This window comes from Larimichthys crocea, chromosome XXIV (assembly GCF_000972845.2).
Source record: "Larimichthys crocea isolate SSNF chromosome XXIV, L_crocea_2.0, whole genome shotgun sequence".
Lineage (NCBI taxonomy): Eukaryota > Metazoa > Chordata > Actinopteri > Sciaenidae > Larimichthys > Larimichthys crocea.
In genome coordinates this window covers 8,629,925-8,688,173 of record NC_040034.1, presented here as the reverse complement: position 1 = coordinate 8,688,173, position 58,249 = coordinate 8,629,925, and the positions used below count along the sequence as shown (strand labels likewise).

The window sequence follows — 58,249 nt, the reverse complement described above, 5'->3', positions numbered from 1 at the left end:
AGAGGGTAAAAGTTGGAACAGATTGTATCCAGGCTGTGATGGTCCTGGAGTGATTTTCCTGCTTGTTTCCTGGCAGTAGACAGTATATGTCCTGAATACATTGCTAAATGCAATGTAATGCAATGTAATGTAATGTAATGAATACAGATCAATCAGGCACCAATTATTATTATTATTATTATTTCTTCAAAAAAATAATAAATTAATTTAAAAAGTCCACAATGGTGGAAGTTATGTTTACATCTTGTAGCACATTTCCTAAAAAATGTCTGTAATGTACAGTATGTCTTACTGTAACCACAATTTAAAATCTTCTTCCAATAACCTATTTTTTACCACTAGATGGAGTAGTAACCTCATTATTATGTAGCCTGAATGCCAGAACTAGGTCAATTTATTCAACAACTTAACATATTTAGGAGTCTGATTGCTTTGCTTGTTGTCTTGTTTTTTCTTTTTCTTTTTGAGGTTATGTTTGGTGAGACTCTTAATAACATGATAAGAAATAAAACCAGAAAACATGGCTTAACTGTGGCAGATGAGGCCATGGTAGCATGTGACAACATTTATTCCACAAGGTGGAGTAGTTTGGTCAGCTTTTAAGACAAGCTACAGTACAAGTACAGTAACATTAAGTTCCAAAACCCATATATCATTAGACAGTTATATTCTTTCTGTAGGGCTGATTATGATGATGTATGAATGCTGCATTACAGGTGATACTCTTCATCTTCCAAGGCCAAAGCAAGACTATTTATATACATGCTAATCTGGTGTCATGAAGGTTGATATAGACCTGTGTATGTAACCGTGGCTTTTAAGATTTATGAATGATCAGAATGGTCGGTTTATGATCATGTAACATCCTCTCTTCTTGAACATTTAGGAAGTTCAACAGCTTTTAACTGCTGGTAACTCATTCTTTGGAAAATTAGAAGCACTCACAGGAAACTCCCTTCGTTTGATTTCCAACCACCCAACCTCAAGATTCTTCTCAATACATCCTGTTGTATCAGCATTTCATTGTCATTCAAAGCCTAAAAAGTCACGTCAGCATCGCCTTTAACATCTGAATAACACGACTAGAGATCAAACATACCATAAAGGCCAAGCTGTTTCACATCTTTTTTTTTATTTCATTACATAAGAACATACATACATACATACAAAGCACACTTTATAATAAAGAGTTTATAAAACTCACAGCACATTGTCTGTAGAAATAACACAATCCCTACAAACATTCACAATTAACTCTAGTATAGAGTTCTGAGTATACCTAAGAAAACCCCAACTTCCATTCAGAAAAAAACATCCAAATTGACTCACGACTTACATACATACCCACAGCAGATATGTACACATTCGTATGAAGTTGTAACAGTCTCCAAATCATTAGAAATCAGATTAAGGAGGGAAAATAATGCAAGGATAATTAAGTGAGATGATGTGAGACTTGGTGTAGAAAGGGATTCAGGTTGGGTGTGGAGTTTAACCCACAAAAAAAAAAGTTTTTCAAATTCAACAGACATAAAAAAACAAAACAAAAAAAAACATAAAATAAAACAACAATGTACCAATATTTCTACATCTACCTACAGGGGATCCCAGGTTTTTGGAGGAGGGCATATAAAGCCGTTCGCTTTCAGTTGCCAATCCTGGCTTCTGCTTTGGTGTGTTGATTTGTCTGTCCAGGGGCCAAAGAATGAGTCTCTGTTTTCTTGCTCATGCACTACCGTTGATCCCCACTCATCTAGGAAATGGTCCACTTTTTTCTTGTCTTTTCTTTCTTTTCTTTTAAACCCTCCACCTCCCTCCTCCTCCTCCTTCTCCTCCTCCTTCTCCTCCTCCTTCTCTTCCAAATACCTATCCCACCCTTTCTGCCCCTCTTGTCCTCTTGCCCGGAGTGAAGTGGAGACATGTGTTTCCCTGCACCTGCATGGAGAGAAAGGAAGAAAAGTGAAGTCAGATCTCTCCCTCTCACCCTCCCTCCCTCCCTCCCTGCAGAGGAGAGCAGACAGACTGGCGCCTAGCATGGAACTTTCATTAACCCCAGGCAGATAGCAATGAATCCGCTACACATTCACTGGCCTGTCTAATTGGCAACCGTGGTGAATGTGGAGGGTAAAGGGACTTTCACCTACCAGGATATCAATGCCAACACTATACTCGCTGGTATTTTAAACTTCTATTTTTAAGTGATTTCATTTTGACAGTCAAAACAAGACACAGCTGTACATTTTTTTGCCCAGAGATAGTTTCAAACACTTCATCTTGTGATCTCATTAAAACATATACGTACCATAATATGTCATCTTAATGGCACAACCGCCCTTCTTCTTTGGAGAAATTGCGAGTAAGATCCGCAGTCTGAATTGGAGAGCAAAAAGAAGCTGTGTTAAAAGGCTTGCATATAAATCAAGAATAACCGTCTTTGCGTGGGTGTAAACGTGTTTCCCACAACACCACACATCATCTGCTACTGCATGACAACAGTCTGAAATACAATACACAGCACCATGCAATGCAAGTAAGCAAGTGTGGAGGGGGGGGATGCATATCGTGTGTGACCGCATGAGCACCGAGTGGAACAAACTTTACAAAAAAATCTGCACACGGAGCTATGAAATGAAATTTCACTTTTCAGGCCAATGCGGAGATCTGTGGTGCAAAGGGCCACAGATGGGATTGCTGCTAGGGAATGTCAGTGTGTGCAGATGTTTGAAGGACAAGCAATCCAGTTCGACCCTTGCAAGCCTGCATCTTTTCTCTTTCTCCCTCCTCCTCCTCACCTTTATTGACAAAACCATCTCCGGCGCGGCTGCGTCCTCCGCCTCCAACGCGATCTGCAGGTCGAAGATGTAGTCGATAACGTGTTGCAGGATCTCCACCTGGCTGACCGACTGGTTCTGCGGGATGCTCGGCACCAGCTCCTTCAGCTTGGAATAGCAGTCGTTCATGTCGCACAGGGCGCCCACCGGCTCCTCCAGACACGAGTGTTTATTCCGGCTGATGGCGAGACTCTGCTCCGAAATACAGCACACGGCCTTGTAGCAGTTCCTCACCGAGCGGACGGGACTGATGGCTTTCATGATGAAAACAACAACAACAAGACTTGATGTTTGAGTGGAAGTTTGCGATGCTCTCTTTTCCTCTTCGCTTGTCACTGTCTTGAAACGCTACAGTGCCCTGACAGCGACGTACAGTTAGGGTTTTATACGCTGCACGCCCGCTGACGCCCCCTTTTTCGCATTGTGCCGCGATTGGCCAGTGTACAAGAGCAAGCGCATTCTCATTGGCTGATATCACCTTGTGGAAGGGTTGGAAAGAATGAGGAAATTCGGCCGGGATACCTAGAGGGGATTGTCAATCAATTAGTTACCTCTTTCAGGTGGTGGCATTTATTTGACATGGGTAGCAAAAAACTCTCACTCACAAACTCAAAAGTGGGCACATAAATAAAAAAACAAACATACATAAATAAAAGTGGAATACTTTAAGTTTACAGGGGCTTTACTCTCTGGGAGTAATTGCAAGGAGAGATTTTAATTACAGTTTATAACCACAGCCTCTATCTCACTTTTACTTTTGTGAACAATTCCAGATGTCAGCTATGAAACACATCTCACATACAAGCCTTTGTGAAAGCTCCTCATAGATGAGATGTTCCATTTGGGATAATTATGCCCTTTTTTTATTATTATTAATTACTTTAAATCCTTAATGAAGTCTGACTCCACGTCTGGCTGTGTTAAGACCTTAGGCAAACAAAATGTCTTCAGTGCTGTAAAGGTAGATGATAATATATGTAGATAAGTAGAAATTAAAGGAGTCTATGTGCTTATATCAGGGCACACAACCCGAAAAATGTGCATAGAAAGAATAAAATCTTGAGAATATGATGTTTATATAATATAGGTAAAAGGTCAGTTGATTCAGACTCTTTTGTACATTAGTTAATTGTTAGGAGCGTGTTATTCTGATGACCGACTATTGGATATGGACTTGATTGATTGATTATACATGTTTCGGTGGTGTGTAGGTCTTCTCATATCTTTATAACACCTAAAGTATAATTAACAAAAATGTTTCAAACTCGCAAAGACTATGAAGGGTGCACTTAACCTGCCAAGTCATTTACTGTTAAAATCTAACCCCCCTCGCGTTACAGTTTTCTGAAAATTATATTTTAACAATTCCAAAATGTTGTTCCCTTTTAGTTTACATCAAAGCACGTTCCGTTCTGCTCCTATTTGGGTCTTATTTTTCCCTTTTCTCACAATCCTGTTTTGTGGAGGAATGCAGGCCTGAGCCAGCTGTGTGTCCTATCCCGGCCCAGCTGTGTTGATCTAACGCGCCAGTCCCAGACATGCTGGCGCCAGCCTCCCGACGTCATCCATTCACCCCGACGCGCACTCCCCTCTTTGGCAGACGGCCCGCCCTCCCCCGTCCACCACCAGAGGGGAGAGAAGCAGTGGCGCTCAGAGATTTGATTGGCTGACCACGTCTGTCACTCACGGACGTGGATCTACGCCCTCTACGCTTCCCTCCTCCTGTCTGCAGTTGCACTCAGAGAAAACCTTTCCAAATACTCCAGAACTTGTGTAATGATGGATACGCCAACACGGCCTTGAGACGAATCTCTTTATGAAAAGTGACAGGAAAGCAGTGTTCAGTGACCTACAGTCACTGAGCACAGCTTTACAGTATATGTTACATTACAAATGTCTCAAACTGTCACGTCCTGGAGTTTCTGTTCAGTGTTTAGATAAAATGGTTACTCAACAGTCCGTGGTTGCCAGAATAGTAGCAGCCTGTATGCGTTCAGACATTTTGCAACCACTGTGAACGTCTCACCCACTCAGCTGTGAGGTTTTTAATCTGTCCATTTTAGGAGAAAAGGTATTAAAACTTTGGTGAGGCTGTCAGCAAGTCTGACACTGTATTACGTCACATACAATAAGAAGAGCGGGTTAAATTTATCGCACTATTTCTGGATGATGATCTGGACATATTCGTGCGTAAAGGCGCACGGCTTGGGACAAAACTCCCCATCATGCAGAGGTTTAACAGATGTTCAAGTCACTGCCTTCCTCCTGGCATCCCCCCCACCCCCGCCTTTTCCACCCCACAGCCATTGACCCAGTATGACAAGTCACTCAGCGAGCTGACTTTAGAGCAAAACACAATATTGAACCGTGAGACAGGCCTTATTTTAGAGATATATTGTGTGAGCGGTGCACAGTATCCAAACAAGACTTTGACCTTAAATATCTTTCTTGAATATGTCAAGAGGAGGACAAATATTGCCCCGAATTTCCCAAGTCTGGTGGGAATATGATTGCTCAGTCAGCAAATAAATGCACGCTGCTGGCTAAATCGATTATGCGTTTGGGATTACAGACCTCCATGCGGAGTTGACGTAAACATTATCCTATTTGCGCTTAATCATTTTAGGAACTTATAAGAGGCTGTTTGTAGGCTATCAAAAATGCCAACAGAGTATTTTCCTCCCATGACAACGCTTGTCTGCAGATTCCAGAGCTCTCAGTGCGTAAATCTATGCGACACACACACTCACACACACACAAACACACACACACGCACTAGTGTGTCTGGGCAGGGATCAGGTGCTTGTCGGAAAGGCCCCGGACACAATCGGGTCTCTCTTTCAATGGATGGGAGAATTCCGAGCCTGGCGTCAGTTAGTCTGCCTCTCTCCCCGCCCTCCCTTTCCCTCTCCCCGCTCCTCCGTGCAGCTGGACGCAGACAATCAAGCCATCAACAATCGCCATGCATAATTAGCAGCGCCCCCTCCTCTCTTCTCCTCTCTACTCCTCTCTCTCAATTAAATTTTCAAATCCACCATATTTTATTGACAGCCAAATACTAATAAGGAAGTAAAAAAAAAAAAAAAACTAAACTAAAACTTAAAAAAATATATTACACAGGCCTAATAATAAGCCTAAACATCTGTTCCACTTCTATGACTGAATGTGTGATACCTCCAGGACTTAAATCTCACCCCCCCTCCCACTCGTCCTTACCTCTCAAAGCAAAGTGTCTCTTTTTACTGACAACTGAACAGAGTGTAGAGTAATGAGGGTCATCTTGTGAGATGAGACAGAAGGAAGGAGGGAGGTGGAGAGACAGAGGGGGTAAACCACCATACTGTCATGTGGAGAGGCAGTGTTGTATACAGAAGGGTATCTTTTTCATCCACAAGTGCAGGCCCATCTTGGGGTGGGGGGGATAATTAAGTGGCAAGAAACACACTGAAACTTAATTCTTTGTATCTCTGGTGTGTGTCATGCAGGATTCCTCTGCTCCTCCTCTGCTCCCCGTTTTCACTCTGTCCTTCATCAAAGAAGCTACAGTCTTCTCCATCAGCTTTGAACAGCCTACAGATCACAAGCTTTTGTCCCTAGTGACCCAGGCGGTGACATGACATTTTATGCACATTGTTGATTTGTACTGGTCACTTGTTATTTATGTTTGAGTCTCTTGTCCAAGCGTGTGCATAATGATCTTGATTTTAACATAAGAGGGTACCCAATGCATTAAAGAAAGAAACTCACCCACGCACTTCATTCATTGATTCATTCACTCACACACTATGTGCCCATTGTGGCTGTTTGGAGGCATTGCAAAACCTACACACCGGGTCACGTTTCTCCTCTCTGTATTAACTTTTAAACAACTTTGCATGTATCACAGTGCTGTACGTTGAACCAATTACAGTTTTTAACAAATGAGAGCCATATGTTCAGTCTAAATCAGAGTGGACAAAATGTAAACATACTACACACAAATTTGCTCCATAACCTCCAACAATAGCTGAACACAGCAGAATGCACAACAATCTGGACATGGTTTTAGTTCCTGTCTGCATGTTTGAGCAGAAATTGGTCAATTTTCTTTGCAGCAGCAGAAAAACATGTGATGGTGACGCATATGCTTGAGCTTACAGCACAGTCATTGCATGATGTCATAGGTGGCTGTGAAAGTGAGTGTTACTCAGTGCTGAAGAAATAACCTCACTGATAGTGTCGTCATCAGGATAGACTTGGCTTGGAATTGGAGACTAGAATTTTTTTGTCAGTAAGTCTGTGTAACAATCTTGGGGTTTGTACAGTGTGTGTATTTATCGGGAAGGGAGCATTTCACAAAGAGATGCTGCAGAGTTGCATTATGGGAACTGTAGGAATAAAAGTCAGGATCTGCAGCCTCTGCTGCATCTATTAGGATTTTCCTTACTCCTGTAATTTCCAAACTTTACTGAAGTGGAATATTAAATCACTGGAATATTCCTTTAAGATCCTATGCTATCTTAGGTGTGAACTACTGTCTCTCAACTGTACACTGTGTTGTTGACAAGAGTGAGGCCATTAAATATGCCTAGAGATAAATACTGACAGTGGTCAAAATTTGGTAATGTGGGCATTAAAAGGTAGCACCTTAAACCATTACACAGAGCAGACAGCAACAGTTTCACACCACTGTAGCTGCCCATTGTGGGAACTCTGCTCTTGTCAGTATCATGTTGCCAGGTGGCCCTGTCTATGTCCTTGGATGTGAATATTTTACTGATCCATGCAGGAATAAAAGGAGGTCACACAACGGTACTGCAGGTGGGACACAAGCCACAGAAGGCCATAAAGCCCATGGCCACCAAACACAGGGCCAAAACAAGCTGACTATAAAGTTCAGTGTGCCTGGGCGGGTGGAGAGGCTGCCAGCTGTTGGTCACACTATTGTTTTGGCGTTTTCATCGTCCCTGACTGGAACTGTCGGTTTATTCTGCAGCCATCCAATGAGGATAAACATCTGGCTTTGTGTAAGCATAGTTAAGGTCAGACTTGGTGATCATGGTCGTGGCCAGTTGGTGTAGGCGAGGGTGATTTGATTAGTCATAACACCTTCCTTCATTCCTCTCAAACAACAGGTTTTGAATAGTGTAACTTTTGAATAACAAATCAACGTACTCACAAGAGACATTAGTGCATTGTTCAGCCTGCCCGACAGACTGTCAAGCAGTCAGACTCAGAATGATTATTTACAGGCTCTCCAGAGCTGACAGCGAACTTGCTGTTGTCGTCTTCCACTGTATGACCATTAATGGAAGCAATGCAGGCACTAATCTCTCTTCTAAAAAACCATTCCTCTGTTTTCAAAACTGCAAATAAACACGAGAATGAGTGTCTGCAGACAGCACAGAGACAAACTGGCTGCGTCTGCTAGATGTCTCCACATTGCCAGGGAGGAATGAGTCTGATCCACATCCAGTCTTGGGCTCTCTCAGCATGGAACTACATCCTTAATCGTTAACCCAAATCGAGACCTATGCAACAATTTGCAGATGACTACCAGATGATGACCATAATAATTACAAAATACTCTTGTGTAATTGCTGTTCTTACTGTTGTTTTGCAAGCGGGACATTTGTGGTAAATACACTTTAAACTCGCTTGAACTGGACTTTTGACCTTGTAATTATGGACAGCCTGGGTCCATGTTTTGTGAGACCCCACAAGGAGTGTGGCCTGTACACGAAGACGCAAATCATGCTTTAGAGTTTGAATCCATTCCTGTACTTTCATGGCTCCGTTTTGGCTGCTAAACTGCTTAGAATATAATGCTGGGAGTATTCAGACTGCAGCTCGATTTAAAGACACCCAAACTAGAGAGTGTAGAAGCCTGCAAGTTGCGGTTGAAAGAGACGACTCAAATGGAAATAAACCAATCCTAACATATTTGACCAATTACAATGGTGTATTAAGTTGCAGAGAAAAAAAGGCTGGATGAAAAATTTGACAGATTCTGCTGGACAGACTGTACGGACTCTGACAGTGCACGGACTCTTAGTTTTGTTCGTAGGCCCCACACAACGCAAGTTCATGCATGTGTTTTTGTGGTGGAGGCGACGTGGACTGGGGGAGTGAGATGGAGAGATACAAACAGGAAATTTGTACGGGTGATCAGAGAGCAGAGTCCAATGAAGAGAACAAGCTGAGAGAAGGCAGAGAACATTAGTGTGGGGGGAAAAAACGTCTGCAGGAGAGACTTGAGGGCGCATGACATAAAGAAGAAAGAGACACTCGGTGAAAGAAAGAGAGCGATTGAGAGAAAGAAAGACAGGAAAGGAGCCTGACGCTATGGCTGCTGTTGCAGGGGTTCAGCTGGTCAGGCTTCATAGATACACACAGACAGAGGCCATTAGGTCCCTGGTGGGTATCTCTGCACCTGTGTGTGTGCGTGTCATGCGTTTCTAGGTCAAGTGGGTCCCTGAAATCTAAGATGAGCTGCAGCAGTGACTTTCTCCTTCTGTCACTGGCATTGTATTCTTTTAACACCTTTTCTTTCTTCTCTTCTCACCCTTACACACACACACACACACACACACACACACAAAAACACACACACATATGTGTGTATTTTCTCTTGTTCCAGGACATGGCCATGTACAAATGGATGTATGTACGCACACATGCATGAACACACACATACACACACTTGCCACCCCTCCTCATCTCCCTTGTCTCTTCCTTGTGCTTCTAATGAATTGAAACTGTGGGGATTGAGACGTGATACACAGCTGATTCCCACTGTTCCCACACACACACGTACACACATTTGCCCTTTCCTAATCTGGGTCAGTGGTGCCCCTCTTGGTCACCCCTGGCGGAGCCTTCCAGACGGAGGGGGCAGAGTGGGAGCAAAGAGGTCTGGACTCTCAGTGACCTGATTAAAAGCTCTTACACAGACTACTGAGCTCCGTATCCAATCAAACACAACACACACCGGGGCCTTGCTACTGGATTGTCTCTCACTTTGTCTGTCATATACTTGCTTGCTTACATGCTTTTTACATTTAGAGTGATTTATATACATGTCTTATATGCGTCTTAAGTGATTTTGAGTTTTCTTTTTACCCCCACCCCTGATGAACCCTCTCCCAAACACTAACATACCCTCCGAAGTGGCTTTAATCTCGGTGATGTGACATGGACATAAGGACTCGGGGAAAATGGACACTCTGCCAGCTGGTCAGCTCTGCATTGCCATGTTCAGCTGGGTTTTATGGAGCAAGTTTTAATTTTGTGTGTGAAAAAACACATCATGTCACTTAATTTTTAATGTGTGTTTGCGTTTCACCGTAGGACTTTCTTTTAAACTTTGCTGTTCTTGTCTTTTTTCGTTTTATGTCATGACCCTGAGTTAAAAAGACCATGCTCTGGCTCTGTGACCCATTGCGCATCAGTTACTGCTGTAGTTGCTGCTTATAAACAGTACTAAGCTAAAATGCTCTAAAATCTGTGTAGGAAATTGTGTCTGAGAATAAACGCTTAAGTAACACAACCATGAGTCATTCCCAAAGACAGTAACACTACCAGGAAATGCCGATATCTGTTTAGCCATGTCTGGGCTGTGTGTATTGTTTTATGGACATTTCCTGCTAACATTCTCTGGCTACTCTGTAATTTACTGAAAATATCCTCACACCACTAAGTTAAGAATCAGGCCAAAGTGGAGGGTCAAAGCCACTCAAGATTTCTAAAAATATTGCTTCCTCCAATTCCTCAAAATGGCCTAACGAGGAAAATGGTCTACCGATGCCAGTTCTCACAAACTGGGAGCAAGAATTGTATTTATATGGCACGACAGAAAAAGAAAGATTAAAGATTCAAAAATTAAAATTAAACTGATACATATTAAAATAGACATTAAAGGACCAGTATGTAGGATTTAGTGATACATAAGATACATTCTAAGATTATTTTCAAATCTTACACACTGGACCTTCTAGACACACTATTCTCTTTAGTCTGGGGGGAACCGCGCATTGTTCTGATGGCATATTACTCCAAAACCTCAACAGTCACATGTGTCAATGTCCCATTAGACCAATGTCCCATGTTCCATTGCCCACTGCAAATGCTACTGTAAGTTAAGTTACATACTTGAGGTATGGTAGTACATTTCTTTCTGACTATTGGGGTTTAGGAATAATAGGCTGTTAGAACAATGGTATGGCACCTGGATACTCACGCACACTGGATAATCCACGCACCTCGCTAGAGTTCTCGCAGTGACAGACGGCTGTAGAAGTCAGCACAAAGACGGATTCTTAAATCTGCAGATGTCACCGTTATTGTCAGTTGACTTCTTGGAAATGAGTCGTCCGTGGTTAGTGATTTTTTCACAGTGGTGTCATCATCATTTTCTGAGACTGAACATTTCCCAATAATTTAATCAGTTCTATTTATCTTGTTGTATTGATTGTGTTGGATTGGATGCAGTTGTCGTAGACAGGGTAGTTGAGAGGCCTAACATTCAGCAGACCGACATTAGAAATGTGTTATAAATGCAGATACCTCAGTCTTTTCAATGATACCACTGTACTGATGCACTGAGAACACTAAACACACTACGTCATCCAGAAAAGCACTACTTCAGACACTACAAACACATTTATCATGGATTAATTTGTTATTTGAAAGGTGTCATTTGTTGTTTTCCCTACAATCATTATAGCCAAGGATAAAATGATTGCGGCTGCAATAACTTGGTATATATTGTATTACTCCTCGGTCATATCTTACTTTTTTGCTTGTACCAGTAGTTTTAATCGCAGTGCTATTTTTGATCTGAATGCCTACGACTTTACCAGTTCATTTCAGGTCAAAGACCTTTGTGTGCAATCAATCTGTCTTTGCTTACTTTGTAAATATACTGTCATACTATCAGATTAGAGGCACCATAAGCAATCTTTTTGCCTTTTTTCAAAATCTCTGTTATATATCTCAAACCTTGGGCGGACAAAACTGCTGAAATGATCTGCATGGCAGGATAGCAAGGCACCAGAGAAATACTGAGATAGAGACCTCTTGGTCAGGCTGATGAACTCAACACAGTGAGCTCAGATAAAGACGAGCACTTCAAACACTGATAAGCTTCACAGTGAAGGACGCAGAGCAGCTCCTTTGGCCAAAACAAGAGATAGGCCTGACAAAGCCCAGTTTATGAGAGGTGAGAATCGGTGTCAAACAGATATAAATCACCACGTCTCTGTATTCACAAAAGGCACAAGTGTAAAGTCATTTTTTTTCCTCCCATGTGGGGATAAAACCGTGGAGGATTGAGTCAGATGGGATATCACCTTTATCTAATCAGTGTTAATACAGTCAACAGTGGCATTTTGTAACTGAATAGGCCTCGGCCTGACGTGACAGACAAGCTATGACAATGTAAGTGGTCAATCAAATATGTGTGTGTGTGTGGGTGTGTGTGTGTGTGTGTGTGTGTGTGTGTGTGTGTGTGCGTGTGTGTTCTTTCACATCACAGCAACCCTATAATGACTGTTTAACAACCTGAGTAGTGCTCACCTGTGTCAACGCGTGGAGTGACTGAGTTAATTATTGTCCTCCAGACGTCTGCAAGGCCTCAGAGAGACAGAGAGATTACAGAGGACAAACTGGAGATTAGATCAACAGAGAAGCTACCTTTTCTTTTTAGCCTCGAGGCGAATCGACCCCGAGATTCTAAATATCTACTCTAAATACAACAGATAAGCAAAAACATCGGTGCTGTTTTTCACGCTCGTTCAAGATAATGCTCATAAATGATTTTTTCTGCTCATGCCAGATGTGTGCCAAACCCCCCCACCCCCCTAAACCCCTCTCCTTGTTAAGGAGGCAGATGATTCCACCCTCCCCGACCAACAACAACACTCCAATGTTAGGCTAACCTCCTGGTGACTTTACCGCAGCATCTGGCAAACGTTAGGCTTCACCTGAACCCACCGTTTATGCTGAAATCTGAGCAGCATTCTTACAGATGTGGCTCCAGTAGGCAAAGCTGTGTGTGTGTGTGTGTGTTTGTGTGACTAAGTGTGCGATCATGTATGTACTCTTGCATCTGTGTGCTCTCTGGGCTCAGCTCAGCTCGCACGTTTTTTTTAAAAAAAGACAATTGCTCGGTTCAGGATGGGAACCAAAGAAGCCGGTGCAGGCACAGCAGGGGAGCCCTTTTCACAGTACGCACAATAACCACCCAGCCCCAGAGACAGACACAGTGCCTTGCTTGCCTTGTGAACGCACAGCAGTGAACAGTGTGCCGCGCACGTGGTCGAGACGGGTCTATGTGTCCTTTTGTTAGCAGCGACTGATAAGTGAAAAAAAAAACAAAAGAAAGCAAAAACAGACAAGACCTATAAGACAATAATACCACACTCCCTGCACAGCTGGCATATTTTCTGAGAAGCTATTTCCTGTAAAAATTCTGACACGGGAATAATGATGGCTTTGATTGGGCCCCAGTTAACGGGAGGCACTTCCTGTTCCTTTGTATTGGTTTCATTGTGAGGCGATGGGGTGGGAACGGGGTGGAGGGGGCGAGGCAGGGTTTGAGGGAAACAGCTGCTGGAGATGACACAGTCAAGAACATCCCTGTGACCCCCCCATCCCCACCCCACCCACACATACACACAGACACACACTATCACCTCGTACACACTGGTAGACCTGCAAGTTTGGTTTACAACCTGATTTCCCCCAACGGTCGACCCAGATCAATCTCATCTTCAACTACCAGTGTGACTCGAAAACCAGTTAAGACATCAGTCTCACAAAGTCAGGACATGACCGTGAAACTCAAAAAAGTGCCAAGATAAATGTTACTCAGAGATCAGCTTTCAGGCCATCATGGCATCCTGACAAACACACTTGAATCAGTCACTGATGCCTGTCATCTGAGCCCTGGCCAACAAGAATATCTAGATTAGTGTGGCTAACAGAGGGATAATACCTATTGCACCCAATTACAAGAAATCATGGTCAAACTGAATTTTCAAGTAATTCTGAGAATGTATTTTACCATACTAGGAAGGTCAGATGAATGGGGTTTATTTCAACAGCACCATTCAGAGTATTCAGTCAAACTGTTGGGTTTTTCCTGTGATTGTCTTAACAGTTAACCACATGCTCTATTGCCTTATGTGTCACCAATATGTCACTAGAATAGCCTATAAATAAAAGTACTCGAAAGGTTGTGAACATGATATAACGCGGGTTTGAATTCATCTATGAACAACTGAGAGGCGAATGGAAAGACTGACGCTTTAACAGTGATGTTTTTTTTATACTGTATATCTTATATAAAATCAGCGGTTAGACCAAATATAGCTCAACTTTTGAGAACAGAGTGGTGTTCATATAGTTTAAAAAAAAGCTGTTAGAAAGAAAAAAAAAGTTGTGAAGTCTAAAGGTTAGGGTTTGTCTTGTCTGTTTTGTTGTTTGCACATTTCTAAGGGAAGTCTCACTTGTTATCTGTAAAGTCTGTGGTTCTCGAGTTAATTGCTGCAGAAGCAGATGTAGGTTGCATTTATTCCTCTCTAAGAACACAAACACACACCACAGCGTGCATAGTTTTGTAATAATTATAATTCCGACATCTTGCAACTCACATGCAGGTATTCAAACAACACGGACATGAACACACAGTTGCGTGCTTTTATGCATACACACCCACATTTTCTATCTGAGTGAGGTTTTCCATTAGTGTTTTTGCAGAGATCACAGGTTCTTCTGCTTCCTGCCACACACAGTGTTTCGCCACAGAAGCTAACCAGCGTTCATGCTCTCTGTGCTATGCATTGACAATGATCACTGGAAAATCATCAGCACGACACACACATACGCACACACACGCACACACACCCTACCCAGCCACAGATGCATGAACACAAACACAGTAACTGTTCAGCTCTATCTTGCATCTTGGGAGAGCACCTAAATATATAACGTGTCTCTCTCATCAGCTTATTTTTTTCTCTACATTTATGACCTTTATCATCTCATTTATTAGCTTTCTTTCACCTCCTTTCCTCTACCCCCACCTTCTTTTACCTTTCTACCTTTCTTGTCCTCTTTTCTCCTCTATCCCTCCTCTCACCGCTCTCTCCAGCAGTGCCAGTCTCCGAGGAGGGCTGATGCGAGCTCCAGATGTTGGTGTAGACTGGCTGGAGACAGAGAGGGCAGAGGGCTTCCCCATACCTCCTTCTCTTCTCCTCCCCACAAGCTTATGTTACCTTATATTTTTATGTTTTGTTGGTTCCTTTTGGCTTCTGTGGCTTCACAGTTGCTTTCTTTTGCCTCTCTTTAAGACTACCTCTGTTTATGAGGATATGAATATGTTTAAATACCATGCTTTATTTGTGTTTTTATATGAACTAAAACGGAATATTATACCACTACCTTACACAACCTTACAGCAGAATACCAATGACATCACAGTAATAGCTTTTCTGTGGAAAGATATTATGCTACATACGGTATTTGTTTATTTATCTTTATTTAACATTTCCTGTCTCTATATAAACCCTTTGATCTGTCAAAATATCCATAAATCTTTGAGTCTCTTCAACTGTTTCCACTATTTATTACATAACCTTACATTATATTCTATATTTTAGTTTGAGTTATTTGAGTATAGCACCTTCACTTTTAAAGTCTTCAATGGTCTTTTTGTGTTTTTATTATGTTTTTTGTTGCCGAAAATCCTCTTGTAAGAAAATAAAGATCTGAACTTAACTGCATATTGATGTAAATATACAGCAATAGGGCTTCCTATAGTAATTTAAAGGTAAGTAAAAGAGGAAGCTCATGGAAGGTCAGCCTGATGATAGTGTCTCTTCTCAGTTATTGTTGAGACTAGTCTCATGTCCTTCACAAACACATTTCTGCCTCATGACCTCTTTCTCTCTCAGTTTCAAAACAAATGTTGGAGTTGTTGTGTTCACATAAGGCCTTATGGGTTGGGTCAGGGGTCATCTAGCCTCTAAAGATACTATCTCTCTGTATGTGAACATCCATCAATCACTGCGAATACAATGTCACCTTCCTCACCTCTCGTCCTAAAACTGAATCTCTACTCCTCCTCTTCCTCCTCCTCACCCCCACTCTTTCCGTCATCCACTCGGGGTCCTGCGTTCGCTCACCCGGTCCCCTCCTTCGAACCCCCTCGCTGGTGCTTCCCTTCAAAGGATGCATTGATCACCGGCGGACACAGATAGACATTTAAGGGAGTTGCACTGGTTTCTCTGTGTGAGTGTGTCTGTGCAGCAGCAGGGGTCACGCTGTGAAATTAGGCTGCATGCCGGGGCTAATTGAACTCAGGGGTCACTAACGTGCATCGTTGACCATGCATGTTACTTAGCATATCTTAATCTGCTGATAAGATTGTCTGTGTGTGTGTTACAGTTAATTTGAAGTAAAAATAACAAACTGAACAACGACGTAGCTGTTAGATAAGTGGAGGAAAGATGAGAGTTTAGTGGTTTCAAGTGTTATTGCTTTACGTTACGGGAAAACAGAGCAGTGAAACTACTATTGTTCATTTTATTTTATTAGACAAACACATTATTGCCTGGCTGTTGGTGATACTACAGGAAATTTGGAATAGGATGCAGTTTGTCATTAAATAAATAAAGTATGCACACATAAAAACATGCAAAAAGAGTATAAATAGATCCTCTCTAACTCAAATGTTGCATACTTGTCACTCTCAAAATAGACTGTTCACATTTATCTTTAGGACCACATGAAGAGACAACAATAAGCGACCCAACTCTGTGCTCACACACAAAATGTCTATCTATTCATAGGTCACATTGGATACTTTGAAATAGCTGCTAAATCCACTTTGCTGTAATTAGAGCACTTACCAGCACACAAATGTGTAATGCATTAGCCCGGTCACTTCAAGGCAATTAAGACTTGGTTCATTTCACCTGCTGTGACCTGACATCTCCTGAATATTATTAAGAAGCAGCTATTCTGGATTTCCTGTGAGAATTAGAAAACACCAGAATAAGGCCACAGTTAGTAGTTCATACACTTCTTATCTATAACTTACACACCAGTTAAAACGAGACTGAGTCACTTTTGCTGCAGAGCGGTCACAGCGGCTACAAGTGAGAATTCAAGGAATTAAACAAGAGTGGATTTTATCGCATGTAAATTGAACTTTTGTAAATGTGTAAGAGCAGAAGTTTGTAAGATTGTACACAATCACTCAAATACAATAACCGTAACATTTTGACATTTTATACTACATCCTGTGGCAAAAATTTAATCTCTTACCTCAAAAGAATGAAAGAAAACATACAGGGAACTGATCTACTCAAGTGCTGCTTTGATGTTGACCCATGTTGTCCTGCCTGGCTTCTTATCAAATGACCACAACCTGGACTCTGACTGTGTGTGTGTGTGTGTGTGTGTGTGTGTGTGTGTGTGTGTGTGTGTGTGTGTGTGTGTGTGTCCAGCTTTTAATTCAGACCAAATTGCTTTTACATGCAAACACAGACAGACACTCTTTGCCTCCTTTGCCCATCTGGAGTAAAGGCTCAAGAGTTACAACAGTGTTGGATGATGACTTTAATAAATGTGTGCGTGTGCGTGAGGGTGTGTGCATGGTGTGCTTGATGCCGTCGTGCTCCCCTTCCCTCTATTGCAGTTCTCCATGGCTTGACCTTCGACCTGGTCATCTGACCTTCCCAGTGCTGACTGCCCCTTGGTCATCCAGCTGTGAGATAGACTCTGTGTGTACGTGTGTGTGTGTGTGTATGAGCACATCTGTGCTCTCATTACATCCCGGAGGAGCTGTGTGCACTTTGAATTAAAAAGCCTGATAACCACATTTGTCTGTTTCCTCATAGTGTGAGCTCCTACATGGTTTCCTCATGTCGTTGCCCTATTTATATAATAAATCTGCACTGTAAAATCTTTCTATCACTGCTCTCCCATTCTTTTGTTCCCAGATTCCTTGCCCCCTCTGCAGAAGATCAGAGGAACTGCATCCTTGTAGACTGACACAATTTCCAGTTATGTATTTGGGACTCAAGAATGCAAGGAGGAGAGTAACCACAACTGTCAGAAATATGTAAATAAGCTGCATTTAAACCACAATAGAATTACTCTGACATGCAATATTTTGAAACAATCACCAAATGCCTAAAGCAGGATGTAGGTACTCCTTAACATGCTTTTGATTGTCATTTTAATACTTAACAAGATCTTATTTATAGCATTGATTTATTAGATTAAAGTGGAATGTTTAGGATTAATCCATCAGATGCAGCCAATGTAGAAACTTTTCATCTTATAAACAGAATAACTCATTTTTAAAGGACACTTCTAGCAACTTTGAAGCTCAAGTTAACGATAAGCTACTGTGCCTAGAAATCGTATCCCTGCCTATTTATTTCTCCCCACATCTTTCTTCTTCTTTCTTTCTATTTGAACTCGTCGGGTCCCCAGTACAGCACACACAGGGCCCCCTTTTCGTCTCCTCCCATCCCTCTCTCTTTCTCTCCTTCCTCTATCTCTCTCTTTCTCTCTCTCTCCCCCCTGCTAGGATCCCCACAGCTGCGCGGACCAGGTGCGTTCCGCCCCGACACACACACACACACACACACACACACACACACATATATATGGACGTGTACACACACACACACACACACACACACACACACCCTTACACCCGCCAACGGACGCAGCAGGAAATGCCTAATACCAGTTTTAGAATGATGCCACTATGCCAGCTTGACAGGGAGGCTGCAGGATCTGTCACCAGAGAAGGCAACAGAGAGAGAAAGTGAGACGGAGACGGAGAGTAGTATCTCGCAGCTGATTGGAGAAAAAAGTAGAAACTGAAAGAATGAAATAATGACTTTATCTCTGAACATTATGTTCCAGTTTCAAGTCCAGACAGGTGACAAAAGTTAGAATTTCTTAACTTGTAAACAGCATCCACACATGGCCTGTTTTCGCTCTCTGTGGAGGTCCATTTTCAGTGCTGATATCAACACACACAATCTCTACTGGCACGGCCAAAATATATCCAACTACACCTCTCTCCAGGGATCCTCAAGTAAAAGGGACCTCTGTCTCTGTGCGTGTGTGCGTGTGTGTGTGTGTGTGTGTGTGTGTGCGAGAGACAGTGCACGCATGTGTGACTTCATGTGTGGGTGGATGCACATGTGTTTATATAAAAAAGTACCAGTTATTTTGGTCTGTGGCTCACCACAGCTCACACTCTCCCCTGTCTTGTACTCATCTCACACGGCCCCAAGAGAAGAAGGGAAAGAGTGCGACAGACGGCGAAGCGGCTGAGCAAGACAAAGACAGATTAAGTAAAAGGAGAAAGAAGAGTAGAAGAGGAGGCTGGAAAGGAAGATGTATTTGTCATCAAAGGTTATGGTAATATATGAGGTTTCAGGGAAGATGTAATGAATCACTACACGTTGGTAGCCATCACAGAGTCATACTGCAGATCTCTTAAACATCTCTCAAACTCAAATATTTTTCTCACATCTGAATTATGGGGAAGCTAATCAGTACAAAAGTACTTGATTCTTTCTACAAACAGCAACGATACAGTTAAATGAATGACTGTAACAAAATAGAATAAGTCTACTATATAACTAGGGCAACGACTAATTACTATTTTCCTAATCTGCCAATTGTTTTATTGATCAACTGATTCATTGTTCTGTCTGAAAATGTGACCTCTTTAAACAAGCCAGTCAAAAACCATCAAATAGGTGAGGAAACGGATTTAGAGGCTGAAACACGTTAACCATTTTCCGCTCCATTTTTGACAAGTTACAGCCCCGACGTCGATAAAAAAAGTTTTTTATTTTCCATTTTACGTTTATTTCAAATGTAAAAGTCCCCTTTTTTAGAACTGGGTCACCTCCAGCCTGAGAAAATAGCAACAAAAAGTATGAATTGTAATTAAAGATGAAGAAGAAAAAGAAAATCACCCAAAATTTTTGGAGGATCCTGTTCTGTAATTTGCCAAAAAACTCTAATTTTCTTCAATAATAGCAATCCACTTTGAACTGGCACCACTGTAATGTTATAGTCTATCACACAGTTTTGGTGCTGAACACGTGCTGTTCCCCCCATCATTATGGAGTGTGAAACAGATGTACTGTATCCTGCCACAGTACCCGAGTGCACAAGAAGCACTCACATGTGTAGAGCAATACAAAAGAGGAACCTCTCCAGTCATCACAGCATCCCAATATTTGAATTGATTATCTGAAACGCTGGGTAACTTTTGATCAGCTGATATGCTGGCTGTGGTCTACAAATTTGGATAAACAGCTGAGCTGAAAGTTATGATAATGACAAAAGTGAGTTTAGTTTAGTATCACTGATAAATCAGATAAATCCAGTTCAACCTGTTTTTATTTTGTTGATATTACATGAGCAAAATACAATGTCAACAATTTATTTTATGTTGGTGTTAAAGATGTTGTCATATTGCTGATATATTTCCATTGTGCAACAGCCTATATATATATATTTCTTTTTACACAGAGGCAAAAGCTATGAAGCTGAACATGTGTACTTGGTGGTTTGATACTAAATGGAAGTTAAGCTAAAAATACAGTGGTGCCATCTGTAGAGAACAAGCATGTCAGAGGTCAACCAGAATAGATACCAAGCAAGTAACACCACTAGTCAGTTAGAATAGCGATGTGGCTGATTAAAAAAAAAAAGAAAAGTACTTTGCGTGTCATTGTGATGGAAACTTAAAAAGACTGGCACACACGTGTACATAAACACATATGCACACACGCAGTCACAGGTACACAATCTCACACCCTGCTGACACCTCAGTGTGGCCACGTTCTCACCGCAAACATTTCCATTCACTGACTGTCAGGCCAGTGTTTCCACCAGCGGATGTTTTTTGAGGCCAGTGTTTCTTTGAAAAGACACACAGGGCCTCAGCCAAGCAGGAGAAACCTACTTCAGCTATTTTAGACTGCGTCTCTTGTAGGATATCTGAAGTTGTACTTTTCAAGAGTTCTCAAACTGCACCCACTGAACCCTTTTCGTTCTAAGCCTGTTTTCTGTTTGATCACGGGGGATTGATCTTGTCTTCACCGTGAACGATTTAAAAAAATCTTGTCCCCCTTTTGCAACCTCAGAAATGCTCCATAAAAAGCCTGCGCTTAAACAATGTTATGTATACTAATTAAAATAACTACTAAGCCGCTAAGACGGTAAAGCGGAGTGCTAAGCCAGCAAAAGTCTGGAGATTCTTTTGATACAGGTTCCTCTTTCCTTATGTTGAAGTAAGACACTCAATCTATACACAAAAAGTCAACACACATACACACACTCCAACAGGAAGAGTGTGGGTGTTTGGGAGCAGCTGCATGGAGAAGCATCAGACCCAGCTTCCTCCTGGTGCAGCCAGCACCATCTCTCCTCCTTTCTCTTTTTCTCTCCCTCCATCTACTCATTTCCTTCACGTCTCTAACATAGACAGAAACATATACTCAGAAACAGATGATAACACAATCGTGCCACCGTCTCATGTTGGCTCTTACCCCGAAACTGAACACAAGATTCAATCTGCACTGTTGGCAGAAATAAGACATTTGGGGCAAGCGGACAGAAAACATGGTTTGTGCATGTTGCAATGCAAACAGTGTGTATGTGTGTGTGTTTGTCCTGATTCTGTCCTCTTTCCTCAGAATGGTGACACATCAGCACATCACCACCTGAAAGCCCGAATGTTGCACAACACTTTCCTGTTTTGAGCTCTAATCGAGGGCTTGCTGGTAGCGTTAGAAATCTCTCTCACACCTGTGCGAGGTGAGGCTCAGATGACTCAAGGCGCAGATGGACAGAGCAGATAAAGCCAGAAAATGAGTTTTGAAAGTTTAACTGTTGCACTCCAGCTGTAAAATGTCAATCTTTGATTGTTGTGCAATAATCTTTGTGGTGGCCTGATTATAAAAAGACGAGAAGATAAACAGGGTATGCAGTGAATTACATAAATGCACCATATGGTTCTGAATCAAGGCTGGTGGAATCTTCCGCTAACACAAGTCTGCACAGGTGCAAGCGCCTAAGCATCTTTGTGTTTCACTTTCCTTTCCAGTTTTCTGTTTTTATTCCTCCTAATGCTACAAACCAGTCAGTCCCCATTCCAACCAGTATTCCTCCGTCTTCTACTTTCCTTTAACCCTTCTTATCACCCCTCTCTGTCAGCAGCACACCCACAGCAAGTGGTTTCTGTGCTGAAGACACTCAGCAGTTATTTCGGTGTTTCCTGTGTGTCATGTGGTGGTAGCTTGAGCTAGCTACCATGGCTGACAACACACAGGCTCCCAGGTGCAGAGTGTCACAGTGTGGGCCATCAGCCAGAAAAGCCAGTGGGCCAGTTAGCAAGCCAACTAGGCCCTGCAGCACGTGCTGCCCTGCACCCCCACCCTTAACCCATTGCTATTCCCAGTGGAAGGGAGGACCAGGCTCGTGACATTTTCTCTCTGGGAAAGGAACACACGCCTGCTTATGTGCGAGCATGTGTGAGCTTGCCTTTAGTTTTTGTTTTTCTTTTCAGTGCTGTACCAAACTAACCTGTTTGGAGATAGTTTGTCTAAAAGTTGTGTGCGTCATCAACCTGTGCAACCTGACAGAGAGACAGAAGTGTATATATAAAGATACTGTATCTGGAAAAACTTGTGTTTCTCCCCCAGAGTTCAGGGGTCAGGCTGTGCCGACAGAGAAGACCTCAAGTGAAACCAGCATGCAAGGGGGCACCAGGGTTTCGCCCTCTTCCCCCAGCTCGCCCCCGGGCTGCAGATGCACCGACCCAGACAAGGCTGCACTTCTCTGGGCAGCACAGAGAGACTGCTGTGCTCCGGTTCCTGGAGCCCTGATGCTCTGATTGAGACCCTGCGCCCATGCAGGAACCAGAGGGAGGGGAAGGGAGACCAAGGGAGGGGATGCAAACACATCTGGCATCTGCAAAACCCTGCACACAACTCTCATAACATCATGAGAGAAAATGTACAGGCCACACAGCAAAGCGAGATCTGTTTTCCCTCTGCCATCACACATGCAGCGGAAGATACACACACCCACACACACATTCAATTGTGTGCCTACTACCTCTACAATCTAGAAAAGTAATTATGTGAGGAACAAGACAAGAAGGCACAACAATTCTCCAGCTGGTAGGACATCACCAGAATACTCTCTGCTATTGTTCTATTTATACAGCTTACCAAACAATGCCGTGTTGGGTGTCTAAAGAAACAAATTATTTAACCGCATAGCATCCTAAAGATGAAACGGTATAAAACATTGCTATTATCAACCATGTACACATGCACAGCGCTGTATATACATATGGCAAGATCTATTAAAGCTGTCAAGGAGAAGATAAATGAAAAGCTGTGAAAGGAGGACACAATACCGAGCGTATCAGAGTGCAAGAAATTTGTGTGGGTGCATGTCTCTGCAAGGTGTCTTTTTAGTGTGTTTGTTTCTTTTGCGTGGGCGCTGCCTTTTGCATTAGGCGGCAGTACAGGACGAAGTTAGAGGTAGTGGTTGGGACGTGTGTTTATTTATATATATATATATATATATATATAAGATATAATATAAAAATATTATATATATATATACATACACACATATATGTGTATGTGTATGTGTGCACATGTGCGGGTAAGAGTGCAGAGTACTTCTGATGAACAACCAGCACCTCTCTCTCTCTCTCTCTCTCACTCTCTCTCTCTCCATCTATCTATCTCTATCTTTCACAGCCCATTCTTCCCCGGTACCACGCATTTCCGCACATCTATTTTCTTTAAATGATTTGTCGAGCACTTCTCTTTATGAGTTTTAAAAGAATTTGACAAGGAGGAAAGGAAAATAAACACCAAACATGAGTAATAAGAGGACAATAGAAAAGGATATCAAATGCATGCACACAGTGGTGTTGGTGTGCCTGTGAGCTGCCTCCTCTCTTCAGGGTGACTGAGTATAGGCCAGTGAGAGGCATAGCAGTGAGCTGGAGCGGTATGCTCTTTGTGGCCAGCTGTGGGGCCATTAAAGGCCCATCTGCAGACAATAGGCTCTGTCTGAAGGGCACACACAGCCTGGTTCCTGTCCTGCCCTGTCTCACTGTGTTTGTGTATGGATGCGTATGAGAGTACCATGCATTTCCATGCCCCATTTTAAACTATTACAAAAGGAACACACATAAAAACACACACACAGGCAGCTACTTCTGAATGTAATTTTAATGTATCTGTATTAAACATGGTAATTTTCACAGCTAATCTGAATCCCTTCCTACATATAATGGACTCATAGCCTTAGTTTGTGATAACTCCTTCCCAGTAATGTGGCAGAAATAAACAGAATCATGCCGTGCTTCACTGAGGCTGAAGTCAGACATCATCACAGATGGCGGAAAACCTGATTTCACTGAGCGATTAAAGCTTTCACACCATCCTCACTTCAAAACGGAGGAAATGAAGATCACTTTATTAAAAGGTTATCTCCTTTTGCACACTTGACAAAACACAACAGCATGCAAAAATATAGGCAGGGACTGGAAAACAGCTAGCTGGCCCAACCACATACCACTCAGCGCGGTTCGATCAAGTAAGCCACAGCTTCACATGCTCCAACACACACACACATACACACACACACTCACACGCACGGTTGCTGCATGCAGACACATGCAAAAAATATCTGTCCCAATACTAAAATAGGCCCTGAGAGGTTGCACCTGCACCTGTGCCCTGGTCCACACCTACACACAGGAGTCAGGATGTGACACATACACACAGACAGAGAAAGAAAGATAGCAGAGAGGGAGGGAGAAAAATGAGAGCGGGGTGAATCACACTACTGCGGTCGACCAAAAAGCTTTTTCTAGATATCATCTCTGTATTTTGGAGTGCAACAATGAGTGTGATTTTCATTTTTAAATAGACTTTCAAGTAAATGTGTTTGATATCAACAAGAATACTGCACACAATGCTTATTTGGCAATTAAATTCCATTCATTGTGATCAGGATCACAATGTATAATAGGACATTTACACATAATTATGGGTTTGTGGGGAGTGGAGTGAGGGTTTAAGCAAAGTATGTATCATATTGCATACATGAGTGGTTCTCATTCTGAGATAAATGAGTCGTCTCTGACTGTGTGTCACTGTGTGAGTGAGTCATACACATTTATTATTGGCACGGCAGGTCCCATCTCAAATGGGGCAGAAAAGGGGACAAATAATCAAAACGGGGGTTTATCCTTGAAATATATATTTGTATATAGCTACATGGGCTGACACATGCATGCAGGAACACGCCGACGCGCGCACACAAACACATGCACGGTACGTAAAGTGAGGTGTTGGAGGATTTATGTTTTATTGTTTTCACAGAGAGACTTTAAGAAAATAAAAGGCAGGTCTTGTCTTGGCTGAAGTAAATTCATTTATTCAGATTACGTGAAAATAATGTTACATTACAAATTCAAGATGATTTCATTGAGGTGCTAAGCTAATAATCATATACAAATCTGCATAAGAATTCCTTCTATGACAATCAAACCTGAGCTCTGTAATACTGTCGTAAGTCTCAAGGTGAACTTGAAAAGGATGCTGGAATTAAAAACCATTAATGTTGTTTCCAACTGGAAGACAAAGTTTTCACATGGTTTCTTAGCTACAAGATGGCACATGAAATGCCATACAATGTAAACATTATGTTGGAGTTTGACTGTGTTTTGTGAGAAATGTCGCCACCCTATGGAAGCTGATTGTAGCTGCAGTCCAACAGAGACTTCTTTGTTTTCTTTTTTCAATCTTTTAAATGCTATTTTGACTCATTTCTATGTCTAATGTAAAAGCACTTGCAAATTGTCTTTGCACACTATTTTCACCAAATTCCCTGAGAATTAGTATTTTTTTTGCAATCTGACTAATTAAAATTATTATGTAAACAAGTGCACATGCTTATTCAGTGTATCAATTTTTTTTTAAGTTAAGTTTTAAAAAAAATAAAAGATTAAGGGTGGCAAATGATGACATAACAGCCTTAACAAATCCTCATCCCTTTGTTTCTCACCACAAATCCATCACAGCTCATCTTTACCAGCTCCGATGGGACAAGAGACACCGGTGCCTTTGAGGCCACAATAGCCCTTAGGTACCTTCTTCAGGTACTGCTGGTGATAGTCCTCAGCGTAGTAAAACTGCTGCCCCTCCAGGATCTCTGTAGTGATAGTGCTGTAGCCTTTTTTATCCAGCTCCTAGGGAAAAATTACAAACATAACCCACATTTTAGGCGGTTCAGCTGATATTCCTCCACACAATAATGCAGCAGGCTGGAATGAATGTATGTTCAACTGATTTTAAACCTATTTTACTATGCATATCACAGTAAAATGGTGATTGTTATGAGCCGAATGTTTTCATTTTTCATTTGCACCTGCAGGCAATTTAGAGTTACCAATTAACCTGCATGTCTTTGGACTGTGGGAGGAAGCAAGAGATAACCCACACAGACACATGGAGAACATGCAAACTTTACACAGAAAGCTGAGGTTTGAATCAGAGATCTGTGAGGTGACAGCAAACAGAATCTAATATGGAGCACCTTCATATTTTTTCATCACCACAGTACATTCAGCACTACTTTTCTCCAACTTCCTCAAAATGAACAGACCTCTTAAATGGTTGTTTTATTCTGTAGTGTATTGGATATGAACTTTCAATGCTGCTCACTAATACAGTAAAGAAGGTCTGCACCTCAATGAGAAAAGGAGTGTGATTGAATGACAGAAGAAAGGAGCATCTTTCTTCTTTTTGTAGTGCAGCTTGCCTCTGTGGTGCTCTCTGTGGGACAAAGCATCAAAGAGTATCCGCTCTCTTTGAGCACTCCTTAAGACACTTTCATACTTACACTTTTCTAAACACCATGAGAGAAGGCTTCGAGTACACTAAAAAGGCACACAGACGCACACAGGCACACACAGACACACACAAAAACAGCTCTGACAGATCTATCAAATACCTGCTGTGCTGAGTGGTTTTCTCTATCTAATAATACAAGCACTCGTCTCCTCTCTAGATCAGCGCTCCTGAGAGCTGACAAAACAACAAGTTCGAGGTGCACTGGGACCGTCTGTGGGCAACAAGTAGCTTCGCATGTAGCACACTACACCTCGCTGTGCAGAGCTGAGGAGCTTTGCTTTATGGAGGCGTCAACTGGCAGGGTTCAGCAAAGCACCATGAAACAGAAGCTGAATGTATTCATTGCTGGCTCAACCTGTTCTTATCAGCTTTTGCATATGTCCCGTCTGCCTGTATGTTACTGTCACGGATACTGCTGGGGGCAATTTTGGGAAAACTTCATTCTCAAGCTAGTAAAACTTTAAAATTGGCTGTTAAAGTTTGTAGCTTGTTCCGTTTATGGAGAGCCCTTTATGGTCGGCTATAATCCTTGGAGGTTATGATGGATGCCATGGGGGTAAGCGTTCATGGCGGGAAAAAAGTATCAACATGTCTTATTAAAGCTTCAGCTGCAGCATTGTCCACTATTCCATTATTGAACTGTAACGCTCATCATGAAAGAGAAAGCTTTCTTTTTAATCCTTTGGTATGTCAATGCAGAGCTGTAGAACTAAGTTTCAGGGTGGACTTCACTTTAAATCTGCAGTAATTAATATATACATGTATATTTTTTTTTAAATAGAATTTAGGATTCAAATATTGTATATGTCAAAACGTTTTAATCCTTTGCAGCAGGTTTAGCTCATAGTTTTAGTTTTATGGACCGTTTTGAATCAGCTGAATCCAAAATAATTAAAATGTTGCACGTCTGCTTGGTTTAGCAGGCTGTGTACCTGCTTGAAAATACTTTCAACATGTCTGGCGACACATATTTTGCTGCTGCTGTAACTGAGTTTAGTAAAAGTATATAAAAAAACATTGTTTTGGCAAGGATCAAGCAATTTCCAGTTTATAATTTTAGGTAATCTGGAACTGTGAGGAAGAGGGGAAAAAAGTACATAAAAAAGTCCCAAGACTGATTTATAGGATGCAATAATGTCAGTGAAGGGCAGCAGGGTAGTGTATAATGTTGTCCACATGGAGGCAGTGTGGTACTAGCTCTGTGTGTGTGTGTGCGTGTGTCTGTGTGTGTGTGTGTGTGTGTGTGTGTGCTGGAGGTGATGCAGTGGAGTCAGTAAATCAAAGCTCTGCGCCCCACAGAGAGGCTGAGGCAGCAGCTGACCTCCAAGTCCTCAGTGGCTGCCGCTACAATGTGAGGGCTCCAATCTCCCTGCAGGAAGGACCCAGTGTCTACAAACCAAACGACATTGCAACGCAGCCCCTCAACACAGAACGCCTATCTCTAAAAGCGTGGACGTATTTACCTTTCAAATGCACACTGTGCGCAGTCGGACGCAGGAGAGCGCATTGTTTCTGTCCAACAAGCATTGTAAAGCAGCCGGCACGAGCGTGGAGCTTTGTACATCATGGCCTAATTAATCAGTCATCACCAAACCACTGTAGTAGCAAACCCTCCGGGGCAGAGGACGCTTTATGTGAGGAGAACACAATGTCCAAGAAAAGGTCTGCTATTCTGGGCAAACATACACCCCCGCCCTGACATCCCCGCATGACTCCCTCGCTCTCCATCCAGCCCTCTACAGCAGTCACAACATGGCCGCCATTTTAGATCTATAAATCAGAATGCATGGCGTCACGCCACTGTGTATAACCTTATGTGGCTTCCCTCTCTCTCTCTCTTTCTCTCTCTCTCTCTCACACTGCAGCAGCAGAGGAATGGAGGGAAATATGTGGAAGGTAAAAAACGCCAAAGATGGAGGAAGGAAAATTCGAGAGGAGAGGAAGAGCAAAGCTGTCCTTAGGTTGAGGATTTTTGATGATGGCTGCACATACGGAGAGGAAAGCGTTCACCTGCATTTGTGTATGCGAATGTTGTATGTGTGAAAACTAGAAAGAGGCTCATGAACACAGCACACGTCAGGTGTAGTCCAGTGTGTGTTTATTTGTACGACCGCGGGGACAAAGATCAGATCACACGGTCATGTGAAGGAGTCTCACCTCCCATTTGACAACAAAAAGTGAAAACCTTTAAATTTTAGGGGTTAAGTCTTGTTTCTTTTGTTAGGGTTGGGAGGTTCAGCATGTACTGCTTATGGGTGATGTTAGGTTAAATTGCCAGAGAATGAATGTAAGTCAATGCAATGTCCTCGTAAGTGACAAAAACATGTTTGTGACTGTGTGTGTGTGTGTGTGTGTGTGTGTGTGTGTGTCAAGGGCTGAGCTCACTCAGCCCAGTCAGCCCTTCCTTTCTTCACGCCTGTCGGAAAGACTCCCCTGTCAAAGACATGGCTGAACGGGTGCATCTCTCTCTCTCTCTCTCTCTCTCCCCCCTTCTTTCTGACTCCCTCCATCTCTCTCCATTGCTGATTCTCTTTCTTTCTCTCCCTCTCTCTCTCTCCCATGTGAGCACAGAGCACCGCTTCGTGCTACCAAGTCCTCCCTGCTCTCCAGCCAAGCGAGAGAGCCCCTCTCGCCATCACCATTGCCAGAGAGACTGCCCCGGGACACAAATAGGACGTGACACCCCGAGAGAGGGTGGAGGGTGGAGGAGGAAGAGGAGGAGAGGGAGGAGGAAAAATGTACTCGCTCCTCTCTTCCTACCCCACTGTCTTGTCTCTCTCCGTTTTTTTCCCCTCAGAAGGCCTACGGCTGCAGAGTGGTGGGCAAGAGACGTGCATTGACATAGAGTTTGTGACACCCGATGACTCATGGTGAAGACATTTGAAGAGGGATATGACCTCAATTCTGTGATTTATGTAATCATCCCCTCAGTCCGCTCCTGTTACTGGTGTGTCGTTACCACCACTTACCATTCCTGTGACTACTAACCTTTATCGTTTATTAATTCTTCTTGGTGTCCTCATCTCAGTCTTGGTCTCAAATATTCATTATCATTACCATAATGAAGCACAGCAGTGCTGAAGTTTTGGCCTTTTTTTAAATAATATAAATATAATAATTTAGCAGTGGAGCAAGAAGTATTGATTTTTGTTTGAAGTTGAAGTTTTTAGGCCTACATTCATCATTTTACTTGTGCAGAAGTACAAAAGTATTCTTCATCAAGAGTGAAAGTACACGAGGCAACTGTCTCGTCTAGATGAAGCTAAATTCAACAGATTTCTAATACCGTTATGATCATGAGCATGATCATATGTTTCACACATATAATGTTGATTTTACAGGTGCCAAAAAAAAAGATTCCCTGTGAAATGTAGATATAAAAATACTTAAAGTATCTTAAGGCAAAACTTAAGTTACCTTAAAGTTTTACTTAATACTGTAACTTAAAGACAACAAATGGTTTGTACGTTAGCGCAAACTTTCAGTCTCATTTGTTCAGATCTAACACCAATGTAATGTTTGCTGCTGCCGCACACGAGAACACTGGAGCACAAAAAGCCCTTGAACATCACAAAAACGCAAATACGCTTTGAGTACTGCAGAAAGAAAAGCTGCTCCGCGGTGCATCGCCGGTAACTGCGACTGCCTAAAAAACACATGAAATAGCCTGACATGATACTCATCGACTAGTCCGCGGCACCATGCTTGCCCTCGATGACCTCAGGGAGAGAGACGGAGCAGGAGTGATGCGAGAGAGGATGAAGAAGAAAGACAGTCAGGGAGAGGAAGACGCTGCAGAAAAATGCACGGAGAAATGGAGTCAAGTAAGAAAGGAGACCAAGGGAGATTATTGAGGATGAATCAAAACAGATTGTAGTGAGGTGGTGGAAAAAAGGTCTAAAAGAGAGAGAAGATAATGAAAGAGTACATTATGCTTCTAGTTCCTGTGAGGTTCTGTAAAATGCCACGTGTGTAAAACATCCAAGAACATCCCTGCATTTGTATGTGTGTGTATTCCCTCTGTGCACAGAGGATGAAGAGGTTATTTTTTTTCCTCCTGCCCTTCCCTGCCCCTGTTCATCTCTTTTTTTTTCTCCTTAGCGCGGGTCAGGCATCCATTTTAGCTGGGCTCTAATCTTCAGCGAGCGCTCCTACATTTTGTGAGCGAGGAAGCCAACACTCCTACATTTTGAGAGGGAGAGAGGATGCACACACTTCAGTCTCGGAGCGAGGCGGTTGCACGCTCCTACGTTTTTTTTTGTGTGTTTTTTTTTTCCAGGGCAGACAACAAGTAGCTCAACATCTGAAGACCGAAAAAACGCAGAAGATCATCTCTGCATTCTTGTGAAAAGCCTTTTTTTTTTTTTTTTTTTTTACCATTTTGGCTGCATTTTACTCGAATATATCTCAGAGGGATGAGCATTCATCCCCCGGCAATTAAAAGTTATCTGTGCAGAATATACTATAAACAATTTTCTATTTACTGTTATATCATAGCCAATACTGTCTTGTGGTTACATGAAAAAGATGCCTAGTTGCTATCAATCAGTTCAGCACAAAGCAAAAAAATATTAGAAGGATTTCACGTAAAGCACAGGCAGACTATAAAATGTGAGAGCTGGGTAGTATAGTCGGAAGGCTAAATCTTACTTTTGAAGACTTTCCAAAATGAGAGATGTGAGCTTGTGTGACATGCTGTGTCCCGTTTTAAAAACCCTCAAGCTTCTCCTCAAGACTTCTAGCCCCAAACGACCCTCCACGCCCCCCTTTTTTCCCCCCAACCATCATCCGAACCTCTGTGCACCCCTCCCGCTTCCCCCTTTCAAGCTCATTAAGTTAGGATGCCTTATCAGAGGGCACACTCACCCCTCCAAGGCCCTACACACATGCATGTGCACGTACACACGCAATATTCAAGCTGGCTTGATACAACCTATTGTTCATGCATGCGCACACACACACACTCCATTCTCTCTCTCACACACACACATATACATACATACATATATATAGAAGCCCTGTTCTTACATTTTTCTCTCCAAACCTTAACCCATCTCCAACCCACCCCCCACCACCCTGCACTCTCCTCCTAATCAACTCTTCCCATCCCTTCTCTCTCTCTCACTCCCTCCCCTACCCCCCTACCCCCCACCATCACCCAGCTCTGTGGAGACACATTTTAGCAAAGAGGAAGGGATAGAGAGAAAGAGAGAAGGGGGAAAGAGAGAGAGAGAGAGACGGGGGAGACAGAGGGAGAGAAAGAGATGCACTCCTCCTCTCTGCTCTGCTGCCACAGCGGCTTGGCTACAGAAGCCTTTGATGTTCTGCAAATTTCAAATTTCATTATAGAGAACCCCCTTCTCCTCTCCCCTCTCCCTTCCCCCTCCCTCTCCTCCCCCTCTCTGCTCTCGCGCTTAAACAAGCTTTTCTGCCTCACTCTCCTCCCACCCCCCAGTGCTGAAGTTAAGAAACTGAAAGCCCTGCAGAAGAGACTCTTCGTATGGGTTAATTATTCATTGGGCTGTGCGTGTATGTGCCAAATGTATGTCTCTGTGTGTGTGTGTGTGTGTCTGTACGTACATGCAAGTGTGCAATGAGTCACTAGCTGGCAGTGGGGTGGAATCTGGATTTTGTGATGCCTGTCTTATCTCTGATCGTCTTAGATCGCCTCCACCCACTCTCTCTTGTCACTCTACCGAACATGCACCCACTTCTCCTGATGGAGAGCATTGGCCTTTTAGGATAAAACACACACTCGCGCGCGCACACACACACACAAATACACAATCTTAACCGCGCACAAAGACGGACACACACACACACACACACACACAGCAAGCCCTTCCTCTGTAGAGATGCCATTTTCAAGCCAGGCGTTCTTGAGACTCAGCATCAATGTGGCAAGGCAACCATTTCAGGACAGGAAGCTGCCATTTTGGTTCAGAGCGTGTCAGCTGCTTTGAGAAGATATGTGTCCCAGTGGCCCTCAGATGAAACTGGGGTGCCACTGAAGTGGTTGACAGATCGGAGGTGTCAGCAGCGTTGGTGGGGAGAGAGAAGGGGAAAAGGAGAAAGAGTCTGAGCGCTGTTTCTCCTCTGAATGTTAGTAAATGGGTGTGTTTGGTGAGTGTGTGCTGTAAACTGGGTTATGGATCTCAGCCATTCCCTAGTATGGAGGTGACACGAAGATAATGCTTGATACAATAACTTTTTGTGCTGCGATATTAACCCACTGGCTTTCAAACACATTATATGCCATCGACTGGGATGTCAGTGCTACTATACATATTCTAGGACACCGTTTTAATTTTCAAAAAAAATATTTAAATATTTTCAACACACACCATATATCTTTATGCTACGTGAAGCGATTGGAAAAGTGTACCAGCCAGCCAGGGATTTATGAACCATACAGAGGGCATCGTGAGCTTTATTATGTCAAAAGAATTATGGATGGGGAAATAAAGCACCAACCAAATGTTCATGGATCTTCTTACTATTGTTTTTCTTTTGCCAAAATACTCTCACCTCAAGATCTATTTAGTTGCTGCTCTGGAGCTTTTGTCCATATCACATAATCAGGGAATTGTACATGTTCAAATTTCTTTGTTTTTCTTTATTATATTGTAATTACATTTAACAATAATTATTATATTTTTTTTTCTATTATTAGACCAGCATCATGCCATTAGAATTGAGATCATATAATCAGCTGATATTTCAACATTCTCAGTGTTCAAGAAAACACAGCTAAGAAGTTGTAATAGCACTCAAAAAAAAAATAAATGAAAACAATGTAGCGCAAACTAGACCATCCTGCTGATGATGTGATGTGACTGAAAGCTCCAGAACAGTTACAAAATAGACTTGAGGTGAGATTGTTTTTTAAAGATTATTTTTTTGGCCTTTTCAAGCTTTATGTTGATAGAGACAGCTGAAGAGTGACAGGAAATGTGGGGAGAGAGAGATGGGGAATGACATGCGGTATTGTGTATGTATTTTTCTTGTTTCCACTTGTATAAATACGAATAGACTGTGAAAGTATGAATATATTTTAAACAATGCATGTTTTAAGTCTGTGGGCTCCTCTCCCTGCTTCTTTATTTCACACACGTTATACCTTAAAGCCCTCATCTCACTGTCCAGCTTTAGTTTTGATTTTATGTTTATAATGATGGTGCACAGCTTATAAACCATGCATGCATGCGTGTGTGTGTGTATGTGTGTGTGGGGTCACCATCAGTTGATAGCCTGTCATGGCCCTCTGATCTGATTGCCTCCCTCTTTTTCTTTTCCTGCCCCCATTCACCACCTTCCTGGTCCCAGCTGCCGCTCCTCTCTCACTTTTGACCCCAGCCCAAGGCCAAGGTTGGGAGGTTGCTACCATGGCAACATGAAAGCCCCATGGCCCGTGTCTGCTGACCCCGGGAGCCCTAAGTAACCATGACGATCATAATTTGCTCCCCTCTGACCCCTGCTAGCTTGTCCATGAATACAATTTAGAGGGAGAAGAGATGGAAAAAAACAAAACAAACGCATGCAGGGATCAACGGATAGATGGACTAATGGATGGACGGATAGACAGATGGATGACAGAACAAAAGAGGGACGCGTGTGCCACTGAAAGGACGAGTTTTAGAAATGAGTTTTGATGACCTATTGACCCTCTTCCTTTTTCAGTCTAAGAAGGAGAGCGCTTGGATGTAAATGGAGATCAACTTAACCGAGGTGGCTTTGCTTAACTAAACAGCATCAAACTCTAAGAGGTCACCACTCCAGAGACTGGCTTTTAATTGTTATTCAAATAACTGACACACACCAAACTACAGCTCAACTTAACAGTCAAAGAAGTTGTAAGAAAAGATGATTTGTTCATTCTGACGAGTCTTATTTTGTTACTGACATTGTACGATGAACAAAAAAACATCTACTACTGAAAGTTACTGCACAACTGTAGTCGTTTAACACACAACATGGAAAGTTGTGGAAATGTTACGCTTCAGCAACGAAGAGCAAATTACAAAAATGTTTCAAATCATTATTTGCATCTTTTAACACCTTTTAAAACCGATTCTCTGCTGTGACTTCCTCACTTCACACATGGTTTGGTAATATGTAAGATCATGCTTGAGTAAATGTCATAATGAAACCTTGTGATGTGCGTGTGGGTATTATACCTGCTGGTAGGCCACTTTGCTCTTCAACGCAAGCTCCTGTTGAGCGGGGTTGGATGTGTAAATGGCTGAGCGATACTGAGTACCACAGTCAGCATGCTGCTTCATACCTGCATAAACACACACACACACACAAAGGGAAAATAAGACACAAATGAACATAAGTACCATAATCAGCACAGACAAAATGTCATTTGCATGTACAATTATGTCATCATCCCTCATCTTGAATCCATGAAGCCAAATGAATTCAAAGATCACAGCAGATTCAGGCTTTCATTAGGGGGACCTGTGGTGTGTAGGTGTATGAGCTCATGTAGGTGGGTGCTTTTACTTCTTCTTTGTCATCTATGTGGCACTGTCGAAATTTTCATCAGCTTTACATCAGTGTGTTTGGATGAGACCCAGACCTTGTGTACCTTGATTAGGAGGCCAAACAGCGACCATTACTTCTATGCTTTTCAAAGGCTACAGTCCTAAGCAGCTCTGGCACCCATGGCCCACTCTATCTTCTTTGTCTTTATCTCTCTCTCCTTCTCCCACTCAGCTATTGTTTCTTCTCTTCACTAAAAAACATCATTCTTCACACACAACTATCGTTCAAAATCCTTGTCTCCATTAATCTTTGGACTTCTGTTATGTTTAAGGCTTTAACAGCTTTGCCTTTCAGCCTGCAGACAAATAAAAAAAATAGACTACTGGTCAGTGTTCGCTGATAAAAATGAAGTGGTATATGTCGGTGATAGCAATGGAGAAGCTAATTCAGTTTGTGTTGATGTGTGTGTCTTTTAAATCCAGTGAATTTGACAGTATTACTGTTATTGTATCTAGTTGAAATGTTCATTTCTTACCCTGTTTATCAATGAATTTTCTTGAAGAACTTTTACTTAATTGTTGTTGTTGCTGTTAAAGCTTGTATGTGTACATGTTATCCATCCATCCATCTTCCATCCTTAGGGAAAGAGGTACACACTGGACAAGTTGCCAGTTCATCTTAGAGAGAAAGAAACAACCAATCACACACATATTTACAATTTAGAGTCACCAATTAACCTACATGCATGTCTATGGACTGTGGGACAAAGCCATAGTACCCAGAAAGAACCCATGCAGACATGTAAAGTCAACACAGAAAGGCCACAGCCAGCTGGAGGGGTTCAAACCAGGAACTTTCTTGCTGTGAACCAGGAATTGTGCTGCCCCAGTCACCTATTTACAAATGATTATTACACTATTTACTTCTATCTGATAAATTAAAGTTAAATTAAAGTTATTCACCTTCAACTCCTGGGAGGAAAATATGACTCTATGCAGCTAAATGCACCAGTGTTATCAACCAGCTCGTTTCTAACTTTATCTGGTTGCTGTTTGTTGCTATGCAGATGGCATTTCTCCCGGTGAAAACACCTGTCTGCTGCAACTCTGAAATACTGGAGGTTAAAGAAAAAGGTGAGAGTGAGCTGAAAAATTAGATTTGAGAGACGAAAAAACAAAAACAGTTATCTGAAAGATGCTCAAATGCTTCATAGAGCTGAGGTGTACTGCCGAGTCAAGTAATAATTCTCTGCGGGTTTGTCACGACAAGACATCCCTCTCGTACTGCACAAGGTCAACTGATCCATTGTGAATATAAAATGTTGATTAGTGCGGCTATAAATTAGTAAAACAGTGCCTCTCCAAATCGCAGTGTGTGGTAGTCAGTTTGCGTGATGAAATGTGTTCTAACAGCAGAGAGACATATGTCAAGTCTATCTGCAGGAAGCTGACAACCTTCGATGAAAAAACAAATAAAAAACATAATTAACCAATCAGATGCGGCCTCTGCCATGCCATATTGTTCCCTTCCACATAAGATTTCCTCAGGGGTTAAGGTCCGTTGCCCATAAAAGCTTTACAGTGTTTTACATTTTGTCAAACAACATATTGTATGTTGCACCTGTTTATATTTCATATCTCGCCCTCTATTTATATTGTGGGAGAAAAGTGATTTTCAATAAATGTGCAGGCAACCCGCAGTCTTAAAATGCTGACATCTCCCTGACACAGTAATCTGCACATCTTGTTCTCTTTAGATTAAATGTTACCTTACATCATAGAGTGTCACAACCTATCTGCAACACAGTCTATTCAGATATAATGGCTATAAGTATTCATCTGGTCTTCATTCAAATCAGGGCAGACAAGCAGACGTCGCCTGCTCTCCGACACACACTGAATGCCTCAGAGAATTTGCTCTATGGGAAATTTAATCAACAATATAAAATGCTCGAGTTGTTCAAATATGATAAAGGGGTGTTGTGAAGATTACAAAACGTGTGCCTATGATTAGTCTTTCTTCAGCACAAAGCTTATTCACTTTAATATCTTCCCTCCAAAAAAGAAATGCATTTGACATTTAAAATCTTGCATAGCAGCCCAGAGTGAAGTTAACAGACGAGTCTATCACCCTGAGGTGATTGGCACAGTTAGCCTTAGAGAGATAACAAAGACAGAATGTGTACCCTCCTCTTTGCAGATACATTTAAGTTCACATTTGGCCACATTTACCACAACACAATCTCTGTCTTTTGTCTTTACTGCCATTCTTTTTTTTTTTACCATAATTGATGGTCCCGTCAACAGATCTTAACTACAATATAAACGAGCCTAAGAGTCTACAGTTAGTGGCCCTGTAAGGCTGTACTTAAGCACAGTGCAATAAATGCCAACATCCTCACGAATGTCATAGTCACATGTCGTCATTTATTGGTTGTCAAGCTTCAAGAGGTTGGATCTTATCCAATATAAGACTGTCAAAGGTGAGAGTAGTAGATTGCAGTCGGTTAACCTAAGTGAACTGAAACCAACACACATACACAAGTGTACATTTGGCACAACCATGTAACCAGTAAGCACAAGTGCTGAAGTGAGTGGAGCAACTGTGCAAGGTGAGTTGAGCTTCTCTGGGTTCATGCAAGGCCTGCGCCCTTCCTTGTTGTTGGCAACTGCAGGTGACTAAAAGCATCCCTGATTATATTCTACTATTTAATAAACATGTATTATCTGATTCAACTTCCATCTATCTTGTCCTCACTGTACGATACCACAATTCAACCCACTCTCTCATTTGTCTCCTCTGTCTCTGCATCCATCTCTACCCTCACTCTCTTTCTCTCCATCTCTGCAGTGTTGGATGTCGGCCATCTTGCCCCCAGTGCTGTTGTTCAGCGATGAGGCTAATGGTGGCCCCTCCATCAAAGGCCACCAAGCCACTCAGCTATTGGCTGTCCACCAGAGCCTTTACTCTGATTGGCTGGCTGGCAGGGGTCTTATAGCTTTTGCTGTCTTCTCTGACCTTCCCTACTGACCCCGAGGTCCTGACCAGCCAAACCACACACACATACACAGGAGAGAGCTGTGCTTTGTGCAAGATTATGCACATTGACTATAAGAGGAAAACATGATATAAACATCATATATCATTAAACTGGTTTGAATGCCATAATCCAATACATTTTACAGCAGAACAAAAATGTATTTTTTACCCAACGACAAAAGTTTAATATCTCATGTAAAAAAGAAGCGACAACAAAGGCTTTTCATTACAAAGAAATGGTTAATGATATGGAATATGAGAGAAAAGTTGAGAGACAAAACACCCTTGAGTGATTGTAACTGCTTCCAACACAAAGACAATTAAGATTCATCACATCTTCAGAGATCCCTCCACCATCAGAAGAGGAGTTACTCCCCAATCAAAACATGAACACCATCCAAAACATCAGCCTAGGTTTTAACTGTACTTAGTCCAAATCCATCCCCACAAGCATTCAATCCTCAAAGAACTACAACGGCAACAAATACCACCCAAAAAAAACTTTGATTCCCCCACTCCTGCCTCTGCCATCTCCCTCTTGCTGTCTCCATTTTTAACAGCCCCCTTCGTTATTTTCTCCATCCATCAAAGGCGGCAGTAATTATTAATGAGAGCCTCCCTGTTCTCTTTGCATTATGCATGAGAGCCTTGCCTCTGAAAGCAGAGGGTAATGGGGGGTGAACAGAAGGGGAGGGGCTACAGGTCACACACACACACGTACACACACACATACAAACACCGCCTCCCAGGGTCACTGACCTACGCCCACGAAGCCAAAAATATTAATTAATTGCTCCCCCCCCATATCAGCTAATTTAAAAAGTAGCCCTTTCAACACAAATGGAAGCCAAAATCAGACAAAGTGGGTGGTTTGGTGGGTTATCTCAAGTCTCAGTGGGAGAAACAACACACTTCATGCACAAAACCTGTGTATGACAAACATACATGTATACACTTTTTAGGCTTGTTGTGTTTAAACCCGCTGAGATTTCTTGTCTGTAAAATCTTTTCCAGCGTTTACCTTTGCACGCAAAAAAAAGGCACCACTCAGCGTGTCCCTGCTGGCTGTTGGGGATAAAAGCCTGCTTTTTCTTCACGCTTCCAATTTTCCAACCTTCAGCAAATCGTGCTTATTCACTTTTTGTCTTTGGCTGTTTCCTTATTCTCTCTCACCAGATGTGCATATACCCTTGTGTGCATACGTGTGGTTTAGGGGTGATGACGCACAAAGCATAGTCACAGACATGCACTTCTAAGTTGTATGCATAAAAATAAAAAAATAAAAAATGAGACGCAACAGTAAGACAGTAATCAGATTAAAAAGGGAATGCAGGCTGCTATGAAAATTTAGGCCGGCAGAGAGTGAGAGAACTGTACCGATGCGTGTCCCACTTTTAATGCGTCCCTTTCTTCCCGCCCCTCTATAGAACCGCTGGCTTGAACCCGGCTTAGTCTGTCGTCTTTTTACACAACAATCCTTCATCCGTTAACAACTGTAAAAGCTAAGATTAGCCTCACCTCTCCACCTCTTTATGGACTGTCCCCTCCTTTCTCTCTGTCCCTTTCAGTCCCCTCACTCCCTCTGTGTATCAGTAGCACTCAAAAAGATGTAAAACAAGAAAAGACTGCAAATGAGACAAAAAAACCCCACCATTTAATTACAGAAAAGAAAGAATAAACATTTCTTCAGTCAAGCTATTGTCAGTATCCGCAATTAAGAAATGTTTCTGCATAATTGGTGACTTTTCGCATCCTTCTGAGCGTGGAGAAGAAACATTTGAAGTGAATTCGGAATTACTGCACTTGGCAGTGTGTGCCAATTAGACTGCAGCAGAGTGAGCACTAATGAACAATCTAATGTTGTTTCTTTTTTCTCCCTTTTTTACCTCTTTTTTCTCCCTTTTTTACCTCTTTATTCCTACCCCCCTACCTACATTTTCCCCTACACAATGGAATACTTGTTCACCCACTTCAGGTCTAGAGAGAGGACTCCGACCTTGTTCCCAAGCTGAAACATCAGCTGGGATTATTTGGTGTTTTTCAAGCTTATTGAGTCTGACCAGCCATCGTTATTTCTACTATTCTGTCAAAAAAGTGCACCACGAGTAGAAAAAAAAAGAAGGATAATGCCTGATAGCTGCAGTCTTCCCTCTGTGTGTGTGTGTGTGTGTGTGATAGTACTCAGGGTTGTGCCGTGCCCCGCGGTCCCGTTACGACTGTGTGCGTGCCAGCAGAGCCCTCTCCTCCTCTCCCCTCTCAGCTGCTATTTTTGCCCTGTTCTTATGTAAGCCGCTCCTGACGCGCTGGAGACAGAGGCAGAGTACGGAGTTGGGATGGTGAGAGCATCCCCAGTGGACACACACATACACTCGCCTGCACGTGCAATCACACAAACAAACACACACACATACCCAAACAGAATATATATAGTAAGGAGAGTGAATATGTGACATATGCAAACATACATAGCAAAACAGAAAGTGATGCTCTGCTGGCTGTCAGCTGGTGACACTACACATACGGAGGCACACCTTAAACCAACAGCAGAGCTGTGTGTACCTTGGAAACAGTACTGTCCATGTGTGTTTATATATATGACTCTAAGGTGTGCATGCACATCATGTAGATTACTGCAGTAACTATTATAATCTCTTTTAAAAATCTGCTTTATCTCCCTCCTTAGCTCCCATTTTATTGTCTCTACTGGAGCAGTGCTCTCTAACATGATCACTTCATGGTTCTGGGCATGTTGTCAGAGCACTGTGATTCTGGCCCTTACGCTGTTTATTTTTAGCTGCATCTAAATCGAACAAGTAGAACTTGTTCTAGTGTTTTACTCAAATCAGGCCGGATGAGAGCATAAGTTATATTCTCAGTATTTAAATCTGCGATATCATATGATAATGTTAGGTCATGAAAAAAGTTCAGCAAACAGAACATTTCTATCATAACCTTCTATCACTCACTAAACTAACACAGCTTTAGGGACGTCTAACAAATGTACATATCATATATATGATAACAATTTATTAATAATATTAACTGTAAGGTCTTAAATGTTCTGTCCAGAGTGAATTACACTTCCCTGTAGGCCATATATTTGTAAGAAAGTATTGATTTTTCAAATGTCTTCTAAACTAATAAATATCAAAAATATTTTAATACAGTTCACAATTAATAATTTAGTGTGATGTCAACTCCATCACTCAATTTCTATCACTCAAATGATAATTTCGACAGCCTGTAATTAAGGCTACAAATATTTACCCCGTGTTTGAGTGTAATATTTGGTGATCAGTCATTATTGCACAAAAAAAACTGATACTGAAGTCTCTATTCAACAATCAAACATCAAGTTAAACTCTAATGGTTGTTTTTTATGATTTATCTACACCCACACACCCAAATATATCTAATCTACTATATATAGGTTGTGTAAATAGCTCTCTATGTAGTGATCTACATATATCTATCTCTCTCATATATATATCTATAGATACTCTATATCATCTCTCTCTTCTACTATCATTTCTATCTCTACTCTACTCGCTCTTCTCTCTCGACATAAAGACTTTAATATTTAACTTTAACATAATGGACACGCATAACTCGACCCCCACAGTGTGTGCACACGTGCCGCAATCTCCATAAATTAGGTCTGTCAGTGTGTGTGAGGGTGTTATAACTGACACCTGGTAATGAGCACGCCATTCTTAGCCAACCAGTGGAGAGGGAAGAGGTTGGGTTAGAAGTATGGGGGTGGCAAAGGTCAGAGGTCAGAGGTCAAGGTCACCTCCTGCGGGGTTTGCCTTTAGATGGCTGCGACATCCCTAAATTGAGGGATGTGGTGACATAGGGGGACATGGGGGTACCCCAACAGGGAATTGACGTGTGTCGCAGCCAGCTGGGGTGAAGATATTATATAAAAAGAATATTCATGCTCGTCTTATTTGTCAGGTAGTAACTGCCACCAGCGTGACTTGGCAGATGGAAGACAGCTTGATTTATGTCCATTTTGTGGTCTGACCCTATCCATGCATGTGTGACATGTGATAAGCCATTTTTGTACTCTCTGTGGTATGTTATTTTAAGTATATAAGCTATGCATCGACTAAACAGCAGCATACAAAAATAACAAAAAAGAAAAGGCTCAAATGAATAAAAATGGCATCCATTTTTAAAAATGCATTAACCTACAGTATTTAATAGACCTGATCTCTTTCCTATAGTGTGACTCCACCAATGTCTACCGACAAGAGTGAGCATGCTTGTACGTGAAGACGTTATCAAATAAGGACAGCCATCTTAGCTGTGCATTTGTGTTTTTGTGTCTATTGGCATATGCCTGCGATGCCTGTTCACTGACGCAGCATCAGCAGCCCACACCATGAATACTGCATGGCCTCAAAAAATAGAGGGAATGGAGGGAACAAGGGAAGAGGAAGGGAGGGAGAGGAAAAGAGATGAGGAAGAAACAAAGAGGAGGGGAAAAGCCTCAGTTAAGATGAAGAGCGGCGGAGGTGGGGAGGAGGGGAGCGAAGGAAGAGATGGAAGAACAGGGATGGGGGGATGGGGGTGGGCATGAGGAGCACGGAGGAGAGAGTGACTAAGAGATAAAAGTGGAGTGAGTGGATGCGAGTGTGTTTGTGTGATGAGCGGATGGCCTCGGGGAGCGGTCGACTCACTGCGCTGCTCTGCGGATGTGCTGACGGGCTTCAGGCCGTTTGCTCACTCACTCGCCCCTCCACTCCGCTCACTGCAAAGAGGACGAGGGTGGAGGGTGAAGGGTGGAGGGGGGTGCAGGTGAGACGGGTGAGGCAGGGGGGGGGAGATGAGACAAGAGGAGAGCGGGAAAATGGGAAAGAATGTGGGAAAATGGATGGGGTAAAAAAGAGGCATAGGAAATCACAGAAAAAAGGGAGACCTGAAATGGATGCGACCTTAAGTTTAAACAGGGTAAGGAGCAAAAAAGGGAGGTAGCGCAACTATGTGTGTGTACTAGAATAAAATAAAAAGGGATGAGTTGACAGCTTGGCAGGGGAGAGAAGTGGCCTCTATCCTCCACTGGGAGCTAAGAAAACAGGAGATACAGGGAGTGAGACAGGGCCTATATTCTGTAACAAGGAAGCACCCAATAAACCGACTGACATGCCATTGGTGCAGCTGCGCTGCATGCACAGTATGTGTGTGTTTGTGTGTGTTCTGCCTATTCACATGTATGCACAAATGGGAGTAAAGCTGACTATGAGTAGGCATAATGAGCACTTGTGCATAATGTGAAGTGAACAGTATGCCTGTGTATGGAAATGTGTGCGCAATTGATCTGCAGTGTGTGAAAGAACAGGAAAATGTGTGATCATTCCAAACACATCAAATCATGTTTTCAACCCCCGATGATGAAGCACGACTGCTGTTGCCCTCTGATGTGTAGATGTCACTTTAACTGCTGAGAGTTTGCGTGTGCTTGAGTGTGTTTTCCATGCACACAGGTGTGAACGTATGTTACTGAGGAGTTGCCCTAATGCAGACTGGAAAACTTATAATTTGGGAGCGTGTTGAATGGGGGGTCTTTATGCAACATCCCAGGGAAGCCAGCAGATTGAGACTAGTGTTGCTGAATATGGAAAGAGGGCACACAGCAAAGGCTGCTGGGAGTTTCTGATTGGCTGCTAATGTTGCTATCCAGGCTGGGATTGGTGGAGCTGACGCAGCCCGACATCACGTTGTCGGGACTAAACCCTTTTGAACTGAGGCATAGAAGAGAGGCACAGATCTCAAAACACATACACACACATATGTGCATACACACTTACAGATACACACCCACATACACGCATTAAAAGGAAGTATTGCATGCAGCTGAATATGCATCTGTACATGATAGTTCCACATCCACTCCAACATAGTGTGTGTATATATAAACCAGGATGGGCTCCGTGTTGATCGTGTCAGGAGAAAACAGAATTCATAATGTTCCTGGGCTCGTCTCCATATATGATGATCTCTAGTGAATCTGTGCAGTTGAAAGGGAAAAGAGAGAACTTCCTTAATTTCCCTATTCTCTTTTAAGCCCAGCTCTAAGGTGGACGGAATAAATTGGAGCTTAAGCATGCGTGAAGGCACAGCCAGCGGGCCTCTTTCCACCACTCCACGCCACATTTGTCAAATCAGAGGAATTTCTTCTACACGTGAACCCGGAATCGAGAGAAGAGAGAGAAACGGCAGGGATTCGCATTGAAGTCACGCACAATGAGCAACACTCCTAGGCAAAGAAAAATGTACATTTGAGTTTGTGGTTATTTTGGAATATGTCGCCTGTAACAAAAAAAAAAAAAAACAACTAGCAGAGTGCATAGTCAATAAGCTGCATGCTATTAATAAAACATGAGATGAGACAAGGCAGTGAGTCAGGGGAAATGCATGACTACTCTTTTGGCCTCACTGCCTTTGGCCCGTGGCGTGTCGGCTCGACACTGCTTGTGCCTTTGCCCGTAGTAAGACGTGTCTCCGCCATTGGTCACGGTGACCAGGAGAAGACTCTCATCTGATCGGGATGGAGCAGTTCTCGGATGAACTTCAACGCAAACAGTTTCTTCTCCTTCGGCTTCTTTTTTGTCCACACACCTTTAGTCGAACAGTCGGCGTAAATCACGTAAAGAACTATGAAAACACACAGCTGATGTGTCAGCTCATGTATGTATTTAGCTGGACAAACACAGCTGACATTTGAGCGTATTTAGGTCACACAGTGTATGAGAGAACAACATGACAGAACTGACGTGTGCAATGTGACCAAGCGTGTGGAATGAGTGTATGTGCGTTAGTGTGTGTGTGTGTGTGTGGAGTAAGCCTGTTTTAATGGTGAAGGTCGGACCTATGAATCTTTGATCCATCTCTTGCAAACTTGTCATGCCCTCCCTACATTCAATATGAGTGAGCAGAGTACCTATTTGCCTGTCCTTTCTCTCTCACATGCACATGCACATGCACATGCACACACACACCCACAGACAGACACACACACACACACACCCTCCCCATGCCCTCCCGGTGCATTAATGTTCTTACATCACCTCCTCCAGTGAGCAGAGAAAACAAGAGGGCAAGAGACTTGAAGAGATGGAGAGATGAGTTTTGGGGGATGGGGTCCTTGTTGTTGCTGGAAGATGGGGGGTTGAGAGGCAGGTGGGGAAGACACGTGTGTCATCAAAAGAGGAGTGGTGATTCAAATGCTATTAAGTTAAACATATGCGGCACGCTGTAGAGTATGTAGTTCAGGGATATAGATCAGAAGAAAACCCGAGTTATTTGGGGGATATGTTGCACCATCGCAATAAAGTTTCACCAGTTTCCCACGACTAACAACTTCAGAATTGCTTACAAGGGATTAAACCCACCCATGAAACACACTACGCATGATAATCCAAGACACAGTCATTATTTAACACAGAAAAGACCAAATTTTGTATCACCGCTGCGTCAAGCCTATATGTGAAGTGAAGGCTGGTTTAAACTGAATAAAGACTTCACATGCACACAGAGAGAAGGTTTTTTGCAGTTAAGGCTTCAACATGCACCACACTGGTGTGTCTCTCCATGGATGGCTGGGTCTCAGACACATTAACACTGTCTGGCATTGACTTACACCCATGAGACCTCCCCCCACCACTATAACGCAAAAGCAGGCACACGTCTGGGCATCCTTCTGCTCTAATACACACCCTGTGCCACTCGGGATGGGCCTTATTTGATGGCGACTTTCAGGTTTGTGTGTACGTGCATGTTGCTACCTTGTGTAGGATCGTGGTTCTCCCAAAAGTGGTTGAGCAGCTCCTCAAGGCTGATGTCTTCAGGGGAAAAGACAACCCTCACCACCTCAGTGTGACCCGTCAGACCTGAAGGAGAATCAAAAGTTGCATTATTCCAAATCAAGTTGTATGACATTTTATGATGTCAGCTTGACTCATGGATAACTCGTTCTCCTTGTTCCACTCTTTCCTCTTAAATGCTGAAAATTGTTGGACACAGTAGTTCGGAGTAAGTGTCACTGAGTGCATGTGCCATGGGTAGAAGACACTCAGGTTAAATCCACATGGAGCTATGTCATTCCTTATGGCATCATGGGAGAGAAAGAGAGAGAGAGTAAAGGCTGGAGCTTATGGTGAAAGTTGCCAAAAGCACTCAGACGCTCTCGCCTGTCTGCAGCTGCCAGGACCCCGAAGCTTCAACAAGCTGCCTGCAGGCATTCTCAAACTGTGGGATACTATAGGTGTAACATGCAGGTGCACAAAGACACACAGCTGAAAAAGTATACTCACACAGCTCAGCACAAACAGATACAGACCTTTGTGTAAATGCAGAGATGTTAACTTAAGAATAGTAACCAGTTTTTTTTCTTGTTCACATATTCATATTCATATACACATGCCCACACATGCCCACACAGATAGATGCATCGAGTGCTTTGCAGACAATAGGAGAAGGTCTGCCAAATTCATGCATCTGGCCTGAGACCCACTTTCTCTCTAGATAACACTCAGCACACCCAAAGGATGATCTTCATGCCAAATAGACTTCACCTGTTTAAACAGTTCCTATCAGATTCAAGAACTGGCACATTATTCAGTGGACACTAGCAGTCTGTTGTGAGTATGTGACAATGAATAGTCTGTCGGTGCTGTTCACTTCAAAAATATTGAAATGGTGACATTTAATAAGAACATATTATACCCACTATCCAAACTCTCACCATACATTTTTCTGTGGCCACAGCCAGCAGTGAGTTGGGTTGCAGGCTAGCCGTCATGGTGCTGGAAGAATGGTAGAAAGCAGAAAATGTAGCAAAACCATCTGTCAAGAATATGCACCATGTTTTTCCACGCTTGTCCCATCTGAAGGGGGTGAAAGGCTGAGAAGTGTTGCAGATCAGCACCATTAGAGCTGCTAGAGATTCAATGTTTTGCTGAAGGACACTTCAGCAGGGTGAACAGAATCACCTCCAAAATCACCATGCCATCCTGTTGTCCTTTTTTTTTTTGTTTAATTATTCTCTGCTGTTGGATCCTTCACGAAGAGAATGTCCTCACCAAAAAAAGACAACAGCACTGGTAGCTTGTTCAAATGTTTAAAAATGAACTTTGTTTATGTTGAACCTCCTCTTTTATTACTGTCTTCTCTAAGTAGGAAAGAGAGAAGTAGCATGGTGTGTTTATACCTTAAAATGTCTGCATCCACAAAACAAGTGACGTTGACAAAGGAGCCAGTAGTTCATACCTAGTCCCATCATTGCTTTTAACTATGATCACAATCTTTCCCTGACCTTAAACCAGTAGCTTTTCCCAAACTTCAGAATCAGAATTATTGGATTTTTTGGATTTGAACCCCATGCAACACTGCGAGTTACAGCTGTCAGCTCTTGATTCTGTACTGCAAATGTACTGCAATGTGGATAGTGCTGTGAATTAGTCAGGATAAAATGTGTTGTTTGGTATTAACATCCCCTTCCATCAATCTCTCAGCTGTCTGTATCATCTGTCCTCCCAAGACAAATTTGACTGCACCTCAACCTCCTATTTGTGCCTGTCAGACCATCCACCTATCTGCCTGTCCTTCCATCCTTCCCTGGCTCTGCTGACAGTTCCATCAGCCCCTTCTTTCTGTCCGTCTGTCTGTCTGTCCAGCTGTCTGTCCTGCCCTGGCTGTGTTGACAGCTCCTCGGTCTCATGCCGTCGCAGTGTTCTGCTCCGTCATGGCCACTGGAGCGACGCCTGCACTCTCTCAGCCGATGGACAGGCAACCATTCTTTTCCACACTTTTTCTTTCCCCTCAAAAGTTTTATTTTACCCGTTCCCTAACTTGCCACAGCTCTCAATCTCTCTTTTTCTGTCATCAGTCTCCATCTCCATCCTCCTTCATAGCTGACCATCTTGTTGCTGGGAAGCTGACAGAAAGAGAAACTGGGAGAGGGAGGCAGATAGGAAACATACAATCCCTTGAAGGGTTCTGCTCAGAAAGTCTGCCAGCCAAGCCCAAAGCGCCTTTCCTCTCCTCTTCATGTCCCCCATGCTGCGTCTGCACCTACACTCCATCCCTCCCTGTAATGATTTGCCCTCGTAAATGGAGAAGCCTCAAATGAACAGCGCGAAACACAAGATGGGCAAGAGAATAAGACAGAGCTAGACATCGTCTTTTTAATTATATATCAACGCCCTACATACATCTCTTTGATTCTGAGGAAAACTGAAAGACACAAATTCAGATGTAGACAGGTAGCCAAACATTTTCAAAGGCTTTGATAGCAAATACACAGAATTCACACTTTTATGTCTAATATCGTGTTCGCCAAATCTCAGTCTAAGGGAAAGAAGCCCATCTAATGCGCTTCATATACAGTAACCTCTGTTGGCAAAAACGCCGCAGTACAGCACAGTACAGAGCCCAATCCTTACAAGTAGGTCATGGGGGGGTGGGGACGGGGGGTACAGCCCATCTGGAGCAGTGCATTCTGAGTAGTTGACTGCAGATGAAGGGAAGGCGGCGAGAGGATGGGAGCGCTGTACTTAAAACACCCTTTCCGACTCCCTATCTTTTTCTTTTTCCCTGTGCATTTTTTTGGTCTCTTGAACCCTGACTGATCCAACTTCACCTCCTCACAGGAAGGGAGCATAGCGGGATCAGGTAGCATATATCAAAGATAGTATGCATATAAAAATGTTCAAATACAGAGTTTATTACCTGAACAGACTTCTTTGTAAGTGGGGTTGGGTGTAAAGCCCCCGGCGAAGCCCACCTGTGTGGAGAACACTCCAGGAATCCGCCAGAAATGTTTCTCAGCTCCCCAGAAACAGCCCATACCTGGATATAAAGACACCATGCAAACACACACACACACACAACATTAGTGCTTCTGTTCTACCACACCATCCACAGAGAGCCCACTAATTTTCCAAAATAGGCCAATAACCACATATTGGTAACAGAGGATTTCATATTGGGTTGATTTTGATTACAGAAATATGTGACTGCACAGTCTCACCAAACATGATGGTCTCCATGCCTTCTGGAAAAGGCTCCACAGTGGGATTTGCATTGACAGCATGCTTGTCTGTGAAGAAAACAGTGTGTAAATCAGATCATAACACTGTGCTTCAACAGTACAAATTATAGTATGTGAATAAAGAGGCCCATTAGCGGCCTCAACCAGGCCTCATAGGTCTTCACTTCGTTACATGCTGACCCAGGCCAGCGGATCAGAGGCAAAGGCTTCAGTGCTGGAAGACATTTAAGAGATTAAACAGCTTTGACCGCCATTCTATCCCCACTGTCCTCTCCTCAATACCCACAATTAAACACAATCATGCAGTTATTGTCTGATCTCTCTCTCACTCTACTGCACGTCTACAAATGGGAACGTATTAAGTGCTAGGCTTGGCACCACTGGGTGTCCGCAAAGCGGACTGATGACAGCACTTCAGGGGCACGCTCTTGTATAACCGCACAAGCAGGGAAGGGTCTTGCAAGCAGACCAAGTGCAGCCCTAATCTTCGGTATGTTAAAAATACCTCATAAGTAAAACAAACTGGAGTGCTGGGCGGTGGCAGAGGGGTGGCACTCTACTGCCAACTGTCATGCATGGAATTAGAGCTAAAAAGGAAGCGTGTGTGTGTGTGTGTGTGCATGTGTAGCCCACAGATGTGTGAGGAGGATTAGGATTTAAGAAGACTGAGGTGACTTAGTGTGCAAATCTCCACTAAGCAAGGCTGGTTTGTACTGCAACCACTAATATTAGTCTACAGATAAACAGGCCACAGGGCACACTAAGAGCTTAGCCACATACCAATAATGGATGCTTGTTCTAAGTTCGATGTGTGATTGCTCTCTAGTCTCTTTGGAATGTGATGTGTGACACTGGTCTGAATACAAACAATCTCTAATCTGATAGAGATATAATAGTTCATTTCCTTCACAGGCCTAGGGATGGTCCAAGTGCAACAACAGGCCACAGACTAGTCACCTGAAGTTCATTTCAGGTTGAGTGATCACTGTAAAGCCAGAGGCACTGAAAAGAAATAGTACCATGCCTGGACCCTAAAGATTAACAAGCGTTTTGAAGAAATATAAGAACCAAAAGATGCACCACAGCACTTTAGATGATGCCACCTTAGGGCACTTTTTGATATTACACAAACTTGGTTTTTCTGTGCAGTAACAGATTGTAGAAGCATGAAGGACTCACAGAGGCCCGACTTCCTTCAGGCAGTCCCTTCCTGCCCTCCTGTTGTGTGATAGTTCTGTCTTTTAGCAGCAGGTTGTTTGGCACTGCTAGGTCATGTTCACGGGCACGGTCAGGTCCAATCAAAGTAGATCTGTGTCAGTAACTGTACCGCCTAAATATTCTCAGACCACGGGAGTGACTTAAGGTGGTGGGAGGAAAGGAGAAATCTCCATCCTTCTTCTGTGAATTGGTTTAGTCTCTATCACTTACTCTCACCCTCGTGTCCTGCTTTTCTGGCCACAGAGATAAAAAGCACTGAAGTTGCCAAATGACAGAGAACAAAAAGGAGAGAGTGAGAGAGAGACAAGTGTGCAATAGAGGAGGAGGAGTGGGAGGAGGAGAGTTCAGCTTGCCAAAACAATAAAAGGAGTAAATAGCCAGTGAGAAGCAACAGATGAGGGTAGCAGAAAGGCAGTGAAGGATTCTTTTGGCTTTCAGACCACCATGCCTTTGGGCGCTATATAAAAAGACCAAGCACTTCATCCAAGAGAGAACACAGGGAAAACAAACAAGCAAACAAATAAACAAACAAAAAAAGAGAGGTAAAAATGAAGACAGCCAAGAATACGCCGACACAGCACTGTCCAGAGAAGCCAACTCTGAGCCAAAGCACCCCGCCCTCTCGTCTCTCTCAGCTGCTCTCCATCTTCACTTCACACTCTCTTCCTCACACCACCTTCCCATCATCCCTCACTCTGCTTTTACAAACATGCGCACGCGCACGCCTGCATGCACGCAAGCACACAATCAGCCGTAACAATCACTCACACACCAACCTCTGCTGTGGGTATTTCTCCCATGGAGCATCTGGCAGAGGTCCAGGTGGTGCCAGGCTGGCTCCTTTCACTGTGCCTAGCCCTGCATTCCCCCCTGCCAGCCCAGCGCCCACACCCCATTCTGCCAGAATTACCCCACCTAACACACACAGGCACAGAGAAAGAACTGGCTGAATACCCTCACTACGCTGCTTCACTACGCCAGCAAAAGAAAGAACAGAGGACGACAAAAAACAAGCAGGGAGGGTGACTGAGCTTACAAAAGAAGAAAAACAGGCTGAATATGGGGAAAAGATTCATGAAAAGGATTTTTTTTCAAACTTGGATGTGATATGGGCGTAAATTCTTTTGTGCGCCTTTGTTTTCGAGGATATCTGAAAAGCGCAGTGCACGCTATACAGTACAGCGGGACTGGAGCGGAATACTTTGGTCACCTTTTGTTGCTTTTGCTTTAGCACGGTGGTTGTAGGCGGCTGGACCAGAACCAAAACATCGGACCCGGCGCCCTGCCACTTTGCTTGTATTATGGTTACTATCAGTCAAGGGTACAACAATCTGTTGCTTAGCGGAAAATAACGTCCAGTTTGACTTGTTTCGGCGGGTATTTAGTCTTTGTTACCCTTCGATTCTACCTGTGATCCTGTGTTTCTCACCCGTTAAACTGAAGTCCAAGCGCTGCTGCCCCCTCATGCAGAGAAACGGGAGAGGTACTATCCCTGGATGCCAAAACTGGTAAAGGAAAGGTCGATTTCCAGGCTGCTCTGTTTATTTCCTTCCAAAAATCCATATACTCTCTCTTTCCCCCTCTCTCTTCCTCTTCCCTCCCTCTTGCTATTCCTCTTTCTAGCTTCACACAGGTTGGCAGAGAGTCAGGCACGAGTCGTCGGAGGAGGGTGATGCTTTATACTGGTGCCAACTACCCTCTGCTGTATGGGAGGATGGGTAGGGGCGAGAAAGAGTGGGGCAAAGAAGGGAGGGGAGGATAAAGGCAAGACTGGTGGGAGGTGGTCGATTTTTAAAAACAGTAAGAGGTAAGTAAAAGAAATCATGCTGCTTGTCCTCAAAACAATCAACTTGGTATTGTGACACACGTGACACACATTTAAAGCTGCCTCTGCTCAGGGTGGGAAAACTGTCTAGACTCTAGACTAGAGTACAACTTTGAAGCCAACCATACATACTGTAACCTAGCAACGGAGACAGTTGCTATGGAGAAGACTCCGTACTATAGGACTGGCTCCATTATCTCCTTCCAGCAAGATGGAGGCACATCCTGTTGGGGCCTGCCAGGTCCGCACAAATGAATAAATGCATCTCGTTTTCAACTAGATAGTAAAATTTACCTTTACTCTCCTTGTGCAGAAACAGCAAATACAGATATAAATACATATATTTTCATGTCACAGGAGGCTCAAGTCAATCCCAACATGCATTGGGCGAGATGCATGAAACACTATTAAGGGTTTCCAATTCAAATCACTGTCTGAGAACCTGAAGGAAACCCAAGCAGACATAGGGAGTACATACAAAGTACCTGTTTCAGGACATTCTTATGTTGAGGCATAAGAAGAGTATTAATCGCTGAGCCTAATTGCTGCCCATGAGCGAAATCTCTCTCATTTACTGATCTAATGTTTGTGTACTTAATTTGCATCCTTTCCCATTCTATTACATATTTTTCTTTCCATCTGAGCTTATTGCAAAAGCCAACAAAAAGCAAGGGCATCTGGAGACAGCAGAGATGAGAAAACAAGAGAGAAACAATACCAGAAATATATCTTCGCCATGAACCTGCTTTAAAGAGTTATAGCGAAGCATGTAACAGAGATTGATTTTGGTCAGCTGACCTCCCCCATCCTGTTTGGAAGAAATATTGGCAGTCTACCCTGCACTGACTCAAAATAATAGCTACTGTGCCCCTACCATGTAACAATCTGCCACTGGATCATTCTCGCCAAGGTCACAGAGTACATTATAGAGACTGGAGCGAGGGAGGGAACGCAGGACGTCTGAACAAGGAACAAGGAGGTTTTTTAAAGAGGCTGGAGGGGTAGAAGCAACTTTCAAAATCAGTGATCATTATAGAGAGGGGATTAAATGCTGGGACTGCACAGGGCATATGTGAAAAAAAGTCCATGCAACCCCTAAATTACTCATGCATGTTGGCCCACACAGAAAAACACAGAAGCATGTTACACCAACACACACATACACACACTAGAACAACCCCGTCCCCACCTAAGCTGCCCCCCATGGTGAAAGGGGAGGAACAGATTTCTGCCATGCGGTGTCTCCGAGCTGCTTCGACAGACGGAGCAGGAACTTACGACGGGGCGGAGCCTTCATGCGCATAATGCCCAGATGGGCCCCTGGATGCTGCGGCACCACTTCCTCCTATGCACATACACCCAGCTCCCATAATGCACTTTGTGGATGCTTCAGTCAGACCAGATAAAGACAGTGACCAGGTTCAAATCACACCATGTCTCACCTTTGTCTCATACTCCTATGAGCCACCCCCCCTGTCCCAAAATAGGACGATGAAAGGATAAAATGGTCTGAGACGAGAGGGGGAGCTTACTGAAATTATAAATAGGAAGCCAAAGATATACTCGTTCACACGTAGTGAAAACACGGCAAAATTATATAATCTTCTTTCTTCATACAAACAGCTCAAACAGTGGTAACCAAAAACATTATATATTCAGCAAGTGCCAGAGTGTCTCTGTCAGTGTCAGAACTTGAGCCATACAGATTTGCTTTATCCTGATTTCATCATCAACTATTTGTAACACGATCCCACCATGTATCCCAACAGGCTTTTGCTGCCACTTCAGATTTTGTGATTTGTCTCAGAGATTTCATCATTGTCCAAAAACTAAAATCACAAAACGACCTAAAAAGTACTGCAAGTGTAAAAAAAACAAAATGTACCATGGGCATATTTGGTTTAAACGGTTAAGTATGCTACATTAGGTTCTTGTAAAAACAAATCACAGAAGTGTATGTGATGCTATTGAATTCATATTTGATTTGACAGTAAAATATTTGTTGTGCTTTCTCTAACAAATAGGGTGTTGGTCAAAGCGTCTAAACTTTCTCATGTGAAAGACCTCGTAATGACTTGTGTTTCTCACATTTTTTTACATCATGTGTCCCCATAAAATATATTAGGCTCTCCGAATATCACTTATATATCAGATGTTAAAATACAGTAGGTCGAAGGTTGTTTATTGCTGATAGGAAGAGTTTTTATTGACTGTTGTTGAATCCTGAAAGGAAACCGTTCAAGAACTGATTGAATAGAAAAGGGGTACTCTTGATCTGCACTTCTCTTCCTTATAGTTCCCATTTGGAGTCTCATGATTGCAGTGTTTTTGAATCATTCATTTTACCTTCATTTACAATATCTCCCCCATTAAATTTAAGGTCATAACTAATCATGGATGTATGCTCGCTACCTGCATGAACTTAATGTGACTATAGAACTGGATGATACTGAAACAAAATATTACCAGATCTCATCATTTGAAGTATTTTCATTCAAATAACTAATAGTATTAATGATATTTGTGTTTCTAAATTGAGTGATTAAAATTTTAGATTTCAAGGATTCCTCTATGTACCCCTCAAGGGTGCTTGCGTACCAACAGTGGCACTTGAACCACAGTTTGAAAACCAGCGCTCTAAACCACACAGATGCACACTTGAAAAAATAAAAATGTTTTGACCCTTAAAAATTACATTTCACCCCTTTTGTTTTGTCTTTTTCTGCGGAAGAGCGGAGGCCGAAAACTTGAAATGAGCGGCTCAGACTCTTAATTCTGACTAATATACTCTTTGCTGAGGAAAGCAAAGACAGATACCTTTAATCCATGACTGAATGTGGCCTAGAAGCCAGCAGATGTTTGGAGAAATGTACGTCATCATTAAACTGTTGTGTCTAGCTGTCATTATAATGTCTGTGCCAGCTTACCTTCGTGGATCGTGGCTGCTGCTGTGATCCTGCACGACGCCCACTACATATATTATTACTGTCATTATTACTACCATATCTGTTACTGTAATCATTTTATCATTCATTGTAATTGTACAATATGTTTGTGTTGATTTGTCCTGTACACGTGACATCCATTGCACGTCTGTCCGTCCTGGGAGAGGGATCCCTCCTCTGTGGCTCTTCCTGAGGTTTCTTCCACATTTTTTCCCTGTTAAAATGTTTTTTTGTGGGCAAGTTTTTCCTCACTCGAACCGAGGGTCTAAGGACAGAGGGTGTCACTCCCTGTACAGATTGTAAAGCCCTCTGAGGCAAATGTACTTTGTGACTTTGGGCTACACAAATAAAATCTGATTTGATTTGATCTGATTTACCTTTACTTAACTCAAATATCTTTCTTAAAAGAGTCGCAGTTCGATAACAAGTGAACAATATCACGCAAACGTTGAAGTCCACCAGGTATAGCAGTTGTTGTCTTTATCTACCTTTAAGGTGACCGAGGTCACTCGCGTGCGTTTTTTTTGGCACGTTAATTGACTCGCGAGGGCAGTTTGTCGCGTGTCAGCCTGTCACAGTGCGTTATTTACCTGCCACGAGCATTTTCTCCTCGCTTCCTTTCAGAGCGCGGTCTCTGCTTGGCAGCTCGTTCTTATTTGCCATCGAGTCAGCGGCAGCGAGCGACACAGACAGTAAGAGGAGCCAAACGATGTGGAGTGTTTGTGTTTGGGATAACTGTGAAAACGGCACGGTCTTCCGGTAAGCCTCCATAGCTGCGGGCTGAAAACGGCAGAAGAGGGAGAGGCAGGAAGGAGTAAAGAGGGGACGGCGGAGAAAGCGCCATGAATATGAATATTCATCGTGCGTGGGCAACGTCGTGCACTGCATATTAACTAATCAAGGGGTTAATATGACTTTGGCACAAAAAAGCCTACAGTGCACCGTGTGCGGGAACGAAATTAAATTTAAATAAATATCCATGCCGTTCTGCATGCAAATGAGCCCGCGCCAATTATCAGCTCTCATTCAGTGGGAGGTGCTTATGGTGGTTCAGGTTAGAATGTGGATGTATGGATGAGTAGCTTTTTCCCTTTGTGGTTTATTTTACATGTGTGTCCAGGGTTTATCCAGATGAGTAACAACTTCAAGAGTCTGCTGCCTGCAAAGTGGCTCAATTCCCACATGTGTTAAATATAAAAAACAACAACAAACATCTGTAATGTTATGTGTCTGTTCAGGTATGAGCTGTCACTCAACACCATATTTGTTTCTTTAAAAGCATCACTATGATTCCAATAGACTAACTATCCCATATTTAAAGGACCAGTGTGTCGGAGTTGCTGGTTACGATCTCCTCATTTCATGCCCTGCTTTCTAGTGTCACAGAGAAATGGTGATTCAACATGGTAGACTCCAGGGAAGAGGACTGGGGATGTAAACCTAGCTGTGACCTCTGTGGCTGTGAAGTGAAGCCAATGTGCACTGCAGTTCCTCAAATGGCCACTAGAGGTTGGCTACAGAATGAGTCAATCTCCATAAGCCCCCATGTTAAAATGTCCAACTTCTCAGAACATGTTTACAGCCTGGTGCAAAAAATGGTTTTGGTCTCTGTAACTGATTTTCTCCCTTCATGACATCTGTACTGAGGGTGAATTTTTATGTAATTCACCCATTCATAGTATATTAAGGATTAAAGTTATGCAGAGCATAAACCGGGAGGAAGCAGAAGAGGTAGGACTGCCAAGGTGGCTTCGTCCAGAGCCATCACACGCCTCTGAGTGACGTCACTGATAAAACATCCATGTTTTATACTGTCTATGATAGGAACAGGAATATGCAACTCTCAACATAAATGAGAAGGACGCAAGATGCCTCACTCGTCGGGGTGTCGTTTAGCTCAGTCGGTAGAGCATCCGCCCCATGTACGAAGGCTCAGTCCTTGCCGCAACGGCCCAGGGTTCAAATCCGACCTGACTCTTTCCCACATGTCATTCCACATCTCTCACTCCCCACATTTCCTGTCATTTTTCAAGTTGTCTCTGTCAAGTAAAGCTCAAAAAGGCCAAAAAAAAAAAATAAATCTTTAAAAGCTACTTTCCTCATCAGCTCCAGAAAAACGATGTGTCACAGATTCAGCAGTGACAAGGACCACGGATGTTTAATAAGACCTCGACCACAATTATAAAAGTCTAAAAGTGTTGACAGGACACTCGAACTAAAGTAAACAAGATCTCTTGTTTGACTTTTTGGCATTTTTGATCCATGGAGGTTTTATATCTGTAAAACTTTCCTAAAGCCGAAAAAGCTTTTTATAAATCTGTGAGGTCATTACAATGTAAAGTATATGGGCCGAGTGGAAACTCGCAGCTGGGGCCAGCAGGACAAGCACTATTGTACACATTCAGTGGGCTGCATAACCAGGAAGTAAACCAGGAAAACCTTTCTGGCCTTTTTATGTGCCAATTGATCAATTAAATAATCTTTGGGTCTGGTGTCTGGTTCTATAATGGATCCATGAAGAGGATCCATGGCACCTGCAGATGTAAAAAGTTCATTCTAAGGTACCGAATACATAATGGTTCTTATTTTCAGGTGATTATACACTAATGAAAACACAGTTATGAATATTATATTTAATTTCTGCCATATTCTGTAAACAGAGCTACCAAGTCTTTCACACACACTTCACAGCTTTAAACACACATTCATGCAACTGTATACCATTTAACGTATATTTGACTCCACACTACTCCACTCTAGGTCTCTTTATCTTTTGTTTTTTTGTAATTCACACCTAAAAGCTGTATTTGTAAAGCACTTGTTGTGATATGATAGTTTAGTTTTAGTGGTATAGTAAAACAGTA

At 42.7% G+C, this 58,249-nt stretch overlaps 2 protein-coding genes and 1 long non-coding RNA gene across 4 annotated transcripts; all 3 read right to left on the bottom strand.

Annotated features, from left to right (window-relative positions):
* Positions 1-1,113: 1,113 nt before the first annotated feature.
* On the bottom strand, positions 1,114-3,207 carry id3 (inhibitor of DNA binding 3). Its single transcript, XM_010757004.3, has 3 exons — positions 2,793-3,207; positions 2,303-2,370; positions 1,114-1,935 (listed from the first exon to the last, which is right to left on the bottom strand). Exons 1-2 carry the CDS (start codon positions 3,090-3,092, stop codon positions 2,317-2,319), a joined length of 354 nt encoding a protein of 117 aa, XP_010755306.1. The 5' UTR covers positions 3,093-3,207; the 3' UTR covers positions 1,114-1,935; positions 2,303-2,316.
* Positions 3,208-15,939: 12,732 nt separating this feature from the next.
* On the bottom strand, positions 15,940-17,989 carry LOC113744623 (uncharacterized). The gene is made up of 3 exons (XR_003461683.1): positions 17,142-17,989; positions 16,724-16,844; positions 15,940-16,034 (listed from the first exon to the last, which is right to left on the bottom strand). It is a non-coding gene; the product is annotated as an uncharacterized LOC113744623 (long non-coding RNA).
* A 7,252-nt stretch (positions 17,990-25,241) lies between these two features.
* msrab (methionine sulfoxide reductase Ab) lies at positions 25,242-56,557 on the bottom strand. Of its 2 annotated transcripts, none has more exons than XM_010757005.3 (6): positions 55,976-56,557; positions 49,377-49,445; positions 49,076-49,195; positions 46,132-46,236; positions 34,990-35,096; positions 25,242-26,148 (listed from the first exon to the last, which is right to left on the bottom strand). In XM_010757005.3, the coding sequence occupies exons 1-6, from the start codon at positions 56,271-56,273 to the stop codon at positions 25,975-25,977; spliced, it is 873 nt and encodes a 290-aa protein (XP_010755307.3). In that variant the 5' UTR covers positions 56,274-56,557; the 3' UTR covers positions 25,242-25,974. The 2 variants fall into 2 exon arrangements, with proteins under 2 accessions (XP_010755307.3, XP_019115924.2); XM_019260379.2 differs by lacking the exon at positions 55,976-56,557 and adding an exon at positions 52,045-52,244.
* Between the last annotated feature and the right edge of the window lie 1,692 nt (positions 56,558-58,249).

Bases quoted from the DNA above. Each gene is read 5' to 3' on its own strand.
- id3 (XM_010757004.3), bottom strand. From the start codon at position 3,092: ATGAAAGCCATCAGTCCCGTCCGCTCGGTGAGGAACTGCTACAAGGCC. The intron at 2,371-2,792 runs GTGAGGAGGAGG...TCTCCAATTCAG, and splicing joins AGATGGTTTTGTCAATAAAG to ACTGCGGATCTTACTCGCAA.
- msrab (XM_010757005.3), bottom strand. From the start codon at position 56,273: ATGCAGTGCACGACGTTGCCCACGCACGATGAATATTCATATTCATGG. The intron at 49,196-49,376 runs GTGAGACTGTGC...CTTTATATCCAG, and splicing joins CATGGAGACCATCATGTTTG to GTATGGGCTGTTTCTGGGGA. The intron at 46,237-49,075 runs GTAATAAACTCT...ATTCTCCTTCAG, and splicing joins TTACAAAGAAGTCTGTTCAG to GTCTGACGGGTCACACTGAG.